This window comes from Heloderma suspectum, chromosome 7, assembly GCF_057233095.1.
Source record: "Heloderma suspectum isolate Gila_16-S chromosome 7, 16-S_ref, whole genome shotgun sequence".
NCBI classification, from domain to species: domain Eukaryota; kingdom Metazoa; phylum Chordata; class Lepidosauria; order Squamata; family Helodermatidae; genus Heloderma; species Heloderma suspectum.
In genome coordinates, this window is record NC_139464.1 from 39,675,115 (window position 1) to 39,736,062 (window position 60,948).

General features: G+C 44.5%; 1 protein-coding gene across 7 annotated transcripts; it reads left to right on the forward strand.

The window, feature by feature from the left end:
• The first annotated feature begins 27,355 nt into the window (after nucleotides 1-27,355).
• On the forward strand, nucleotides 27,356-60,234 carry HMGXB4 (HMG-box containing 4). 7 transcript variants are annotated; one of them, XR_014784280.1, is made up of 11 exons: nucleotides 28,859-28,981; nucleotides 29,581-29,726; nucleotides 32,192-32,267; nucleotides 43,750-44,756; nucleotides 45,254-45,335; nucleotides 49,815-49,879; nucleotides 50,114-50,219; nucleotides 51,289-51,458; nucleotides 54,197-54,446; nucleotides 55,748-55,870; nucleotides 57,617-57,703. XR_014784280.1 is itself a non-coding variant. In XM_084809696.1 (10 exons), the coding sequence occupies exons 5-10, from the start codon at nucleotides 43,842-43,844 to the stop codon at nucleotides 59,952-59,954; spliced, it is 1,677 nt and encodes a 558-aa protein (XP_084665822.1). In that variant the 5' UTR covers nucleotides 27,356-27,478; nucleotides 29,581-29,726; nucleotides 30,645-30,922; nucleotides 32,192-32,267; nucleotides 43,750-43,841; the 3' UTR covers nucleotides 59,955-60,234. The 7 variants fall into 7 exon arrangements, 6 of the variants coding, with proteins under 6 accessions (XP_084665822.1, XP_084665818.1, XP_084665821.1 ...); XM_084809696.1 differs by lacking the exons at nucleotides 28,859-28,981; nucleotides 54,197-54,446; nucleotides 55,748-55,870; nucleotides 57,617-57,703 and adding exons at nucleotides 27,356-27,478; nucleotides 30,645-30,922; nucleotides 59,616-60,234; XM_084809694.1 differs by lacking the exon at nucleotides 54,197-54,446 and having other exon boundaries at nucleotides 57,617-60,234.
• Nucleotides 60,235-60,948: the final 714 nt, after the last annotated feature.

A 60,948-nucleotide genomic window follows, 5' to 3' on the forward strand; every position in this document is an offset into this window, starting at 1 on the left:
GCGGGTTACATGACACCATTGCTCTCCTGCTGCTATCTCACAACTTTCCTCTTCCGGTGTTATCTGAGAATGGGGAAAGCCCAGCATTTTCTGTGCTTGCGATTTAAATCGTCATTTCCCCCCTGTGTATTTCCCCTTTAGCGCTTTGTCCTGTGTTGTGTGGGCGTGTGCTGGGGGAGAGGGAAGCAAGCCAGGTCTAATGAAGAAAGTGTCCCCCGTGAAGCGGTTGCTGGGGGGGGGGCTGCTAGGGATGGCTTGGTGCATTGACTGTATACAAGTCCGTTTGTGGATTTCTTACTTCTGTAGTTGGGAACCCGGAAATGGGTATACCCTTCAAACTCAGTAGTGCAAGCAATATACTGCATTTAATTCCATCGCACACTGACATATTTAGCAGAGAAGGACTAGCAGCACCAGCAACCTCGGGGTAAGCCACTGGGAGGACTGTCTCTCCCTTGGAGTAAGGAGGGGACCAGCTCCCATGGACCCCTATCCGGGCCACTAGAAGGGCTTCCAACTTCCCTCCTGCTGTGGAGGAGTGGAGGGACTGGTGGAGCCATCAATCATGTTACAGGAACCAATTATCAGGGGAGGGGAGGGGGCATGGGGCCAGCAGCCCCCTCCTGCCCTGATTGTTCCGTGCAGCTCCGCCCAGCCATGGAAAGGCATAGAGCAGAGGGACTAGCTATGAGAGATGCCTGTATACAAGGCCAGTCTAAATCCCGGAAAGGATCAGGAGTCAAAAGGAACGGTTTGTAGTGGAATAAAACACCAGGTGTAAAGAGATTCAAAGACATACCCCACCTGAACAACTTCATCTTCCAGTTTTATGCAGAGGATTTATTGACTCTTCTCTTTTTACATGGCCATATAACTGAACAGAAGACAGCATCTCAGAAGGCAGTAATCTCAGTGATGACTGAGAAGGGGAGAGTTGAAAGAGGAACAAAAAAGGAACGAGATGATCAAGGGAAGCAGCCTTTCAATGTTGAGGAGAAACAGAACTCAATGTCATGTCCCCCTCGATGTTGGTCACCAAGAATTTTCTCTTGCTATCCCCCCCCCCATTTTTCTTTAAAATAATTCTGTTCCAGGAACTTTGACTGAAGGACAATGGAAATGTCCTCAGGACTATTACAGCTGTTCCCTGACTATTCCTTTGTTGGTCATTGGATGGGAGTTAATGGTTAGTAGAAGATGGTTCCCTGATAAGGTGGGAAAATCTCTTACTGTATTTCAGGGGTGGGGAATACATGGCCTCCCAGATGTGGTTGGACTTCAACTCCCATCATCCCTGACCACTGGCCATGCTGGCTGGGACTGATTCCAACAACATGGCCTATGTACTCCAGTTGCTGGAGAACATGGGCGGGTGGGTGCTGTTGCACTCATGTCCTGCTTGTGGGTTTCCCATGGGCAGCTGGTTGGCCACTGTGTGAACAGAATGCTGGACTAGATGGACCCTTGGTCTGATCCAGCAGGGCTGTTATGTCCTTAACATCAGGAGGGTCAGAATGTTATCCACCTCTGCTGAATTTGAACAAGCCATCAGAACTCAGAGAAAATGAGCCCTCCAGCTGAGTGTGTGTGGGGTGGGGTGGGGAGGTAACATTATTACTGCCAGAGGTGTGGGCCAGTGGGGACCAGATTAGGTGGAAGCACACTGCATGACTGCCCATGCATGGTGTGAAGATCATTGTCTTTCATTCCTTACACTGTAGCACACTTATTTCTCTTTTAAGGAACAATCCTATGCATGTTTAGACAGAAAAAAGTCCTACCACTCCCAGCATGCCCCATGCTGAGAGCTATAGGATGTTTTTCTGTCTAAATATGCATAGGATTGTGCCCTTTTTTAGTTGCAACATTAAGTATAAAAATAAAACATAGACATAAAACCTTAAACAGTTAAAACAGCATCAGAAGAAAAGCAGAATAAAAGCAGCAATAGCAAAGAATTGTGCAAATAATTTTAAAAGCACAAGAACAGTCAATCTCCACTAAGGGACAGCTTTTAGTGATAACAGATTGCCATAAATATGCAAGTCTGTGATCTCAGTTTCGGTCTTCCTAGCAACATCTAATCAGGAGGCCAAAGATGCGCTCTCTCTCTCTCTCTCTCTCAGACCATCGTCTCTTCAAGGAACTTGGCATATGCTCTGAAACTGAAAAGTCTACTCAAGTAGGTAACATGTAAGTAGCTACATTAGATTGGCTTTATTGATTTTATCTGGAATTCTGTGTGAGCAATGGTCGCCTTCTCTTGTTATTCCCTCCCCGTAACAAATAAACTTTCTTTATATGCAGTCAGGGCCAGAAATATTAGAACAAGGATAATTGATTTGGCAGTTGGCCTCCATACACCACCACATTGAAGTTGAAAGGAAACACACCCAGATGGGAGTGAAGTCAGGACTTTCAGCTATAATTCAAGGGGTTTGACAAAAGTGGGGCACTAACCATTCAGGAAGGACAGCCAGTGGCATACACACACACCCATTGTTGGTGGCTCATAAGTAATGGAACAAATGGCTGACAAGCAGCTGCATGGCCAGGTGTGGCCTGTTTCCTGGGTACCCCATGACCAATCAAGCAGATAAAAGGCCTGGAGGTAGTTCTGAGTGTTACATGTGCATTTGGTAGCTGTTCACTGGAACTCCCAACCTGAGGTCCAAAGAGGTGAAGGAGGCCATCATTAGGCTGAGGAAACAAAATAAACCCATCAGAGAGATCGCAAAAACAGTTGGCGTGGCCAATACAACAGTCTGGAACGTCCTGAAAAAGAAGGAATTAACTGGCAAGCTCAGCAACAGCAAAAGGCCTGGCAGACCACGGAAGACAACTAAAGTGGATGACTGCAGAATTTTGCTCATGGTGAAGAGGAACCCTTTCACAACATCTAGCCAGGTCAAGAACGCTCTTGAGGAGGTAGGCATGTCACTGTCAACATCTACAGTCAAGAGACGGCTTTATTAATGTAAATACAGAGGCTTCACAACAAGGTGCAAACCACTGGGAACACTAAAGAACAGACAGGCCAGATTAGCCTTTGCCAGCAAACACCTAAAAAGGCCTGCCCAGTTCTGGAATAAGATTCTTTGGACTGATGAAACCAAGATTAATTTGTACCAGAATGATGGGAAGAGAAAAGTATGGAGAAGGAAAGGAACAGCTCATGATCCAAAGCATACCACATCATCTGTCAATCATGGTGGAGGCAGTGTTATGGCATGGGCATGTATGGCTGCCAATGGAACCGGGCCACTGGTGTTTATTGATGACCTGACTGCTGATAAAAGCAGCAAGATGAATTCTGAAGTGTATAGGGCTATACTTTCTGCTCAGATTCAGCCAAATGCTGCCAAACTGATAGGACGCCACTTCATATTGCAGATGGATAATGACCCAAAACATACAGCAAAAGCTACCCAAGAGTTTCTCAAGGCAAAGAAGTGGGATGTTCTTCAATGGCCAAGTCAGTCACCTGATCTCAACCCAATAGAGCATGCTTTTCACTTACTGAGGACAAGACTGAAGGCAGAAAGACCCACAAACAAGCAGCAGCTGAAGGCAGCTGCAGTAAAGGCCTGGCAAAGCATCTCGAGGGAGGAAACTCTGCATTTGGTCATGTCCATGGGTTGGACATGTGCCAACTGTGCCAAAACAGTTATCCTGTTCCAATATTTCTGGCCCTGACTGTATTTGGACATTTGGCTGCATTTTTTCCCCCAAAAAGGGTTATTTGCGGGATTTCTCACTAAACTCTTTCCCACATGCAAGACTGCACAGCTGCTAAGCTTCTCCTTGCATTCATAGGATATTTCACTAGGTTTTGTTGTTATCTGTGTTCTGGGCTTTGGACAAGAAAGGCCAAAGCACCTTCCTTTTTTTTCTACAGCTGGGCTGAAAGGAGGGGTCCTTGGGAATAGGACTTAGAATCTCCTCATAGAGCTGGACAGCCTAGAGCTAGGGTGGCCAGAAAGTAGATTGGGATCTACTACTAGATCATTACATGATTTGCACTCCATCACCAAGAGCTCGGTCCTGACTTCCAACTGTTTTTCAAAATTAGGCTGTTAGAATTCCTGATCTGTAGTAAATCCGATGTAGATTTTTACCTGCATACGCATGTCCTTCCCAGTCTATCATTTATGGGGTGCAGTCAGTAATTGGCTCCATCCCTTGCACCCTATTTTGATTCTGGCTCCATTTAATAGGATCCCGATGTTTTATAGAAAAATCAAGTAGATCCCACAAGCCTGAAGTCTGCCCACACCCAGCCCTGGTGTTCAGGCTAGGATCAGTCTGCTGTGGCTCCCTATAATTCTTTTGGAGAAGCATAATTACTGTCAAGGGCTCCTTGGAGGGCTCTCTCAGTCTAATCCAGTAGCCAAGTCCAGACACAGACAAAGGGTTTCTTTTCAAAGCTTTATTCTTCTTTTACAACTTAACAACTCTACAGGTAGCAACTAGATCTGAGCAGCAGCATCCCTATGACCTAAGTTGGAACAGTTGGTCCCCGTTTGAAAGGCAATTACTGGCAGACCCCTAAATATAAGGACTAGGAGAATCCCTCCCCTTTTCCCTTGGATCCTCTGGGCGCAACCGTTCTTTGAGCGCCAACCGGGCGCTACGCCTCCTTTCCGCGCCCTCCATTTGGCGCCGCTGTCTGCGTCTGCACCACACATCCACCCAGTCTGCTATCTGTGCTGGGTCACTCCCTGGACTGCTTTCTAATCTAGGAATGTTGGTGGGAGGAATCTCTGTCAGCTGCGGGCCCTGGGGAAAAGGGGCGCGCTCCTCTCCCAGGAGCGACTGCTCTTCCTCCGAATCAGAACTACTCTGGGATTCTATGGGCTCAGTGTCCACCCTTACATTTACTACGAAAGGGTCCACCAGTCCTCCTCTTCCCTCCCAGATCCATAACATGTGCCCTAAGTCATCATTACTCCACCTAACTCTTAATCTGGCTATGAATTTCTTCTCTCCTCCTTGTCAACTGTGTTTTGATTGATTTCATTGAACACTCAGTTTTTAGTGTATCTTAAGGCGCAATCCTATGGTCGCTAGACAGCGTCTAGATGGCCATAGGATTTGTTGTTTTCTGGGAACCAACTTTAGAGCCGGTGCTCCAAGGTCAGTTCCCAGAAAACCACCTCCCCGCCCCCTCTCCTGCCGCCTTGTAGGTGGCGTGGTCCATCCTCAGCTCTGTGCTCACAAGAGCAGTGTGGAGCGGCCAAAAAGGGGATGTTTCTGAGGGCGGGGAGGGGAGGGGAGGGCAGAAGTGCTGCTATGACGCTTCCTATGTCCAGCCTCCCCACCCCACCCCACTCTGAGGTGCCCCAGCCAGACAGCCAAAATCAGCCATCTAGCCGCAAATGCAGGGCGGCAGATCACGGAGGAGAAGATCCCCAATGCGCTCCACCCACCGTGCACTGGATAATTGGTTGCCTCTGAGTTGGGAGGTGGCCCGCTATCCCCATAGGATTGCTCCTGTTATTGAGTTCTGTTTTGCCTTTCCCCTTGTTTTATTGTGAGCGGCTTTCGGAGCATTTTCTAGGGCCAAAAAAGTAGGATACAAATGATTTTATAAATAAAATATAAAATAAATAATTATTTAAACAAAATAACTACATCGGGGCTGAATTTGAAGAAGCCAAGCATGTGCTTCTCCTAGAAGATTAGGGGGCAATTAATAATACGAAGGTGTTAAAAAAACAACACCTCATGTTCATCCCATTTGACATTATGAATCAGTACAGACCTGGGAATAGACCTGTGAATAACACAGAAAGCTGTGGGTCTGACTAATTTGCTTTTCAGTTTTACACATGGGAAAGATATGTAGAAGTCATCAGGAAGGTCTGGTGAAGGTCAACTGAGTAACGTGACTGAATTTGCATAAGATGAAGGACTGCACAGATGAGAGCTCTTTAGCCTGCAAGGGCGAATGGTTAGAAGGTGGCATGTCTGAGACATTCAGGATGATCAAAGGTTTGCTGCAAAATAAATTGATTCTTCCTTTTTTCCTATTCCCACAAAATTACAGGAGGGGAGGGGAGCAGCCACTTGCTGAATTTAAAGGGCAGCAGGTTGCGAACCTATAAAACAAGAAATAATTCTTTGTGCAGTATAGCATTAACCTATAGAATTCATTGCCCCTAGGAGGTCACCCCAGCAACACTGGAACTGGGTTTGCTTTTTTTAAAAAGAGGGATGGCTAATTTTATATGTTTGCTAATGACATCTTTTACTATGAAGGCAATAAGAATGATGAGAAAAATTCAGGTCATAAACTGATCCCCTTTGAGGTTAAGTGATTCATTGCCCTGCAGACCTGCTTCATGCCTGTGTCCAATGCTACTTCCAGTCCTTGGAAAAGCACTTGCTGGCTGTCTTCATAGAGCCTCCTCCTCCTTCAAATCCTTCCTCGAAAGCCTAATCTCTTGCTGAAACCATTGGGAATGTGGCTGTTGATTTCAGTGGAGTCAGAATCCCACCCTAAGAGGATTAAAGCATTATCCCTTCAGCTCAGAAACAAGAACTGACATTAGTTACTATTTCCACAAAGCTGCTCAGTCTGCAAGTCAGGCACAAGTCAATCGGTTAGGGGATCTGTGAAGCGGCGGCTTTTGGAAACTCATCCTGTCTCTTCAGAAGAGGCACGCTCAATGTGCAAGCAAATAAGGTTGTCTTTTTTATTGGTGCTGCTGTAGCACATCAAGTTGACAGGACAGAAACCCCCAGCCTATTGGTTAAGAGTTGTATAAACATTCCTGTACTGTTTCAGGTCGTGGATCCTGTCAATGCCCTGCACTACCTCAGTTGCGGCGAGGGCTTCATGTCACTAGTTCTATTATGGGTCAGATCTGGAGCAGGCAGCTGGGTATGACAGGTTTTACAGGAAAGCCAGATGGGAATAGATCAGCACCAGGGAAAGCTCTTGGGCTGGAAGCCAGACAAGGTTGTCTGTATGTTGCACCAACAAGGAGCAGGTCAAGATCGAGCCTTAACTCAGAGTTTGACTTCCTTTGTGGGGGGAGTGTCCCTGGAGATCACCCACAGTACAGGCAATCTCAGGAGCACCCCTCCTCCCACAATGCCTGAGTCTAAGGAAGGACCCCTCAGAGCCTGGCATTTGGGCCTGGCTGGCTCTCTGAAGAGCTGCGCTGGCTACTCTTCTAGCTTTTCAGAGAGCCCATAGCCCTGCAGAGCGGGTGTTTTTTATTTGTTTGTTTGTTTGTTTATTTATTTAAAATATTTCTTGGCTGCTTTTCAGGGCAGAAGCCTGCCCAAGGCGGCACACAGCGACAAAATATATAAAAACAGTTAAAATATTAAAAGTGATCAAAACATAAAAACAATCAAAGTCAACAATAAAACCAGCAACAATGTTAACAGCAGTAACAGCAACAATAGCAGTCATATCACAAGAAGGCCAAAGTAAAATAATATGTTTTCATGGCCTTCTTAAAAGTCTGCAATGATGGAGCATGGCAGACCACCGAGTACAGCTTATTCCAATGGTGTGGGGCCACTGCAGAGAAGGTCCTCTCATGTGTGATCACCCACCTTACTGCTCTCATGGGTGGGCAAATGAGAAGGGCCTCTCTTTCTGATCTTAAATTGCTGGCAGGCTGATATATGGGTGAAGGCTGTCCTTCAAATAACTTGGTCCCAAACTGTTTAAGGCTTTAAAGGTCAAAACCAGCACTTTCAATTGGAGTGTTAGCGGTGGGGGCAGCGATGCAGTAGGGACGGAGGCAGACGCATGGGCAGGCAGAGGAGGGAGACAAAACAAGCAAGCAAACAGGTGGGGGAGAGATGTAAACATAGAGGCAAGGGAAGGAGGGAGACAGACATGGCAGCGAAAGGGGGGTGGCAATGGTGGCAAGTGGCACTGGGTGGTGGCATGTATGCTTTCCCTCCTCAGGTGGTGGGAGAGTTTGCACTGGCGCTGTTTGGTTATAGCACAGTGGTATGGTTCTTGAAATTATTTGTAAAAGTCATTTGAGGTGTAAGGGCCACTTCACACCTTACATGGCAACCAGATTAACCACTAACTGTTCACTCAAGAGGGAGGTGCACCCAAGCCCAGATGTATATCGAGTGAACCCCAAATGTTTTGAAAACCAGTTGGTCACAGTCACACTTTACATTTTGAGCTATACCCTTAAAAAATCTTAGATGCACACTTCAGATGCAATATGTAAAGAGGCCTTAGCATGATCAATAGAGCTGAAATTAAATGGACCACCTTCCCCACAGAAGCCTTTTGTGTGATCTGTTTCTAGGCTTATTTTGGGCTGTAGCTCACCAAAGTTCAATAAGGTACCCAGATCCCTTTTCGTAATGTTTAAGTAAGTTTTCCTCAGAGTATAAAAATGAGCTTTTATTGCTAGCATAATAGCAGACAATATAAGAAATTAAATGAAACAACATCAGACTATATCCTAGTACATTCTCTTTTCTTAGATGTGAATCCCATATAGAATTCTAGAGGATGTGCCACTGTGGGAAGGATTATATCCTGTCCCATTCAACAGAAGTTGTGTGGGTCAGGCAACCAAATTATCTTTCTAGCTATAAATGCATCTAGATGAACCACTGGGTTGTGATGAGGTTCACCAAAATGCATTTAACCTAGCCTGGATATTAGCTCGCCATTCAAATTACTTTATCAGAAATCTATTACACACATTACCATTTTTATTTTCAGAGCAGCTAAGGTGATTTTTTCCCCCCTCATCCTCCCAGCCAACAGAGTTACAATCTACTTTTGTAGAATAAATTGCTATAAATTAAGTTAGCAGCAGCATAAACAGAGGTAATAGATCCCTGTCTCTATAGCAGCAGCTGACAGCATTATGCAAATGTAAGATGTCATGTCTATTTTTGAGTTTATTCTGATGCTGATGAGTCTCCATTAATGTTTATCTCTCACTTTAGTTCCTCTTTTCTTTCTGAAGCCTCAGGGACAGAGAATTTTTTATCTTGCCAGATTCCTCCTGATGAACTTGGATATAGCCCCGAAGGCTAGATGATGTGGCATATTATGCAGGCTTATTTATTTTAATAATAAAGCTTTATTTAGTTAAAGGAAAACAAAATCTGATGGTACTCAGTGCATTTAGACCAATAAGAGCTTGATAATCTCATTTCCCAGTGATGTGCAATGATAAGAAAACCAAACAACAGTTATTGGAAAAATTGTGCAGATGCTGCCGATTTCAGCCCTGGCAGTGAATACATTTTCATATATAAAGGTGTGTGTCCAGGTGCGCTGGGGGAGAAGAGATTGTGTTGAGTATAGAAGACAGGGAGAGCTTCAGTTCTTCAGAAAGGGATGTTGGATGGAGACAGCCCTACTTGAACTGTGCCTGAGGATCTTTCCACAGGTACACCAGGGGGCTGCAGGGATGGATGTCCCCCTGCCCTGCTGGTGGAGATCCTGCCAAGGGGACACTTCCCTGCCTCCTTCCTATCCCCTCCAGCCACTCAATCTGGGGAGGGGCAGTGGGATTGTTCTGCTATGCTCTAGGTTACATTAATAAGCAGTAGCTGACTATCTCCGGATATTTATGAGACCAAAGACCAAGATGGTAATGCACTTCCTTTGTTGAAGGTGCTATATCAACCATCAATAATGAAAAAACCCTGTTTGTCTTTATAGCCGGTGGTGCAGGATTCTGCCAGTGTAGTGTAGCACAGCGTGAAATTAATACATTCCTTGAGAGCTCTTGTCTGTTTGATTTTAGTTCCCTTAATCTATACAGGATGCCATACACTGTGTGTTATCCATCGCACTTTCTGAGTGCTTTCTTATAACATTTTGAATGAGATCTGTCATGTGTTATTTTTATTTGCCATTTATCTGATCCCCTCTTCAGAGGAAAGCTCTGTGTGCATATCCACATGCATGCCAAGGTAGCGGCTTCCTTGACTGCAAACCAGTTATGCTTTTGATTTTTTATGCCGATGTTTTAGGATTTTATTGTGTTAATATTGTGGCATATTTGGGTTTTTATGCCTCTTGTATACCATCCTGATATCCTTGAATGAAGGGCGGGGTAAAAAGACTTGCAATTAATAAATAAGAATCTATTTAAATATTATTTGTTCTTGTTTTCTAATTTTAGATTCAGATTGGTCTGAAATAAGTATGAAGCAGGTCAGTTTCTTCCATCCACTCTGCAGTACAAGAGAAGAACAAGAGGTTGGATTTGATGGTCTTATGGGCCCCTTGCAATCCTACTATTCTATGATTCTATGAAGAGGAGAGAAGGCTCAGCCTGTTGAGCCCTCAAAAGGATAAATAGGAACTCAGTTCCCCCAGCCATTCCTGTCTCTTTCTTTCTCTCTCTCCTCCCCACAGGAGAAGACAGGAAGGGCAGAGGGGAAGGAGGATACCAGGCTCCAGGGCCGGCCTTGTTGTTTAAAGAATAAGCAAAGGCAGCAGATGCTGGGAGGGCGGCAATGCGGTGTTGGAGGACAGAACTGAATGGGCCACATGGCCTGCCCTGCGCTCCCTAGGCTAGCCTGCTGTTCTCAGGAGGATGTTGTGCCATCACCAGTGTCCAAATAAGATTCAACTGTCAGTCTGATCAGCCGCAGTACATGGAGGTGGGGAGCCATCTTGTGCTTTGCCTCAGGCAGAAAAAATCTTGGGTCAGCCCTGCCAAGTCCCCTGTAGTATCTTAGAATATGGCTCTCATTTGGTCACTCCAAGTACCTTCTACATGGGAGCCCCATTCCCCTTTCCATGCAGTCACTACAGGTGAGGCTCTCAGACCCTGTAGATTGATAATGCTGCACCTGGAGTGCGATCTGGGAGCCCTTGGCAAGTGGAATCTGGGTGCTCCAGCAGGCCCCTCTTGTTAAAGAATAAACAAATGACTTAATGGCCATTAAGATCCAGTGTGGTCATGTAGTGGTTAGTGTGTTGGACTAGGACTAGGGAGATCCAGGTACTAGTCCCTACTCTGCCATGAGGTTCACTGGGTGACTTTGGGCCAGTCACTGACTCTCAGCCTAACCTACCCCACAGGGTTGTTGAGAGGATAAAATGGAGAGGAGGAGGGTCGTGGATGCTGCCTTAGCTCTCTGGAGGAAAGGCAGGATAAATGTATTTAATACATCAATGAATGAATAAATAAATGTGTAACTGCCAACTATAATAATAAAAGAGGATGTATATCTGTCCATCCTCTGTCCATCACTGCCCCAGAGCCAAGACAGTGGAAGCTAGACACCTGAAATTTGACATCCAGACTAAAGGGACCCCAGAGGTGTGCACCTCAGGTTTATTTTGTTTTTTAAATGCATTAATTAATTTTAATATGTCCAAATGGTTGAAGCCTGAAGTAAAATCTTAAGGGCAGACCTCCCTAACCAGCACATAGCTTTGCAGTCCATCTAGTTTGAAGCCAGGGGAGATTAGTAGGCCGACAGACAGTTATATGCCTGCCCCCTCGTCCCCTGCTGGGGGGCAGCCCTCCACTCAGGGGAATAGAATGGACAGACCCCTCCCTTAAGGGCCTCCAGGGGTGCCAGTGTCACTCATGCAGGGTGGGCACAGTATGTCCAGTTCTCTGACAGCTGCATAAGTTCACTTGAAGGAAGCCTTCGCTGTATCAAACTAAGGGCAATTCCAACCCATGCGAAGCCGGGTCCATTTGCTAGTCCAAAATAATGCCCATGCACTTGACTCATTCCCTCTCTTCCCCTTAATAATATCTACCCAATGCCAGGGTCATAATATCTAGCTAGCATTGGGTAGATAGCTGTCAGAGAGCTGGACATATTTTGCCTATCGTAAGGGTGAGCTCCCGTCTTCAGTCCCAGCTCCTGCCAACCTAGCAGTTCGAAAGCAAGAAATTGCAAGTAGATAAATAGGTACCGCCTCGGCGGGAAAGGTAACAGTGTTCCCTGCACCTCGGTGTTCAGTCATGCCGGCCACATGACCACGGAAGCGTCTTCGGACAGCGCTGGCTCTTCGGCTTAGAAATGGAGATGAGCACCATACCCTAGAGTCAGACACAACTGGTTGGGGACACCTTTACCTTTTTTTAAGGGTTACAAAGATAATGCATTTGAATGTGCTTTGGAGAAAACATGCATGCTGAGTATTATAAAATTATGAGACTGAGGTTAAGAGATGGCAATCTGACTAGGATCATAGAATCATAGAACAGTCAGGTTGGAAGGGGCCTATAACATCATCGAGTCCACACACACCCATTTGCATATCGTTACTTGTAACAAGGCATTTGTGCTCACGGTAAGCATATCTAAATAAAAAATATGCACTGGCATTGTATCACTGATTGGTTTTTATCTGACCAAGACTCCACAATACTAGCCAAAGTAACCGATATTACCATACCCCTGTGAACATACCTATGATGACATGAATGTTCTGCAGCTGACACTGTGCTGCTGATCTGAAAGTCACTTATTTTTCAACAAACAGTTGTGCAGATCTCTTATGTGGACTTCTCTGCTTAGACACACACACTCAAAACATAAACATCAGGGGGCTGGGGCAGGTAGGCATGTGATGGCAGGGGCATCAGTGCGGTCCCACTGCCCCTTCTATACATGAAGACCTCTTCACGCATAATGCTAGGCTAGAATGCATTGGTTAGTTTGATTTTATTAGATTAGGATTCAATTGGGACAATGGCTTGCTCTCCCACTACAAGTGTTAAAACAGCATAGCAAGGCTAGGAAGGTAGTGTTATTACCACCTACTGCAGTTTTATTTATTACATTTATATCCCACCTTTTTTCCTCTTGCAAGGAACCCAAGGCGGCTTACATTATCCTCCTCCTCTCCATTTTATCCTCACAACAACAACCCTGTGAGGTAGGTTGGGCTGAGAGTCTGTGACTGGCCCAAAGTCACCCAGTCAGCTTCCATGGCCTAGTGGGGACTAGAACCCAGATCTCCCACCTCCCAGTCCAACACTCTAGCCACTACACCACATTGGCTCAGTTGTGAAACTTATCTTGTATACCAGGGGTGCAGAAGCTCAGGCCAAACCCAGCCCACTTGGGGCCCCAATCCAGCTCACCGCAGAGTCCCCAAATGGTCACACCCCATTCCCCTGGGCCCACCCATTTCCCCTGACCAACAATCATTTCGCAGTTCCATGGCTTTTGTGCAGTTTTTCCTCTATTCTAAAAGGTTGAAATGCCTTTCCTAAGGTTTAGTTACTGGCAGTAAGATCTTTAAGCTAAAATATGCTGGATTTTTTTTGTATTTTTGGCCCTGCTCCTTTGGCCTTCAGTCCCACCCACCACTGGAATGTAGCCCCTGAGTGCTTCTCCAAAATTGAATTTGGCCCTCAGGCTGAAAGCAGTTCGAGTCCCCTGTTGTACATGTTTGAGATTTACAGAGAAATGCCTCATAAGAACATAAGAAGAGCCCTGCTGGATCAGACCAAGGGTCCATCTAGTTCAGCATTCTGTGCACACAGTGGCCAACCAGCTGCCGACCAGGGACCCACAAGCAGGGCACAAGCGCAACAGCACCCTCCCACCCATGTGCCCCAGCGATTGGTGTACATACCTCTGGCACTGGAGGTAGCACATAGCCATCAGCACTAGTAGCCATTGATAGCCTTTTCCTCCACCAATTTGTCCAACCCCCTTTTAAAGCCATCCAAGTTGGTGGTGATCACTACATGTTGTGGAAGTGAATTCCATAGTTTTAACTATGCAATGTGTGAAGAAGTCCTTCCTTTTATGTGTCCTGAATCTCCCACCAATCAGCTTCATGGGATGATGCCATTGGGTTCTAGTATTATGAGAGAGGGAGAAAAATGTCTCCCTATCCACCTTCTCCACACCATGCATAATTTTGTAGACCTCTATCATGTCTCCCCTTGCCTTACTTTTTTCCAGGCTAAACAATCCCAGCTGTTACAATTTTCTCTCATTTTAGTTTCCCTTTTCTGCACTTTTCTCAGACCTCTTACATTGGACCCAGTATTTACAACTTTATTTCTTACATCCATGTATGTGTGTATGGATATACAACTGCCAGCTGAGGATAACACTTTCTGATGAAGTCCATGAAAGCCTGTATCACAATAAAACTACTGTTTTTGCTGAGACAGACTGACACAGATAACCCTCTGGAAGTTGTCATCATTCATTTACTTGAATCTCAGTCAAGTTCTACATCCTCAATTAAGGAAAGGGTTGGATATTTCCAGGAAATTTGCCAGAAGTGAACCAAACGTGAGGTCCAGGGGTATCATTAGGTTAAATTATAGCCTAGCTAAAGATTGAGTTCTTGGCATATGGGTATACCATCATTCTGTCTCTCTCAATATAATAGTTCCATTTCTCCAGTATTTGAAAGCCACTTAGCAGAAGAATGGAGAGAGACAGACCCATATCATAGTATATCGTGGGGGAAAATATATATATATATATATATATATATATATATAGTTGTTGTTGTTCAGTCGTTAAGTCATGTCCGACTCTTCGTGACCCCATGAACCATAGTACGCCAGGCCTTCCTGTCCTCCACTCTCTCCCGGAGTGTGCTCAAGTTCATATATATATATATATATATATATATATATATATATTCTTATATATATATATATATATATATGAACTATATATATATATATATATATATATAATATATATATTATATATATATATATATATATATATATATATTCTTCCCCTTCATGGATCACTGCCTTGTTGTGGCGAAGGGGCTTGCGTAACTCAGTGAAGCCATAAGCTATGCCGTGCAGGGCCACCCAAGACGGACAGGTCATGGCAGAGAGTTCTGACAAAATGTGGTCCACTGGAGAAGGAAATGGCAACCCACTCCAGTATTCTTGCCAAGAAAACCCCATGGAACGTATCACAAGGCTAAAAGAGATGACGCCGGAAGATGAGCCCCTCAGGTCGGAAGGTGTCCAATATGCTACTGGGGAAGAGCAGAGGGTATTTCCAAGTAGCGCCAGAAAGAGTGAAGCGGCTGGGCCAAACCCGAAAGGACACTCAGCTGTGGATGTGTCTGGCGGTGAAAAGAAAATCCGATGCTGTAAAGAACAATATTGTTTAGGAACCTGGAATGTCAGATCAATGAATCAAGGTAAGCTGGAGGTGGTCAAACATGAGATGGCAAGATTGAACATCGACATCTTGGGAGTCAGCGAACTCAAATGGACAGGCATGGGTGAATTTAATTCAGGTGACCATCATATCTACTACTGTGGGCAAGAATCCCTTAGAAGAAATGGAGTAGCACTCATAGTCAACAAAAGGGTGGGAAAAGCAGTACTGGGGTACAATCTTAAAAATGATAGAATGATCTCAGTACGAATCCAAGGCAAACCATTCAACATCACAGTAATTCAAGTCTATGCCCCAACCACTGAGGCCGAAGAAGCTGAGGTTGATCGGTTCTATGAAGACCTACAACACCTTCTAGAACTAACACCAAAAAAAGATGTCCTCTTCATCATAGGGGATTGGAATGCTAAAGTAGGAAGTCAAGAAATCACCGGGATAACAGGCAGGCATGGCCTTGGTGTACAAAATGAAGCAGGACAAAAGCTAATAGAGTTTTGCCAAGAGAACATGCTGATCATAGCAAACACTCTTTTCCAACAGCACAAGAGGCGACTCTACACATGGACGTCACCAGATGGTCAATATCGAAATCAGATTGATTATGTCCTTTGCAGCCAAAGATGGAGAAGCTCCATACAGTCAGTAAAAACAAGACCTGGAGCTGACTGTGGCTCAGATCATGAGCTGCTTCTTGCAAAATTTCGGCTGAAATTGAAGAACGTAGGGAAAGCCACTAAACCTTTCAGGTATGACCTAAATCATATCCCTGATGAATATACAGTGGAGGTGAGGAATAGATTTCAGGGATTAGACCTGATAGACAGAGTGCCTGAGGAACTATGGACGGAGGTCCGTAACATTGTTCAGGAGGCAGCAACGAAATCCGTCCCAAAGAAAAAGAAATGCAAGAAAGCCAAGTGGCTGTCTGATGAGGCTTTACAAGTAGCTGAGGAAAGAAGGGAAGCGAAAAGCAAGGGAGAAAGGGGAAGATATACCCAACTGAATGCAGAGTTCCAGAGAATAGCAAGGAGAGACAAGAAGGCCTTCTTAAATGAACAATGCAAAGAAATCGAGGAAAACAACAGAATGGGAAAGACTAGAGATCTCTTCAAGAAAATTGGAGATCTCAAGGGAACGTTTTGTGCAAAGACGGGCATGATCAAGGACAAAGAAGGCAGGGACCTAACAGAAGCAGATGAGATTAAGAAGAGGTGGCAAGAATACACAGAAGAACTATACAGGAAAGATTTGAATGTCCCTGATAGCCATGATAGTGCGGTCACTGAACTTGAGCCGGACATCCTCGAGAGTGAAGTCAAGTGGGCCTTAGGAAGCATTAGTAACAACAAAGCTAGCGGAGATGACAGTATTCCAGCCGAGCTATTTAAAATCCTAAAAGATGATGCTGTTAAAGTGCTGCATTCAATATGCCAACAAATCTGGAACACTCAACAGTGGCCACAAGACTGGAAAAGGTCAGTTTACATTCCAATTCCAAAGAAGGGCAACGCCAAAGAGTGTTCAAACTACCGCACAATTGCGCTCATTTCACATGCCAGCAAGGTGATGCTCAAAATCCTACAAGCTAGGCTTGAGCAGTATGCGATCCGAGAACTACCGGAAGTACAAGCTGGGTTTAGAAGAGGCAGAGGAACTAGAGATCAAATCGCCAACATTCGCTGCATCATGGAGAAAGCAAGAGAATTCCAGAAAAACGTCTATTTCTGCTTCATTGACTACGCTAAAGCCTTTGATTGTGTGGATCACAACAAACTGTGGCAAATTCTTAAAGTGATGGGAGTACCAGACCACCTTACCTGTCTCCTGAGAAACCTGTACGAGGGTCAAGAAGCAACAGTAAGAACCAGAGATGGAACAACCGATTGGTTCAAAATTGGGAAAGGAGTACGACAAGGCTGCATATTGTCACCCTGCTTATTTAACTTATATGCAGAGTACATCATGAGAAATGCCGGGTTGGATGAATCAGAGATCGGAATTAAGATTGCCGGGAGAATTATCAACAACCTCCGATATGCAGACGATACCACCCTAATGGCAGAAAGCGAAGAGGATCTCAAGAGCCTCTTGTTGAGGGTGAAAGAGGAGAGTGCAAAAGCTGGTTTGAAACTCAACATTAAAAAAACGAAGATCATGGCATCTGGCCCTATCACTTCCTGGCATATAGAAGGGGAAGAAATGGAAGCAGTGACAGATTTTACTTTCTTGGGCTCCAAGATCACCGCAGACGGTGACTGTAGCCATGAAATTAAAAGACGCTTGCTCCTTGGGAGGAAAGCTATGGCCAACCTAGACAGCATAGTAAGAAGCAGAGACATCACCTTGCCGACAAAGGTCCGTCTAATCAAAGCTATGGTTTTCCCAGTAGTAATGTATGGCTGTGAGAGCTGGACTATAAGGAAGGCTGAGCGCCGAAGAATTGATGCTTTCGAACTGTGGTGCTGGAGAAGACTCTTACGAGTCCCCTGGACTGCAAGGAGGTCAAATCAGTCCATCCTAAAGGAAATCAACCCTGACTGCTCTTTGGAAGGACAGATAATGAAGCTGAAGCTCCAATATTTTGGCCACCTAATGCGAAGAGAAAACTCCCTGGAAAAGACCCTGATGCTGGGAAAGACTGAAGGCAAAAGGAGAAGGGGACGGCAGAGGATGAGATGGCTAGATAGCATCACGGATGCAATGAATATGAACTTGAGCACGCTCCGGGAGAGAGCGCAGGACAGGAAGGCCTGGCGTGCTATGGTCCATGGGGTCACGAAGAGTCGGACACGACTGAACGACTGAACAACAACAACAAATATATATTCTTAAAGAGAAACCTTTCTCCAATAGGGCTGGTTCGTGTTTAATGCAGATGTTCAAGTTTAATGCAGACTTTTGGCATTTGGCAGTCTGTTTGTGCCTTGCTACTATTATAGATAGGCAACTATGGCAGGGAAGAAAGTGTGTGCTGCCCTTTGGTGACTTTAATCAGAATTACAGAGGAGTGGAAGCTTTGGTTAATAGCACCACCAAGGGGCCATTTGTATAAGCATGAAATTGTATTGTTATATGCTCACCTCACTTCTCCAAGCAATGAGAACGTTCTGCTGCTGCAGCACTTATCTAGATTTGGTTTCCTTTGATGGAGGTCACCAGAGGCTTCTGACATTTTGTAGTCTTTGATCCACAGTTGGGCATTACCTTTATTATGACCAATCAAAACGCCACAAAATTGTGCAACCTTTCAAGTTCTCCAGAACTCTTCATTAGGTAGGGATACAAAAAAGACCAATGCTTTTTGTGCCATTTAGCCAGATGAAAAGTTCTGGAGAATTCAAAAGCTTGCACATTTGTGGAATTTTGGCTGGCCCTAACAAAGGCATTGCCCAACTGCAGATCTTGGCAAGATAGACAGACAGACAGACACGCGCGCGCGCGCACGCGCGCGCACATTTCTCATGGGCCACGACAGCTATCTTAGTGTCTTGTATGTGTAATATTTGAGTTGATTTGCAAGTATGCAGGTTGAGCATAGATGGAAGCACAGCGTAAACACTCCAGCAGCCAGCCGAAGTGCACTGGTTCCAAATCTATATTAGTGTAATAACATTGTTACGTCAACTCAAAAGTCACAAAAAGGTGCAAACTTTCAAAATCTGCAGATCTCTTCATCAGGCAAGATGTTACACAAAGCAGGCTGGAGGGGGCAGAATAGAAGGGGCGAGGCTGATTTGATGCTGAAGTCATGATGTCTGCATCATGGTCAGAGTCTTAAGATGAAATGAGGGAGGAAGGTTTGCAGACATTTCAGGTTTCAGCCAAAGCCACCTCAGTGCTTGATAGAGGCCAGTTTGAATGTCGGCAAACTTTCCCCCCTCATTTCATCTTATGGCTCTCTTCATGATGCAGACATCATGACTTCAGCATCAAGCCAACCTTCCCCTCACCCATCCTGTTCCACTCCCTCACCTTTTTGTAACATCTTGCCTGATAAAGAGATCTGGAGATCTTGAAAGCTTGCACATTTTCGTGAACTTTGAGTTGACTTAATAAAGGTATCACACTAATATGGATTTTGGAATTGTCTTATGGCCAGCATGGCTACCTTTGCTTTTTGTGCTTCCACGTCAGATCATGCTTTTTGTGCTTCCACGTCAGATCACGAGGGGTGGGGGGAGGGAGAGGGAGTAGCCATGTGTCCTACCAGCAGCAGCAACATCTAAGGCTTGGGGCATGGACATTTTCCCTCATCCACTCCCCATCCCAAGCCTTCATAAATCACCACCTTTTAACAAAACGGATGTGTTATTATATTCATTTTATTACCCCATTGCTCATATTTGTGTGAGAGAGTTCCATGTGTATGTGTGTGCATCCATTCAGATTTTAAAACTGTTTCCTACTGACATTTTTTCTTCAGTAAAATTCAAATTTTGTCATTTAAAACTGTGTGGTCTCTTTTCTTTTTGGGTTATCCATCCCACACACTACCTAAAGTAGATAACTGAGACTCACAGAGTTTGAAGCCTGGTTCAGTGGAGGTAGGCAAATTTTAAAAAAAGATTTCCATCTGGTGGCAGCACAAAAGGTCACAGGAAGGGATGGGCAAAAAGGAGTCGGGGCACATTATTTTGCCTGTATTTCCTTCCCTTCATGGAACAGAATGTTGCCGCCCCGTGACAACCCACAACGGAAGGGAAAATCTGATTTCCTTCTTTCTGGCTGCTTCTCCTAAGGTTTTCTGTTCTTGTGCCGAGTCACCTGCCTATCAGAATATAACTTATCTCTGATTTTACAATGTGAATGTAGCTGAATTTTCTTCGAGCGATATCTTCAAATTCATTTATGTTTATCATTGGAATAAAAGCATGCCAACAGCAATTCACCCTGCTAATTTTACCAGAGCAGTCTGTAGAGGTGTTTGAGCAATGATAATTTGCAAATCTATTAGACATCATAATCTTTTCTTCAAGTTTCTTCAACCAGAAACAATTACAGAACAGAAAATAAATAACTCTGAAGCAAACTAGACACAATTAGAATAGACTCCGTGGGGGAGACTTTCTGATTTCCTTATTTGTTCATTTTCTCAGAAAGAAAAAGCACCATTATCATGACCCAAACCGAAGCGGGTCACCTACATGGCGCCTTGGTCCACTTCATATATTTGGAGTTTCTTCTTATGCCTTCTGAGCAGCCCAGACAGGCTGTCTCCAAAATTTATCAACTTCTGAAAGATCATGCGGAGGGGGAGGGAGGGAAAGAAGAGGAGGCAGAGGCATCAAATGTATTAATTTGAGAGAGATCTGGCCACCAGAGGGACAGAAGATGAGGAGGGAGGGGGGAAATGGAGAGGAAGAAAAGGCGAGTTTTGCTGCGAGTCAGCCTCTGTTTGGTCATTTTGAGAGAGGTGGTGTTACTGGAGAGGGGAGGACTAGAAGCTAGAGCAGTGGTCTCCAAAGTGGGGTGCACGCACCCCATGGGGGGTGCAAGACCTGATAACTGAGCAGCCTCCCGCTGCCCTGAAGAGCTGCCATTGTGTGCAATGATGGTGGCGGTGGCGGCAGCAGGATGGGATGGGAGCTGAGGGAAGCTCCATGGCATTTCTCTCTCGGCTCCAGTCCTATCCTGCCTCTGCTGTGGCCACCGAGAGCAACTGTGCCAGTCTCTGTCAGGCATGGCAGAGGAAGCCTTAACCCTTCCCACTCTCCTTTGGCAGAACAAAGCCAAGAAGAGAGTATGTGCTATGACAGCTATGTTAGTGTCTCCCTACCCCACCGTAATAGCTTTACCATTTATTCTTGCTGTTTGTTCATTTAAAAATCCATAAAATTTCATTGTAGTTGCTTATCTTCCTCACACACACACACCTTTTCAATTCTCTCTCAACTATTACTTTGCCCTTACTTTGATTCTGTCTAAATTTTATATGTATATCTCTTCTGTTAAGATTATAGTTCGCCCCCCCACCTTTGCTTGTAGTTTAGCATTTGCTTTTCTTTTGCTCGTGTGTGTGTGTGTGCGTGCGCTCGTGCCATGTGTCAAAGGAGTACACACAATCCACATTTCCAAAAACAGTGGGCAAAGGACTACACACATTAAAAGCTATTATTTAAATAATATAATACTACACTGTGTGTTGCAAAGCAAGCAAGCCCAACATGAGGCATCTTCAGGGTCTTGGCAGGGGCAGAGGTGGGCAAGGTGCTGCTATGCCCTCCTGGCAGGGTTGCTGTGTTGCTTCCTGCCTCTGTCAGTCCAGCAGACAGCTGTCATTGCTCCTCATTCAAGTCAATGTGCCCACCTGGCAGGGTTGCTGTCTTTGTTTGCTTTCTGCCTACCAGCCAGTGTTTTCCCAGGCAATTCAACCAAAGAGACCCTGAGGTTATTGCCTGTGAACAGGAAAATAGTACTAGGGGAAAGGGGTTATTTGCACTTCAAAGAAACCTACAGCAGAGTTTAGGGATAGTGACCTCCTCACCACTTCAACACCTAATTTGATTATCCCTTTATGAACTTTGGTTTGGGTTTCTGAGAACAGCACATTTTACTTGCACCTTGCATAAAAACTGTCTGAGATTTGGCAGGTGGGATGCCCACCTGTGTTCCCCAACTTTCATGCACTTCTGTGCAAGCAGTGAAAGTTATAGCTCTTTGCTCAAATTTCACCTGCATCTAGCACAAAGACCACTAGGCCAAATTGCCTGACATTTGGCAGGTGGACACCCCTCCAGGGGGGCTGAGAGTTCTCCAAATTTCATGTACTGTATCATGAAAAGTGAAAACGTTGTGGCCATTTGTGTTTCCCCATGCAAGTCAATGGGAAAATGCCGAAAATGAGTGATTCAGAAGTCCAAATCTCACTTCAGATTCAGATCCGAGTCGAAGCGGGTTGGGTCCAAATCGGTCCGAAGTGAAGCGGTGGGTCCATGCACAGCCCTAGTTACAGCAGGTGGGATTGTTTAGCTTGGGAAAAAGGAGGGTAAGGGGAGACATGATAGAGTCTACAAAATTATGCATGGTGTGGGGACTAAGGATAGGGAGACATTTTTCTCCCTCTCAAAATACTAGAACCCAGGGTCATCCTATGAAGCTGATTGGTGGGTGATTCAGAACACATAAAAGGAAGGACTTCTTCATACAGCGCATAAACTCTGGAATTCACTACCACAGGGTGTAGTGATGGCCAATTTGGATGGCTTTAAAAGGGGGTTGGACAAATTCCTGGAGGAAAAAGCTATCAATGGCTACTTGTCCTGATGGCTATGTGCTACCTCCAGTAGCAGAGGCAGTGAGTCTATGTACACCAGTTGCTGGGGAACATGGGCACGAGGGTGCTATTGCGCTCGTGCCCTGCTTCTGAGGTTCTGGTTGACAGCTGATTGGCCACTGTATGAACAGAATGCTGGACTAGATGGATCCTTGGTTTGATTCAGCATGGCTCTTCTTATGTTCTTATGGCCTTAGATGGGAAAAGATACACCAGTGCAACTATTTTGCAGCTGAGGTGTAAGCTTGGGTGCAAATGTAACAGACTAGCAGACCAATCCTACAAATATTTACTCAGAAGTACTTCTGAGTAAGCATGCATAGAACTGGGCTACTAATTACTGAAACTTAAACTGAACTCAGTTCCAGATCTACAATCCAAGGTAGCTAGGGGATGCACTTTCCATTAACAGGAGATGAAACTTAGGAGTAGGAGCACATACACCAGAGTAGCAAACTGTAGCTGCAGGGTTCTTTTGCTAGCCTAGAAAAAAACACTGCAGGGTTATCGTGGTCACTTCTCCTGTCTTTAAGGGCAAAAGAGATTCATCTGGGACAGAACACCATTGCTCTAGAGGGTGGGAAACCTGCAGTCCTCCAGATGTTGTTAGACTCCCAACTCCCATCCTCCCTGACCATTAGCTATGCTGGGTGGGGCTGATGGGAACTGGAGCCCAACATCATCTGGAGCAGCCTTCCCCAACCTGGTGCCCTGCAGATATTTTGAACTACAATTCTCGGCATTATTGACTTGGCCACGGTGGGTAAAGCTGACGTGAGTTGATGTCCAAAACATCTGGAGAGCACAAGGTTGGGGAAGGCTGAACTGGAGGGTCAAGGGTTCCCCCACCCTGCTGTAGGTGGCTGGGGAATAAGTCCATGGCAGTGAAAAAGGAAAGCTTGCTGCTTGCCTGGCAAAAGCACAGGCAAAGGCAATTGACTAATTTTGTGTCTTTTTCCTCAGATGCATCACCTGTATGGTGGCCAAATGCAAAAGAGGAGCAGGGTCCTGCATCTTTAGTAGTTGTGTATAAAAGGGAATTTCAGCTGCTGTAACTTGCATGACAAGTCACGCCTGCTGAAATTATGTCTTCGAACTATGAAAAGGTGCAGGAGCCCTGCTCACTGGCCACCCTAATTATATGATGGCAACTGTTGAAAATAAAGACTTTTAAGCCAAACAGTCCACTGATTCAAGGAAGGCATTCATTGACATCATTATTTCTTTTTATCTTTTGCTGCCATATACAAGGTGCTTTACAAAGAACAGGTGTGACAGATCCCTAGAGAGCCAGTGTGGTGTAGTGGCAAGTGTTGGACTAGGAGCCGGGAGATCCGGGTTCTAGTCCCCACTCGGCCATGGAAGCTCACTGGGTGACTTTGGGCCAGTCACAGACTCTCAGCCCAACCCACCTCACAGGGTTGTTGTTGTGAGGAAAAAATGGAGAGGAGGAGGACTATGTAAGCTGCCTTGGGTTCCTTGCGAAAGGAAAAAAGGTGGGGTATAAATGCAATAAACAAATAAATCCCTACTGCATGGGGCTTTCAGTTGTAAAACAGATACAAGGAAACAACGGGGAGGGGTGGGTGGAGACAGGGCTGAACAGAATATGTGTTTATTTCAATTACACATGCTTTGGCTTAGTTACAATACGATGGTTGTTCAAAGGCTTCCTGGAAGGAAAACACACATTGAGCCACATATGTCAGTGCACATCTCCATGCATCTTATTTGGAAGTAACCTTTCATTATTTGTTTGCAATGGAATGGCAGTGCAGACTTATGAAGTGTAGGATGTCACTCCCCATGATACTACCGCTGCTACATTTTCATAGCCTGTCCCACTTCATTCTCATAATTTGGCTGGGAGAACGCACACATCATTGAACTTTCAAAAGCCTTCTGCAAAAGGAGGGGAGCATGGAGTGAGTTCATCATGTGGGGTTTGTATGCTGCATAGAGACAGTGATTCAGCAGCTATATGGAGGGACCTAATGCACAGCGATTTGAATTCTAATGACTAAAATGCATTTCCTTCAAAGAAACCAGGCATTTCTGTGATTGAGACAGAAAGGAATACATACTCTTTCCCACCCCCACATACAATCTGGAATGCAACCTTAATGCTGCTTTTAAACCATTCGCTAAAATAACTAAACTTCAAAGGAAGCACTTTTATATCTTAGGAAGCAAGGTTGCGGTGGGGCGTATTCGGGGGCGAAACTCTACACATCCTCTGTCTCTATTAATTAATCATGTCTGGGTAGTCTATTCTACATCATCATCCTGATTATCAGATATTTAATTCTGTAGTCTCCTATATTCATTATACATCCTTAGTCCAGGCGTTTTAAGCCATTATTTCAATATCCTTATTTATGTCCTGCAATGCAAGAGTGTAATTGCTTTGAAGCCTGAACAAAAAAATACCTTAGACTGGTAACAAAAATATTTACTCAGAAATATGTCCCACCAAGTTCAATGGAACTTGCTTCCCTGTAAGGATCCTATGGAGAGTACTACAGTCCAAGGTTATACGGAAGTACTACATCAAGTTCGTACAGAAATAGCTTGTTCTCAAGTTTATATAGAATTGCAGTCTAAGGCCACTGAAATACGTATGTATACCTAATATGTATACCTAATTTTGCATAGGATCCAGGTGTGAGTGAAAAATGGCAGGTTTTATCGAACACAACAGTAGTCTCGGAGGGAGCAATCGTATGGCTGCTAGACCATAGGATATGCTGTTATCCAGGAAATGACCTTGGAGCCCATGCTCCAAGGTGGGTTTCCAGAGTATCTACCTACCCCAACTTCCACACTGCCTTGGAGGCAGCGCGGAATAGCCCCGTCCTCCGTGCTCGCAAGAGAAGCACAGAGTGGCCGGAAAGGGGCGTGGCTCGGGGCATTCCAGGGCTGGGACAGCAGCCTCCTTCCCCACTCCATGCTCCTGCGGCTAGACAACCGCAACCAGCTGTCTAGCAGAAAAAGCAGGGCAGGAGGAGAGCGGAGGGAATGATCCCCTCTGTGCTTCTCCTGCCTTGCTTTGGATAGGTGGCGGCCTCCGAGTTCGGAGGTGGCTGACGATCTAGATAGGACTGCGCCCTAATTAAGGACCTAACCTTATTTGGTTCTGGGTATTAGTGGTATAGAATAGTAGGGTTGGAAGGGGCCTACAAGGCCATCAAATCCAACCCCCTGCTCAATGCAGGAATCAAAGTCACAGCATCCCTGACAGATAGCTGTCCAGCTTCATCTTGAATGCCTCCAGTGTGGGAGAGCCCACCACCTCCCTAGGTAATTGGTTCCATTGGCGTATTGCTCTAACAGTCAGGAAGTTTGTCCTGATGTTCAGACAGAATCTGGCTTCCTGTAACTTGAGCCCAATGGAAGCATAGCTTCCAAATCCCGGGAAGTACGAATTCCCCTCTACTCAGCACTGGTTAGGCCTCATCTGGAGTACTGTGTTCTGGACACATTTTAAGAAAGATGCTGACAAACTGGACAGAGTTCAGAGGAGGGCAACGAAGGTTATCAGGGACTGGAAACAAAGCCCTATGAAGAGAGACTGAAAGAACTGGGCATGCTTAGCCTTTAGAAGACTGAGGGGAGATATGATAGCACTCTTCAAGTCCTTTAAAGGTTGTCACAGAGAGGAAGGCCAGGATCTCTTCTCGATCATCCCAGAGCATTTGCCTTTTTTGCAGCCACATCACATTCTTGGCTCATATTCAGTTTGTGATCTACAACAACTCCAAGATCCTTCCCGCTTGTAGTGTTTTTGAGCCTTCATACATTTACATTGACTGTACATGATACGCCTTGGTATTAAGATGTCAATTGCTTTCATTACTTGTTGGATGGAACAGCCAAGGCTACAAGTTCTCTGTAGCTGGCTAGAATGAAAGGAACAGTGGAGAACATACTGCCTAATACAAGATAATTAACAGCACTACTCCAAAATACTCTTTGAAAATACCTATTTCCAGGTATTCTTGGTTGAACCTTGGATTTCTAGATACACGGTAAGCTTTAAACCTGGAACAGAAATTGCCTGTTTATTATAACTCATAGTACAAGCAACATGCTGGCATTAACTCAAACTGGGATTTCACCAACTTTTAGGACGGATGTGAAGAGGTGCGGTGTCATACGATTCCTGGGAGGCTACCTATGGCTACTGCTCATGCTGCACACCCCTGCATACGACTTGCTAAGATGCAATTTGAAGAGAAAGCTAAGTGTGGTGTAGTGGCTAGAGTGTTAAACTGGGAGCAAGGAGATGCGGGTTCTAGCCCCCACTTGGCCGTGGAAGTTCACGGGGTGACTTTGGGCGAGTCAGACTCTCAGCCCAACCTACCTCACAGGGTTGTTGTTGCGAGGATAAAATGGAGGGGATAATGTACGACGCCTTGGGTTCTTTAAGGAGGAAGAAAGGTGGGATATAAATGTCATACTTAAATAAAACGGTCCGAAGCCTCGCGTGTGGATATAATTGTAGCGGTGCGTTGCCGTTAACACAGCGGCAAAGCAGGGGCTTGCGGCGGCGGTCGGGGGGCAGGAAGGCTCTCGCACGCGGTGAGGAGGGGGCGACTCTTACAGCACCTCACAAACATAGCGCTTCACGCCGCCCCGCGGCCCGCCTTCCACACGGGAGTCTGGGAGAAGACGGGCAGCGGCAAGACACGCCGCCAGGAAGGGCGAAGGCGGGCAACCTCCAGGCCCCCGCCCACGGCCTACCGTGCAACAGCCACCCCGGAGCGGGCAACCGACCCCTGCAGCCCACTCCCCAACTCGCCACCGAAGCCGCCGGCCCAGGAGAAAATACGCGCGGAAGCCCTAACCTTTTATCGCCCCGGCGTGAGATCTCGCGAGAAGCCCGCCATCCCGGCCCTCCCGACATTTTGGCCCTCCCCTACCATCTCGCGAGAAACGCCGGGGTCCTTGGGCCCTCGCGAGACCCGCCTCAGAGAAGCCCGGCGACGCCGCCTGAACCGCCTCCCCCCGTCCCCGACGGCGATTGCCGCGGTTCGGGGGAGCCGCCCTTTATGCCGGATTACCGCCTGTCTGCGTGAGGGCTGCCCGCTGCCTGTAAGCACCTCCGGAAGCGGAGACGTGTCTTGTTCCGCAGGGCTTTTCTGGGCTGCCTTCGCTCTTGCTAGCGCGTTTGCCGGGCATGCCGGTGGCCCCAGATAGACCGTGTGCTGCGGGGCTAACGGTGGTGGGAGTTCTCCTGAACCGGCAGCTCTTCCTTCACGGTGGCCACAGGATGCAAGATTTGCTGTCTGTCCTTCCGGAACGGAATCCAGTAGTTTGCCCTTTTCATGAGTAAGACGATCTCGGATGGCTGAGAGAATTGCTAGGGGTCTCGTCTTCTTGCACGATTTGTGAAACACACCGGTTGCTGCGCAGGGGGACCGAAGAAAATTTGTCTTCCTCGAGAGCGTCACAGCTCTGGTTTTGCGTGTTGTGGCTGCCATGAAAAAATAGGTTTTTAAACTGTTGTTTGTAGAAACAGCAGCAGCAAAAAGAAATAAATCGTTTATCCAGGAGCTGAATTTTTTAAGTTATTTTGAGACTCAAAAATACAACCTGCAACTGTGCTTTGGGGGAGGTTGCATGTTGATCATGCAGCTAGCTGGTGCCTGTCAGTTTGACAGGCAGAATGAATTTGGCAGTAGCAGAAATGGCAAGTGCCCCTCTTGCCTGAACCAGTTGTCATTCCTGAACCAGGTTGAGGAAATCCTGAGCATCTGAGGTGACAGAGGCTGGAAATGCTGCAGAGGCCCTGGGAAAAGGACTGCTTCTTTCAGTCTTCTCTCTCCCTCTTTCCCCCACTTTTCCCTCCTTTCCCCTTCCCCATTTCCCTTCTGCCATTTGGTACTCGGGACAACATCTGTGGGGAATATGGGAATGATTCTTACTGTCGCCACACTACCACTAGCTTCCCTAAAGTTTGCCATTACTGTGCATCACACAAGACTGGTAGGCTGGATCAGTCAATGCATTTTATCTTAGAATGAGTGATTCTAAATTTCTCACACTTCTCCTCCTGCATGCACAACACCCCATACACCCGGGTGTCTAATCTTTTTCACCCTTTGCTTAGAGACATGAGATTTAATGCCATCTCACTCTTTGAAAGTTCTTACAACATTTCAAAAGCTGAAGAAAGCCATTTGATCATTGTCCTTATGCTTGATCAAAATACGTAACATGGTCATAATCAGTTTGAAACTAGTGGCCATGCTAGTTGGCCACACAGAAAAACACCCCACCCATTTTTTAATATGAAAATCAGCTAAATCTAACCACCTGTTGAATTCGGCATCTTTCTTTGAGTGCTGGTATCTTTGAACGGTAAAGATAAGCCAATAAGGCACACTTCTTCATCTTTCTACTTCTCATTTCATTCTTAAAATCTTCAATCCCTTTCTGCATTATGGTTCCACTTTATGGGAGGGTTATTCTCATTCTCTGTTTCTTAGACCTTGTCCTGTAGACGGGAACGGGGGAAGGAGCCCAGACCTGGCAACACATTCCCAGGCCCCTGCAGGACCGCCATGGCTTATGATGACTCCAAGAAAAAAGAAGGTAGGATTGTTTCATAATCTGAGAGGTGTTACAGGGAGAGTACCATCCCCAGCCCATGGAGTGAGAGACTAGGAAAGAAAGCCACTGTCCTGCATGGATTGGGTTTCTGCAGCATTCCAGTTCCCTTATCCTTGGAGATTTGAAAGAAGCAGGATTGGAACACGAGTCTCAAACAATCGTTCAGAGTGCTGATTAACTATTGGGCTTGGCTACAAACAGCACTCCGCAACCCCATCAGCTCCATGGAATAATAATTTTGGATTGGACACTGGATCCAGATCTTCTACACAGCACAACACTGATCCCTAGGCCCTCATTTGGTTGAGCAGCCTTTTTGGTTCTTGTTATTCCTGGGAGGAAACTAAGAGTAGGAATAAAACTCCAGCCTTCTGTGTGGCAGCATAAAGCGCAGTGCATCTGCCCAAAGGCTTGGAGCAGTGGTATACCGTAGTGCTTAGATCCTGCTAGTGTGTGTGTATGTGTTTGCTTGCTTGCTTGCTTGCTTGCTTCCTTTTGTGCATCATGCTTTATCTTTGGCCATGGTGACTGTTGTGGTAGCATGCAGTGAGTTTATTTCTTAAATACATTTCCTTCCTCAGATAGCTTAGAGAGTGACCGAATTGATGACGTGGGACTAGTAGCAGGCAGAACTCAGAGAGAGAAGAAACGTTCCTACAAGGATCTACTTCGGGAAGAGGAGGAGATAGCTGCTCAAGTCAGGAAGAATTCAAAGAAGAGGCTGAAGGTGAGAGAGTCTGAGATGAGAATAGGAAAAGTTTGCCATTCTAACTCTGTCAAAATGGCTGTAACTGAATTGGGAATGCATTCGAAACCTGTTGATTGTTCAGTGTTCTTCGCTTAGAAACCTGTTGATTGTTCAATGTTCTTCTCTTAGAAACTTGTTGATTGTTCAGTGTTCTTCTCTTATCATAGAATAGTGGGGTTGGAAGGGGCCTACAAGACCATTCAGTCCAACCCCCTGCTCAGTGCAGCAATCTGAGTCAAAGCATCCCTGATAGATGACTGACCAGCTTCATCTTGAATGCCTCCAGTGTGGGAGAGCCCAACACCTCCCTAGGTAACTGGGTCCATTGTTGTATTGCTCTAACAGTCAGGACGTTTTTCCTGGTGTTCAGCCGGAATCTGGCTTCCTGTAACTTGAACCCATTATTCCGTGTCTTGCACTCTGGGATGATCAAGAAGAGATCCTGGCCTTCCTCTCTGTGACAACTTTTCAAGTACTTGAAGAACGCTATCATATCTCTCCTCAGTCTTCTTTCTCAAGGCTAAACAGGCCCAGTTCTTTCAGTCTCTCCTCATACGGCTTTGTTTCCAGTCCCCTGATCATCTTTGTTGCCCTCTTCTGAACCCTCTCCAGCTTGTCTGCATCCTTCTTAAAGTGGAGTTCCCAGAACTGGACACAGTACTCCAGATGAGGCCTAACCAGTGCTGAGTAGAGGGGAACTAGTACGTCCTGGGATTTGGAAGCTATACTTCTATTAATGCAGCCCAAAATAGCATTTGCCTTTTTTGCAGCCACATCTCATTGTTGGTTTATATTCAGCTTGTGATCAACAACAATTCCAAGATCCTTCTCGCTTATAGTGTTGTTGAGCCAAGTATCCCACATCTTGTAACTGTGCATTTGGTTTCTATTTCCTAGGTGCACTGATGCCAGACTGACTGGTCTGTAGTTCCCAGGTTCCTTCTTTTTACCCTTTTTGAAGACAGGGACAACATTAGCCCTCCTCCAGTCATCTGGCACTTCACCCGTCCTCCATGCTTTCTCAAAGATAATAGGCAGTGAAATGAAGGGAGACATCTGCCACCATTATGTGAAGAAAAGTTGGCATTAAAAATAAAAGCTGCCTTGCTGAATCAGACCAAGCATCCTGTTTCCAAGTTTGGCTATCCAGCTGCCCATACAAGCTCACAAGCAGGGTATTATGGATTTCAACCTTCTGTTTGTCATCAGCATCTGGTACTTGGAGGTGTATTGCCTCTATACATAGTGGTTTTATGTAGCTATTATGCCTGATAGATATTAATTTGTCTTACCTTTTAAAGCCATATAGACTTATATTTAAGCACGAGCGTGGTAGCCACAGGGAACCAGGAATTGCATGCCGGCAAGTGTACAGACTTCCATGCAGGCTGGAACATAGGGTTGTATCCAGTATTTGTCCTACTAAGAGAAGATCCATTGAAATGAATGGGAAGTTAGACTAACATTGGATACAACCCATAGAAACCATGCGTCTAGAGGAGGGAAATCCTCCTCTTTGACCAGCGTAGAAGTGCAGCTCTCTGTCCTTCCTCTGCCATCTCCCAGCAGGCTAGTAAACTATTTTGCAGACTAGTAACGTTTGGGGACTTACTTACAAGGCTGATCTAGGCTACTGGTCATCACTATTTTTGTAGTAGTAAATACCACATGCCAAATACCAAGAACTGAGAGTTTAGGATTCTCAGGGCTTTATAAGCCAGATGTAAAAGTCTTATTTTTCTCTGTTTTTGAAGGATCCTATGATTCTTTAGGTCTATAAATGGTGTCGCCCGTCTCTAGAAACCAGGATGTGATGAATGCAACTTTTTATCTTCTGTTCATTTCAAAAATCTTTTCTTTTTTTGTGGAGTTCCCATTGCAAAGGTGGTGAAAGCAGCCATTTGAATTAGAAATTGAACGATCATGATAAACAATACGTACATGCTTTTGGCTGCGTAGATCATCTTTAGTGTTAATGGAGTGCAAACAGATATATTGTTGTCTTCCTGGTTCTGCAAATAGCCTGAAAAATAACGAGGTGTGATCTACGTCATTTAGTTCCTTGGGGATGTTAACACATCCCTTGGGGATGTTAATCTTTGAAGAAAGATAGCCTTTCTTCAAAGCATTCCCTTTGAGCTGAAATTTCTCCTATTAGTCTAGAGATTATTATTTTTGTTGTGCTTTTAAAAAAAAAAATAGGAGAAGTTATTTTCTACTTTTAAGTGGGAAAATCGTGCTTTCTCTTTCTGGTGTACTTTCCAAAATTCCAATGGTTCTTCAGACCATCTTCATTTTCAGAGTCCAAAACTGGGCTTTGAAAATGTCATAGAGAACAGATTTACTAGCAGATATAACTTCTAGAGTCATCTGTATGAAAAGCAAGTATATAAATACCTTCATTGTCTTGTTCTTTTTAAAAAAAATGTTCTGCTATTTTGCAGGAGAGTGACCTCTTCTTGCTGGGAACGGAGTCTCATAAGAAGAGAAAGCATTCCTCCAATGACTACTGTTACAGAGGTAAGGGTGGCAGACAATACAATCAAACCCTGATTGAACTTAAAAGGCTTGATCAATATGCTTCGTACTTCAGGGAGGTGAAATAAGAAGCAGGGCCGTTCCTCAAAGCCTGCTATCTAAAGGGAGAGGGGTAACAGGTAAAAAAGCAAGGCAGGTATATGAGTTACATATCTATATTTTAAGTCAAAGATAGGCAACCAGGTGCCCTCCAGATATTTTGGACTTCAAAATCCCTGACGGTTGGGCTTGCTGGCTGGGGTTTATGGGAGTTGTAGTCCACAACTCCTATGATGTTGTGGAAGTTGCCCTTCCATGCGGGCATCAGGTTGCCTGCCCTTGCTTTACATTAAAGGCCTTGACAGATAAGGGGTATTTTACAGCACAGAATCATAAAATAGTAGGGTTGGAAGGGGCCTATAAGACCATTGCCCCTTCATGGATCACTGCCTTGTTGTGGCGAAGGGGCTTGCGTAACTCAGTGAAGCCATAAGCTATGCCGTGCAGGGCCACCCAAGACGGACAGGTCATGGCAGAGAGTTCTGACAAAATGTGGTCCACTGGAGAAGGAAATGGCAACCCACTCCAGTATTCTTGCCAAGAAAACCCCATGGAACGTATCACAAGGCAAAAAGAGATGACGCCGGAAGATGAGCCCCTCAGGTCGGAAGGTGTCCAATATGCTACTGGGGAAGAGCAGAGGGTATTTCCAAGTAGCGCCAGAAAGAGTGAAGCGGCTGGGCCAAACCCGAAAGGACACTCAGCTGTGGATGTGTCTGGCGGTGAAAAGAAAATCCGATGCTGTAAAGAACAATATTGTTTAGGAACCTGGAATGTCAGATCAATGAATCAAGGTAAGCTGGAGGTGGTCAAACATGAGATGGCAAGATTGAACATCGACATCTTGGGAATCAGCGAACTCAAATGGACAGGCATGGGCGAATTTAATTCAGGTGACCATCATATCTACTATTGTGGGCAAGAATCCCTTAGAAGAAATGGAGTAGCACTCATAGTCAACAAAAGGGTGGGAAAAGCAGTACTGGGGTACAATCTTAAAAATGATAGAATGATCTCAGTACGAATCCAAGGCAAACCATTCAACATCACAGTAATTCAAGTCTATGCCCCAACCACTGAGGCCGAAGAAGCTGAGGTTGATCGGTTCTATGAAGACCTACAACACCTTCTAGAACTAACACCAAAAAAAGATGTCCTCTTCATTATAGGGGATTGGAATGCTAAAGTAGGAAGTCAAGAAATCACCGGGATAACAGGCAGGCATGGCCTTGGGGTACAAAATGAAGCAGGACAAAAGCTAGTAGAGTTTTGCCAAGAGAACATGCTGATCATAGCAAACACTCTTTTCCAACAGCACAAGAGGCGACTCTACACATGGACGTCACCAGATGGTCAATATCGAAATCAGATTGATTATGTCCTTTGCAGCCAAAGATGGAGAAGCTCCATACAGTCAGTAAAAACAAGACCTGGAGCTGACTGTGGCTCAGATCATGAGCTGCTTCTTGCAAAATTTCGGCTTAAATTGAAGAACGTCGGGAAAACCACTAAACCGTTCAGGTATGACCTAAATCATATCCCTGATGAATATACAGTGGAGGTGAGGAATAGATTTCAGGGATTAGACCTGATAGACAGAGTGCCTGAGGAACTATGGACGGAGGTCCGTAACATTGTTCAGGAGGCAGCAACTCAATCCATCCCAAAGAAAAAGAAATGCAAGAAAGCCAAGTGGCTGTCTGATGAGGCTTTACAAGTAGCTGAGGAAAGAAGGGAAGCGAAAAGCAAGGGAGAAAGGGGAAGATATACCCAACTGAATGCAGAGTTCCAGAGAATAGCAAGGAGAGGCAAGAAGGCCTTCTTAAATGAACAATGCAAAGAAATCGAGGAAAACAACAGAATGGGAAAGACTAGAGATCTCTTCAAGAAAATTGGAGATCTCAAGGGAACGTTTTGTGCAAAGACGGGCATGATCAAGGACAAAGAAGGCAGGGACCTAACAGAAGCAGATGAGATTAAGAAGAGGTGGCAAGAATACACAGAAGAACTTCCCGCCTCCCAGCTGAGCAGAGCAGAGCAAGCTGCTCCAGCTGGTCCAGGGACTACAGAAGCAGGCAAGCTCCCAGAGAGCGAGCGAACAGAGCGAGCGAACAGGGGGAGCAAACAGGAGTTGGCCAGGGGAGTTGCAGTGGTTGAAGAGACAAAGGAGACAGAGGCTAAGAGGTAAGTGGGTTGCAGGAAGCCCAGGGCGCTGCCCTTTATCCTTCTGACTGGCTGTGAGCTCACCAGGAGCTTCTGAGAGCTCCAACTGAATTGGAGGGGTGTGGCCTGAGTACTCCCAGCAGCTGACTGGGCGGGAAGCTTCAGTCTGTTTCCCGCCTCCCAGCTGAGCAGAGCAGAGCAGAGCAAGCTGCTCCAGCTGGTCCAGGGACTACAGAAGCAGGCAAGCTCCCAGAGAGCGACCGAACAGGGGGAGCAAACAGGAGTTGGCCAGGGGAGTTCGGCAGGGGAGGTCAAGGGGGAGGCCCCTAACATTTTTTTTTAACTAACTTTTTCCCATTTATTTGTCTTGTAACACACACTTCCACACCAGTGGGACTCTGCTTTTAACCTCTACTGAGTAGAGGAGCAGGCACAGGCTAGTCTAGAACAATCACAAAGCTAGACACAAAAAGGGAAAAGGGGCTATGGAAGGACAAGACTCTCCAGTGGTGGTGACCTGCAAGGTGTGTGCAATGTTTGTTTTCTTGCCTGAGAACAACATGGCCTACACCTGCAACAAGTGCAAGTTGATCACGCTGCTGGAGGAAAAAGTAAGTGGACTGGAGCGGCGACTGTCAACCCTCCGGGGAATAAGAGAACACGAAGAGTTCTTGGACAGAATGGGGGAACTACAGCAGCAAAGGGCAGACCAGAAGCTTGAAGAGCAACAGCAAGATGAGGCAGAAGTGGAAAATGCTGAGGAGAAGAAAAATGGAGTAGAGGATACTCCTTGGAAAACGGTGACAGTTAGGAGAAGAAGAACTAGACGCCACTCTGCACCAGTGGAAGCGGTGGAGCTGTGGAACCGATTCCAGGTACTTGCAGATGAGACTGGAGGACAGCCTGCAGAGGAAGAATCACAGGGGAACCTGCATGAGAGTGAGCAAGAGGCTAAAGGTCAGTCAAACAGAGGCGATGAAACCCAGGCCTACAAGAAGAAGAAGAGAAGAGTGGTAGTAGTGGGAGACTCCTTGCTGCGTGGGATCGAGACCCAAGTATGTCGCGAAGACCCGTGGACTCGCCAGGTATGTTGTCTCCCGGGAGGACAGATTAGAGACGTGACTGAAAGGTTGCCTGCACTCATAAAGCCCACTGACAGGTATCCCTTTCTTCTCATCCATGTGGGAACAAATGATACCGCCAAGCGGAGCTACGAAGAGATCACGTCAGACTTTGAAGCTTTGGGAAGGAAACTCAAGAACTTTGGGGCCCAGATAGTTTTCTCATCCATCCTTCCAGTAGTTAGAAGAGGGATAGAAAGGGAACGAAAAATACTCCGGGTGAATGACTGGCTACGAAGGTGGTGCCGACGAGAGAGATTTGGATTCTGGGACCACGGGCTATACTTCCTGGAAGATGGGCTGTTGGCTAGGGATGGGTTGCACCTCACAAAGGCTGGGAAGAATGTGTTTGGCCACAGCATGAAGAACTTCATCAGGAGGGCTTTAAACTGAATCCTACGGGGAAGGGAGATGTAATGTTGGGGGTAACAATGGACGTAGGCGCATGCACTGCAATGGAGAGAACAGCGCTGATAGCTCCCAATAATAGTCTTCAGACACATGTAGGAAGAAAGCCAGACTATGAAGCACATGGTCTTCGATGTCTATATACTAATGCCCAGAGTATGGGAAACAAACAGAATGAACTTGAACTCTTAATACAGGAGGGAAATTATGACTTGATAGGTATAACTGAGACTTGGTGGGATGACTCTCATGACTGGAATACAGCAGTTGAAGGATATAACTTGTTCAAAAAGAACAGGAGGAACAGAAAGGGAGGCGGGGTTGCACTGTATGTGAAAAATACATATCTCTGCACAGAAATACAGGAGGAGGAGCTTGGTAGCCCCATCGAGAGCATCTGGGTTGAAATAAATGGAGCAAAGAATAAAAGGAACCTGATGGTCGGAGTCTACTACCGGCCACCCAATCAAGGAGAAGCCAAGGATGAAACTTTTGAAAAGCAAATAGCCAATGTTTTAAGGAAGCATGATGTAGTAGTAATGGGGGACTTCAATTTCCCCGATATTTGTTGGGAGACAAATTCTGCAAAACATGGCCCCTCCAGGAAATTCCTGACTTGTGTGGCGGATAACTTCCTCCTACAGAAAGTAGAGGAAGGAACTAGAGGATCGGCTATCCTTGACTTGATCCTAACCAACAGAGATGACTTAGTGGATAAAGTAGCAGTTACAGGAACTCTGGGGGAAAGCGACCATGTTGTACTTGAGTTCTTGGTTCTAAGGGAAGCAAAAGCCGAGTGTACTCAAACGCGTACCCTGGATTTTAGGAAAGCTGATTTTAATAAACTCAGAACAATGATCAGTAAGGTCCCATGGCAAACAATGCTAGCGAGAAAAGGAGTCCAAGATGGGTGGGAACTTTTAAAAAAGGAAATTCTCAAGGCACAATCACAAACAATTCCAACAAGAAGAAAAGGTGGAAGACAACAGAAGAAGCCAATGTGGCTTCACAAAAAGCTTAGGGATGACCTGAAAACAAAAAAGGACACATATAAGAAGTGGAAAGAAGGCCAAGTAACAAAGGAAGAGTACAGGCAGGTAGCACAGAATTGCAGGGATGGCGTCAGGAAGGCTAAAGCGGAGAACGAGGTGAGGTTAGCGAGGGATGCTAAAAACAACAAAAAGGCTTTCTTCAGCTACGTGCATAGTAAAAGGCAGAGGAAAGAAATGGTTGTTCAGCTATTAAATAAGGATGGCAAAATGATAACAGATGACAAAGAAAAGGCAGAGGTGCTCAATTCCTACTTTGGCTCAGTCTTCTCCCAAAAGAGGGTCTATGACCCCCCTGGCAAAGGCGAAGTACAGGCTGAAGGGGCAGGATTGCAGCTTGAGATCGACAGGCATATGGTCAAGGAACACCTCATTACTTTGAATGAGTTCAAATCTCCAGGGCCAGATGAACTGCATCCTAGAGTAATAAAGGAACTGGCAGAAGAACTCTCAGAACCGCTGTCTATTCTCTTTGAGAAATCATGGAGGACCGGGGAAGTGCCAGATGACTGGAGGAGGGCTAACGTTGTCCCTATCTTCAAAAAGGGTAAAAAGGAGGAACCTGGGAACTACAGACCAGTCAGTCTGACATCAATCCCTGGGAAAATTCTGGAGCAGATCATAAAGCAATCCATCTGGAAGCACCTTGACAACAATGCCGTGATTACTCGAAGCCAACATGGATTTGTCAAAAACAAGTCCTGCCAGACAAATCTGATCTCATTTTTTGATCAAGTCACCTCCCTTGTAGACCGTGGGAATGCTGTAGACATCATATACCTCGACTTCAGCAAAGCTTTCGACAAAGTGCCCCATGATATCCTGATGAGCAAACTTGCTCGAAGTGGGCTAGATGAAACAACGATCATGTGGATCCACAGTTGGCTACAGAATCGGACTCAAAGAGTGCTTATCAATGGGACCTTCTCAAGCTGGGGAGAGGTAACGAGCGGGGTACCGCAGGGCTCAGTCCTGGGCCCAGTGCTCTTCAACATTTTTATTAATGACTTGGAGGAGGAGGTGCAGGGAATGCTGATCAAATTTGCAGATGACACAAAATTGGGAGGGATAGCTAATACTTTGGAAGACAGAAACAAAATTCAAAGTGATCTGGATAGACTGGAGCGCTGGGCAGAAAACAACAGAATGGCATTTAATAGGGACAAATGCCAAGTTCTGCACCTAGGAAAAAGAAACCAAATGCACAGTTACAAGATGGGGGATACGTGGCTCAACCACACTACGAGCGAGAAGGATCTTGGAATTGTCGTCGATCACAAGCTGAATATGAGCCAACAATGTGATGTGGCTGCAAAAAAGGCCAATGCTCTTTTGGGCTGCATTAATAGAAGCATCGCTTCCAAATCCCGGGAAGTACTAGTTCCCCTCTACTCAGCACTGGTTAGGCCTCATCTGGAGTACTGTGTCCAGTTCTGGGCACCACACTTTAAGAAGGATGCAGACAAGCTGGAGAGGGTTCAAAGGAGGGCAACAAAGATGATCAGGGGACTGGAAACAAAGCCCTATGAAGAGAGACTGAAAGAACTGGGCATGTTTAGCCTTGAGAAGAGAAGACTGAGGGGAGATATGATAGCACTCTTCAAGTACTTGAAAGGTTGTCACAGAGAAGAAGGCCAGGATCTCTTCTTGATCATCCCAGAGTGCAGGACACGGAATAATGGGCTCAAGTTACAGGAAGCCAGATTCCGGCTGAACATCAGGAAAAACTTCCTGAGTGTCAGAGCAATACGGCAATGGAACCAATTACCTGGGGAGGTGGTGGGCTCTCCCACACTGGAGGCCTTTAAGACGAGGCTGGACAGCCATTTGTCAGGGATGCTCTGACTTGGATTCCTGCATTGAGCAGGGGGTTGGACTCGATGGCCTTGTAGGCCCCTTCCAACCCCACTATTCTATGATTCTATGATTCTATGAACTATACAGGAAAGATCTGAATGTCCCTGATAGCCATGATAGTGCGGTCACTGAACTTGAGCCGGGCATCCTAGAGAGTGAAGTCAAGTGGGCCTTAGGAAGCATTAGTAACAACAGAGCTAGCGGAGATGACAGTATTCCAGCCGAGCTATTTAAAATCCTAAAAGATGATGCTGTTAAAGTGCTGCATTCAATATGCCAACAAATTTGGAACACTCAACAATGGCCGCAAGACTGGAAAAGGTCAGTTTACATTCCAATTCCAAAGAAGGGCAATGCCAAAGAGTGTTCAAACTACCGCACAATTGCGCTCATTTCACATGCCAGCAAGGTGATGCTCAAAATCCTACAAGCTAGGCTTCAGCAGTATGCGAACCGAGAACTACCGGAAGTACAAGCTGGGTTTCGAAGAGGCAGAGGAACTAGAGATCAAATCGCCAACATTCGCTGCATCATGGAGAAAGCAAGATAATTCCAGAAAAACGTCTATTTCTGCTTCATTGACTACGCTAAAGCCTTTGATTGTGTGGATCACAACAAACTGTGGCAAATTCTTAAAGTGATGGGAGTACCAGACCACCTTACCTGTCTCCTGAGAAACCTGTACGAGGGTCAAGAAGCAACAGTAAGAAGCAGACATGGAACAACCGATTGGTTCAAAATTGGGAAAGGAGTACGACAAGGCTGCATATTGTCACCCTGCTTATTTAACTTATATGCAGAGTACATCATGAGAAATGCCGGGTTGGATGAATCAGAGGTCGGAATTAAGATTGCTGGGAGAATTATCAACAACCTCCGATATGCAGACGATACCACCCTAATGGCAGAAAGCGAAGAGGATCTCAAGAGCCTCTTGTTGAGGGTGAAAGAGGAGAGTGCAAAAGCTGGTTTGAAACTCAACATTAAAAAAACGAAGATCATGGCATCTGGCCCCATCACTTCCTGGCATATAGAAGGGGAAGAAATGGAAGCAGTGACAGATTTTACTTTCTTGGGCTCCAAGATCACCGCAGACGGTGACTGTAGCCATGAAATTAAAAGACGCTTGCTCCTTGGGAGGAAAGCTATGGCAAACCTAGACAGCATAGTAAGAAGCAGAGACATCACCTTGCCGACAAAGGTCCATCTAATCAAAGCTATGGTTTTCCCAGTAGTAATGTATGGCTGTGAGAGCTGGACTATAAGGAAGGCTGAGCGCCGAAGAATTGATGCTTTCGAACTGTGGTGCTGGAGAAGACTCTTACGAGTCCCCTGGACTGCAAGGAGGTCAAATCAGTCCATCCTAAAGGAAATCAACCCTGAGTGCTCATTGGAAGGACAGATAATGAAGCTGAAGCTCCAATATTTTGGCCACCTAATGCGAAGAGAAAACTCCCTGGAAAAGGCCCTGATGCTGGGAAAGACTGAAGGCCAAAGGAGAAGGGGACGGCAGAGGATGAGATGGCTAGATAGCATCACGGATGCAATGAATATGAACTTGAGCACGCTCCGGGAGAGAGCGCAGGACAGGAAGGCCTGGCGTGCTATGGTCCATGGGGTCACGAAGAGTCGGACACGACTGAACGACTGAACAACAACAACAACATAAGACCATTGAGTCCAACCCCCTGCTCAGTGCAGGAATCTAAGTCAAAGCATCCCTGATAGATGGCTGTCCAGCTTCATCTTGAATGCCTCCAGTGTGGGAGAGCCCACCACCTCCCTAGGTAATTGGTTCCATTGTCGTATTGCTCTAACAGTCAGGAGGTTTGTCCTGATGTTCAGCCAGAATCTGGCTTCCTGCCACTTGAGCCTGTTACTCTGTGTCCTGCACTCTGGGATGATCGAGAAGATATTCTGGCCTTCCTGTCTTTGACAACTTTTCAAGTACTTGAAGAGCACTATCGTATCTCTCCTCAGTCTTCCCTTCACAAACGTTGCACATCTCTCTGCAATCGTCAGAATACTGATTGTGGCTTTTTTGAAGGGTAATTGGTTGGCTATAGTTAAGAATGCAGAGAAGGAATATGCTAGTCAAGCAGGCTATGGCAAGAGCAACTCATAACACAAGAGGGGAGAAAAAGATGTAGCCGGAACAGTGAGCTGCAAACATCCTCCCCTCTTTCTGTTCTCGCCCCCAGCCGCCACACACATTTAACTATGTTGCATCGTGTGATGGATTATTATTGCAAAATGCTTTGGAAGCTGATCTTGACTGCAAAGGGATTATAAATATAATAACTCATATGATTAGCTTGGAATGTTTTGCTGTGTTACAGGGGAGGAGGGAGAAAATATGTTTTTATTACTGGAATTCCAGATGATTAATAATTTGCCATTGAAACTGATTAATTAATGGAGAAATCCTATACATATTTAGATAGAAAAAGTCTTACAACATCTGGCATTCCCCAGCCAGCCATGCTGGCTGGGGAATGCTGGGAGTTGTAGGACTTTTTTCTGTCTAAACATGCATAGGATTGAGCCCTAAACTATATGTGTGTAGTGTGTGTGTGTGAGTTTCCCAAATTGGCCCCTTTTTGAGATACACAGAGAAGTAAAAGAGATCTTACAGATTTCAAGGGAAAAGCCATTGTTAACATTTCCCTTTAGGTTCCTTTTTATACTAATACACCAGAAACAAAATAGCCTCTTAAAATACATATGTTTGCCTCATCTTCCAGCATCACAAATTATAATTGGATTAGTGCAATGTGCTATATGTGGGGCTGCCTTTGAAAACAGTGTGGAAATTTTAGTTGATATAAAATATGGCTTCTAGATTACTGATTGGACTGGATGATGTGAACATATTATGCTAGTAACTTCATAATCTCCATTTCTGGGCCCAATTCAAAGTGCTGCTTTTGACCTTTAAAGCCATTCATAGTTTAGGGCCTTGGTATCTGAAGGATCTCCTCGCATGTACCCATCTTGAGATTGTCATCTGAGGCCCTTCTCTGAGTGTCCCCACTTCATGAGGTATGGCAGGTGGGTATGAGAGAAAGGGCCTTTTTTGTAGTGGCTCCTTGGCTTTGGAAGGCCTTCCCCAGAGAGGCCTGCCTGGCATCTACTTTAATATCTTTTCGGGTCCTGGCAAAGACCTTTTTAGTTTTCCCTGACCTTTTAACTATGTTACAGTTTTATACTATTATAACTTTGTGGATTCATTCCTCTGCCCTCAGTTTGAAATTGATCTGTTGCTGCAAGGTTTCTTTTCTTCACCTCTTTATTTAGAGCACATTCCTACGGGTTGTGCCCTTGCAAGATGGAAGCCAACAGGGTGGGAGGAGTGACGGAGGCAATCTTTGATTCCCCGTCCTCCAATCGGTGTGTTGTTTGCTAGATGGGCTTTTTTGCCCTTCTAGCAACAACACTTCAGAGGGGGAAGGAAGGAGGCTAGAAGAGGCTCTGGCTAGCTTGTATCCTGGCCTCTCAAGTCTCCTCCCCTCCCTGCCTACTAGAACACCCCCTTTCCCCCATCTCCGGGATTGATTTTCCAGCCTCAGAGGCCAGACAGGGTGGTTCCTTCTGCACCAGCTGCAAGGGGATGGGGGAGAGCAGTCAGATCTCCAACTCCCCATTATGGCCCCTAAAAAAATGTCTAGGGGCCATAGGATTGCTCCCTTAAAGTGATTTGTGGTTTTATAATTTAAAGTGATTTGTGGTTTTATAATAACATTGTAGATTGTTTTGTTTGCAATATGTGTTTTAATGTTTGTTTCTTTTTTAAAAACCACTACAAACAAAGCAAAATTTAATCTCTGCAGGCCACACTGACAACATGACTTATAGGATGGTGTATAAATTGTATGAATAAAATAAATGCATAATAAAATAACCAACTAAAATGGATGCACTCTAGGATAGAGCTTAGCAGGTAGTAGCTCATGGATGGGCAACCCATGGGCTGCATGTGACCCTCGGAAGCTGCCTGTACGCCCTGCCATGGGTGTCCAGTGCCACCGCTCCACCCCAAATTACAAACACACACAGGCACCTCTACTAGCGATGAGGGTGTGCAGGGATGACTCTCTCCACCTTCCTCTTCCCCAGCATTGTCAGGCTTCTAACAGCCTGATCGTGCTGGCAAAGAGGCCATACAAATCCCTCCCAGTAGTCTCGGTCAGGACATGTGTGTGAGAGGAAGGAAAGAGTGAGTATGTGTCTGCGTCTGTGCACGCTTGCGTCTACGGCCCCCAATCTGGCATTGTATGTCACCTTTGGGGCAAAAATGTTGTCCATCACTGTAGTAGCCCCAGAGCTAAATACCTCTTAAGGATCACTGTTGAACACAAGAAGCACCATGCTGGATAAGACCAAGGTCCATCTAGTCTAGCATTGTGTTCATATAGTGTCCAACCAACTGCCTGTGGTGAAACTCACAAGCAGGATATGAGTGCAACACCACCCTCCCACCCATGTTCCCCAGCAAATGGTGTACATAGGCATACTTATTCTGATACTGGCGGTAGCACATAGCCATTAGGACTAATAGCCATTGATAGCCTTCTCCTCCAGGAATTTGTCTAATCCCCTTTTAAAGCCATCCAAATTAAGAAGTCCTTCCTTTTATTTGTCCTGAATCTCCCACCAATCAGCTTTATGGGTTCTAGTATTATAAGATACGGAGAAAAATGTCATCCTGAAGCCTCCCAGCTGGCTCCCCTGACACAAGACCCTGAAGTTATGGTGTGTAGATGAAGCTATGTTTGATATTTGGTGTGGATGTCCCTTTTTTGATCCTTCTCTTCTGGACACTTTCAGACCTTTCTCCTTTTGAGCTATCCCTGCCTTTGGAGTTGACTTCGAAAAAGAAGAAGAAGATAGTGCCGAGTCCACCCTCTGCTGATACCGCCATGGATCTGTTGAAGGCAATCACCTCCCCTTTGGCCACAGGCTCCAAGTCCTCTAAAAGGCCATCTGAAAAATCTTCCCATTCTTCATTCCCTGCCTCTGGCTCTTCAGAGGGCAAGAAGGAGCACCACAAGAAAAAGCTGAGTGGGAGCAGCAGCGACCTGCCCTTGGATGATGGCACTTCCCACAAGTCCAAAAAGACAAAGCCCCCCTATGCGAACACCGAAATGCTGACCTTGCGTGAGCCTGATGGCTTAAAGATGAAACTCATCCTGTCACCGAAAGAGAAGGGAGGAAGCCCATCAGAGGAGCCTTTCCCACATTCAGCAACAACCAAAAAATCCTCCAGAAAGTCAGCTCGGGACGATCAAGGCTCGCTCCTCCCAAATCACGACACGCATGGCTTCCTGAAATCATCCCGTAAGAAGCACAAACCACCTCCCGACTCGCATCCCCCTCCAGTTGCCGAGAGCTTCAGTCCAGACACACCCCTTTTCCCAGAAGGCCAAAGCAGTGAGTTTGAGCTCTCAGGCCTGGAACCCCAGCTGGAATCTGGTTCCTCCTCTGGAGGTGAGCTGGAAGCTGGAGAGCTAGTCATTGATGATTCGTACCGGGAGATAAAGAAAAAGAAGAAATCAAAGAAGAGTAAAAAAAAGAAAGATAAGGAGAAACACAAGGAGAAGAAGCACTCCAAATCTAAGAGGAGTTCTGGGCTTTCTTCTTCATTGGCGGGAGGAGAAGTAATGGCTCCACTACCAGTCTCTCCAACCAGTGCACAGTTTGCTGTTCCTGCTCCTCCCCCTCCCCCTCCCCCAGCACTGCCGCCACCACCACCTGTTTTCCATACAGATGGCCAGAGCGAGAAAAAGAAGAAGAAAGAAGAAAAAGAGAAGGCTGAGAAACTGGAGAAAGAAAAGGTAAAAAGCAGTTGCAGAAACAGTGGGTAATAGCAGTTATTGACGTTATTTTTCTAATTGACGGGTAGGGGTGGGGGCAGCATGTTTTTTGCAGACCCAGATCTGGAGTCAGAATTCACTCTTTTTCCAAATGTTTCCTGTAGTTAGTGTTCACATGTTAACTGCTGTTTGGGGGGTGGGGAACCAGATATAGAAATAGCAAACCCTTGAACTGCAAACAACCAGAAATAATATATCTTTGAGAGATTTCCATTTTTGTCCAGAAGATGTTTGACTTCTGAATAACATTACCAATTTATTCTATAGCTGTATTTTTGTAAAAGTAGCTAGCTAACATACACCATAGAGAAAAGTGGTTTGAAAGCAACCCACTAACTTCTGAAGGATAGCGCCAGAGATCTTTCTTCTGACATTTGTGTAGGAGCTAGAATGCAATTGATACTAGCAATGTATTGTAAAGTATTATTTTCTCTTCCTCCCGCCCTGTTTGTTATTAGCCAAAGAAGAAAAACATGTCTGCCTACCAAGTATTCTGTAAGGAATATCGTGTGAACATTGTGGCTGAGCATCCAGGAATAGGTAAAATAAGTGCCCTATAAGAGGGGAGGGGGTTAAAGTCCATTTTACTGCCTCTTAATTCTCCCAGTGCATTTTCATGGCGGTAAAATGCGGTGTCGAAATCCATTCCGCAGTTTCAGTATTTAGCAAGGGCTATTTCTTCATAACTGCCAGCACCAGAGACTGACTGACTGACTTACTGACAATGTTTGCTAGCCCACTTTTCAGTCTAGAGGATTCTTGGAGCAGCTTACAACAAAATTAAAATCCATAACCATAAAATAAAAAACAGTAAAACAATGCAAACAGATAGCATAACCAGGAAGGAATGAAGGTAAGAATTCAAACCTGGAAAGCCAGAGAAATTAAAAAGTTTTTACTGGGTGCCAAAGAAATGTTAAACTCTGCATCAGATGAACCTCCCTGGCGAGAGAATTCCAAAGCCAGGGCTCCACCACTGAAAAGGCTGTTTTCAGTCAGCACCTGCCTTGCTACCAATGGGAATGGGATCCAGAGAAGAGCCTCTGAAACTGATCATAATATATAGGCAGGCTTTTGTGGGAGAAGACAGTGCTCAAGATACCCAGGTCCTAAGTCACTTACAATGCAATCATATCCATGTCTACTCAGAAGTAAGTGCCATTGAGTTAAACTGGACTTACTCCCAGGTAAGTGCATAGAAGATTTTAGCGTTACAACTTCAAAGGTTGGGTTTTTTTAAAATATTTTTATTCTATTGTTTATCTTTATAAATGAAATAAACAGTACCAACAACCTAGTCATTATCTACAGTTTCCAACAATACAGTATTCTTAGGAGGACACAGCAGTAACGAAAAAGAAAAAAAAAACAGAAGGAAAAGGAAGAAGAAAGCAAGAAAGAAAAAGAAAAAAATATTAAAAAGTTACTTAAAAGGATTAAATTTAAACTCCATTACACACAAACTTCAAGTATCATTCTACTTAAAAGTTATACCTATAACATTGCCAATATTACAATTCAGTACAGCATAGATAATCAATCTTACATTTCAGTATCATATCATCAGTCTTATAGCAAGGGAGCAAGCCTACAATTCATTTCCAATAACCATGTATTGCCCTTCAGTTAACGTATAATAGTAAAGCTTAACAATTTAACCAGCCAAAAATATTACTAATCAAAGTCTCATAATAATGATAGTAATAATAATAAAAAGGGAAGGAAATTAAAAGGCATAAATAATAACAAATCACTAATATATTTTATACTATCTATATTTTAGATAGTGTCATTTCTAAATCTATATATGAATGTACACATATCTATACACACACAAACAGGAATTTTATTATACAGTATATCATGTCTAATATAAAAAAAGAGTAAGTAAGAGGAAAAAAAGGGGGGATATATGTAAACAGTCCTCTGGACTGGCGTACTGCCTGGACCTTATAACCCAAATAAATCCGAAAAACAATAATAGTTGAAAAGTTCCCAGCTTATGAGGCTGAGGAAGATGTCTCCTGTGCTTGCTTTGAACACCAGCTAGCCAAGCCTCTGCCATTTCATGATTTAAAAACTTTTTCATCTGGCCTTCAAAAAGAATGCAAAATATAGCAGCGTATTTGATATGATATTGCAGATTCATTTGTCTTGCCTGATTTCTCAACTTGGTAAATTGCCTTCTTTTGTCAGCGATTTCTTTAGTGTAATCCGGAAATAACTTTGTCTCTTGTTGGCCCCCCAAAAAGTTCTCCCTCTGCTATCAGCAGGCGGATCTTTGATACCAAGGATACACAGGTTCGCTCTACGAATATATGCCTCCAGTTGGGAAATTCTCACAGACAGGATATTATGAGAGGCATGCATTGCCATCTCTTGCGCAGACACCTGGTCTTGGAGAGCATTAACCTTCAATTCCATCTTTTGCAAAGAGCTACTAATTAGATCCACAGCCCCTTGAAGGTTAGTAATAGAATCTTGGATTGTATCCAGCCTCTTAGCCTGTTCTGCTAATTGAGAAGACAAAGTTTTTATCAGAGCCAGCAACTCCTCTACATTTCCGGCATCTCTAGAAACCTTTGCCAAGGGTTGGGGGAGTTGGCAGTGGTCCCATGGCTTTTTCCCTTCCCCTCGATGCTTCCATCCTCCTCTTCCATAAAGAAAGCAAGTAAGCATAATTACACACAAACAGTCACTTCAACAGATTTTGCAGGTCCTCAGATATTGTTGGTATTTTTAATACTTTTGGAGCTCGTCAGCCCTGAAGTCTCCTAATTACATAGGCGTTTCAAAACAGCTTTGAGTAGATGATGCTCCGGAAAACTGACCTTAGAGTCCAGCTCTTCTGCTGCTCCGCAAAAGGAATTGTTCTTCCAAGATCTTCTCCAGATGGTACTCTAGCTTCCCCTTTTAATTCCAGGGGAAGATGAAAAGGTTTTTCAACCTTTTAAAAGCTGAGGAGGCAACCTGCGGTGCCTCCGCAGGACGCTTGCCAGGGCAACATGGCTCCGACCGGAAGTTGACAACTTCAGAGGTTGAAACCAGCACTTCAAATTGTGTTTGGAAATAGACTGAGAGTAGGTGTAGTTTTCAAGACTGGAGAGAGACATTCCATGAGCCCCGTTTCCCAGCTGAGGTTCTGTTCCTATTCCTAATCTGGGCATGAAGCTATTTTCAAGTATTTGTGCAGCCACGCAATGTAAGCGGTCCCTTTGCTAAAACATGGGCACCAGCTTGACACCCTTAGGCAATGCTCTTATAGTGAACAAAAGGCATTTATACGAAGAAGAAGCAAACAAAAACAGATTAACAGTGCAATCCTATGCATGCCTACGTAGAAGTAAGTCCCATTGAGTTCAGTGGGGTTTACTCCCAGGTAAGTGTGTATAGAATAGATATATGCAAGTTGTAAAATAAAGGATCCCTTAGATGCCTTTCTTCAGTGCTTGGTCAAGCTGTGAATGCCAAGCAGGGCTCCCTAAACTTAAAAGTTTTGAAAGGCATGTCATTTCAGAGAGTTCAAGATGGCATTAACTAGATGGCTTCCAGGGCATGGAGAGTCCAGATCAGGGTACCTGTCTTCTGTGAAGCCATATGCAGGTAGAATCTAGTGCAAAGAGAAGTTTGTCTCTTTTAAAAACCTAACCACCCTGCTGTCCACCCCCAATAAATGCATAACAATATCAGACCTTGGGTCAGATAGACCTGTGTGATTATGGACTATATCATGAACCAAAATGGTTAACACCCTTGCTAGTAACTAACATATTGATATTTAAAATGGGAATACTGGGAAGGCGGGGAGGCAGGGTGACAGGATTAAAGTAAATGCTGCATTTACACATACTAGAAGGGTTGGCTGCTTCTCCCCTGCCCCCCATGGAGGCTAGTGAATTAGAGCTGGCTGATATGTTAGGTTCATCATACCATCTTCTTTTATTCTTTTGACCACCTCCTGCATTTGCTCTTTTGGCAACAAAGTTATATCTGTGCCTTGAACTCAGAACCACTTTAGCATTTCAGTCACCCAGTGTGAAACTTGTATAGCAGATGTGTAAGAAATGTTTCAATTTTAGGGTGGCTTTACCTGCAATACATTTGGATTAAAAACTGTCCAAATGTACTGGGGAGGGGGGTCTGTTTGCCATGCTGTATCCACAGTTGATCTGGCTATGCTCATATATGCAAACCAAAGAAGTAATGTCATAAAACTTCATTATCATAACCTCAGTTGCCAAATTATTGCATCCACTATGTAAAGCAGATTCCCATTCCAGTATTTTACAGGCCATTCCAACTAACTGGGTACCATGTTCACTTAAAATGCTGTGTTGTGTGTGTGCATGTACGCGCTTACAAACACATATACAGTAAATACACTCTCTCTTATCTGAGCTTTGTTCAAGTGTGTGACAGAGATGTACTACACATGAATGGCTCTTTCCATTTTTAGACTTATTCTTGGCACTGCAAATCTCTTTCCCCAATCTGTTGTTGCACACTATGAGTGAAGCAATGCTGGCTGCTGTTATGAACCAACTTTCATGTCCCAAATATTGAGGGAAAGAAGTAAAAAATACCTTGTTCTTAAGCTTTTCTAGTCATCAGGGTTCATAGCAGTTGTCAGCTGTGCATATGTTGGAAAACTACCTTAAGAATTTTGACACCCCTGACAGTAACCATCTTTTGAAACATCTGCACTAGAGATCACCAGTCTCTAACGCAGCTAGCAGACCATCCCAAGCATAAAGTTCTGAACCAAAGAATTTGTTGGTTTTTCCTTTTCTCAAGTCCTACCTGTGTAAACACACACTGCAGTATCATGTTGGAAGGACTCAAGCAAGCTCTGTCTGTGCCTCACTGTGATATTTTTGCAGTGGTTACATGGGTAGCTTATGCATGCATGCAGATAGATGTTTTTATGGTCATAGCTATTCACTAAATGTGCATGGATCCCGCATGGAAGTTTGAATCTGTTTTACACTAAACTGTTTACCTTCTTTGATTTCCTGCTAGATTTCGGTGATCTGAGCAAAAAGCTGGCAGAAGTTTGGAAACAACTCCCAGAGAAAGATAAGCTGGTAAATATCGAATATTGGTCCTGGGGTGTTGCCACCATGGTTCCTGTATTCATTCTTTCCCCAGATTTAGTCTGTGTCTGGCATACCCCTCCTCCTGCTCATTATAAAATATTCAGCTTTGATCACAGTACAATTATTTGGCCAGACATTTTGCTATACAGTTGCCCCATCTGAGTTGTTGGATAGTGAATGATGGTATTCCTAATGCAAGTTTTATTTCCCTATTCTTTGCAGGTTTGGAAGCAGAAGGCTCAGTATTTGCAACACAAACAGAATAAAGCAGAGGCTACAACAGTGAAGAGGAAAGCAACCTCATCAGAGGGGGCCCCAAAACTGAAAGGTAACTTCCATACTTCACTGGTTCTCAAGTTTGAACAGTCAGTGTCCTGCCTGTGATCAGAACTTGGAGAGAGCACTTTTTCCGCTCAAGATAGTTTTTATATTTTATTGTGTCACATAGGTCAACACAATGTCATCTTTGTCTGTTTTCATCAAAATGTTCCAAGACACCAGATGTGATCTGTACCATCAAGGTGTTATTTAAAAGCACATGGAAAACTGACAAAAACAGGGGGTTCAATTTATGTAGGTTGCTTGGGGACCTTGGAATTCAGATTCCCACACTTGAGGCCTTCAAGACGAGGCTGGACAGCCATCTGTCAGGGATGCTCTGACTTGGATTCCTGCATTGAGCAGGGGATTGGACTCGATGGCCTTGTAGGCCCCTTCCAACCCTACTATTCTATGATTCTGTGATTCTGTGTGTTCAATGTGTGGCTTTCCAGATGTTGTTGGACTACAATGCCTATCAGCCCTAGCCAGCATAAACAGCTGTAAGGGATGATGGGAGTTGCAGTCCAACAACAGTTGGAGAGCCACACATTCCCTGTCACTATTCTAAGCTCTCAAAAGTGTCCCCTATTGCTAAGGTGCTCCAGGCCAAGGCTATCAAGTCTTGTTATGACAGAATAGCAGGATGGCACTAGCAGTCGCAGTAGCTGGAAGAAATCTGCATGGCTAATGAAACATCCAAACACTTTAAGGATCAAGAAAAAGTTCAAAGTAGATTTCAAGAGGGCTATGACACTCATTGTCTGTTATACTGATTTGAGATGAAGAAATAGTATGGAACTGTGCCATTGATGCAGAACTTTTGTTTTGTGGAATGTGCCTGAATAAGAGGAGAGAGGGGAACTTGGGTGAAGTGGTTACATTAGACAGTGACAGAAATGCAAGCATGTGTCTCCCATTTTAGTTAGGAGAGAATTCCTGTCACTTCTGTTGCTGAAAGTGATACGTTAGGTAAATGTTCAGATATATAATCCCCTGCCGCCGCAGACAACATCAGAATTTACAGTACAAGCTGTAAAGGGAATGTAAACGTTAAGTGTCTTACTTTCTGTTTCCAGCTTCTCTCACAGGTGTGCTTTCACCCCATAAGAAGTCCCCATCTAGCACTGTAGTATTATCTTCATCGCCAGTCAAAGTTCCTGAAACAGATCCCATTGATGTAGCTGCACATCTGCAATTACTGGGCGAATCTCTAAGTCTTATTGGCCACAGGCTTCAGGAAACAGAGGTAGGTGCAAGAGCCTTCACGCACTAATGCAGCCACTTCATTTTTACACAACGGGTTATTAAATCCAACGTTAGTCTTACTGAGAGTTGACCCACTGAAATGAATGGGACTTCAGTTAGTCAAGGCTAACTTAAAGTCCCATTCATTTCATGAGGTCTGCTCTAAGTAAGACTAATGTTGGATTTAACCTGCTATAGCAGCCTTCTCCAACCAGGTGCCCCCCAGGTGTGTTGAACTCCAGCTACAGCATGCTGCGAGTTGTAGTACAACGCATCTGGAGAGCAGCAGGTTGGGGAAGGCTGTGCAATAGTAGCACAACATTCAAATGAGTAAGATTGGAATGAGCTGAATTGCGAAAGTGTGCCTGTTCTGCATACCACATTCAGTGCCACTGGAATGGGCTGTGTACACCAATCCCTGACACTTGTGCTACTCTAAAGCTTGGATGGGCAGAAGGTAGATCTGGATCTGCTGTTAGATCTCTGGGAGCTTTGCAGTAGATCAGCAAAGATTTCTGATTCTGAATTGTTGAACAATAGCACCAACAAGATGACTTCAGCCCACCCTAAATTATACTGCTGAAATGAAGACAGCTTGGGGTAAGCAGGAGTGGATTGTTACGTGGAGGGACTGTGAGCACCATTCAGTTCTGGTCCTCCAAACAAATTACTAGGCTCTGAATTCTTTAATTCTAAGTGTTTGTCTTTTGCACCAGGCTCCAGCTGGCGGATCTTATGGATCCAGTAAAAAAAATAAAATTGAATACTAGAAAAAAGAAACCAAAGTACATCCCGCAAGCCAGACAACTGCCCACCACTGCACTAAAGACTCTTATTAGTCACATATTTCGCTATTATATGTTAAGCAAGTTTCTGACCTTCATGGTTGCAGAGTTTCCTTTGATTTTTAAAAACTTAGAACAGCTCAAACAAGGATGCTAATCCTATGTTAGGATTTTTGATTGAAGGAAGGTTTAGAGAAAAGAACATTTTAAAAAGCCGAATAAATGTATTACAAAATAAGTGAACACCAGCTCTTGCTTCGCATCGGCCATGTTTGAGAGAGATGAAAATTGTCGTTCCTATTAATCTGCTACGCAGACTAGTTGCAGCCTTCATTTCCTGGTATTTTTCCGGGATGACTACCTGTGCTGAACCCCGCATTACTGGTAACGACATTGAATTAAAATATCCAAATGAGGTTTTTGGCAGCTACCCAATTTGGTCTGAAACAGCACCTCCATTAAGAATGAAAAGCGCTTGTTCTTTCATGCTACTTTAGAAAATAACTCACTGAAATTGATTTTGCACTCATCTGCTAGCTTAACTGCATCTGGTATCTGAATAGTAGGTTTCCTCAATGTATTTCCTCTGATTCTTTTCTCTTTTTCCTTGTAGGTGATTTCTTTGTTTATAACTTTGTTTATACGACCTAATCTAAGATAAATATTTTCTGGTTAGGAAACTATGAGAACGTTAAAGCCGTGGAATTTACCTATGGATCCATTACTGTCGCTAGAGGCACAGGCGGCCTCGGTGGCTTGGAGCACCTTTCATCAGCTTAGGCTGATATACCAGCTACAGCCCTCCCTAGACAAGAGATAGACTTGCAACAGTTACTCAGGCTCTGGGAACTTCTTGTTTGGATTATTGCAATCAGTTATATATGTGGCTGTTTTTGAGAACAGCTTGGGAAATTCAGTTAGTCCAAAATAGGGCAGCCTCGGATGGCCTTCTCTCTGTCCCATCAGCCAGGACAGCTAAGCTGGTGAGGACGAGGGAGAGGGCTTTCTCTGTGGTGGCCCCCACTCTGTGGAATTCCCTCCCTAGGGAACTCCGCCATGCCCCCTCTTTAATGAGCTTCCGCCACGCACTGAAAACGTGGTTGTTCAGGCAGGTATTTGGGGTGGGTTAGGGTAATTTTAGAAATATTATGTTTTTAATCTAGAATTTTACTGTTTTAAATTGTTTCTGTTGTTGTACATCGCCCAGAGTGGCTGGGTGACCAGCCAGATGGGCGATTAATAAATTTAATAAATAATAATAATAATAATAATAAATAGCTAGATTGGAACTGGCTGATGTGATCCTATTAGGCCAGTATTCCTCCATCTGCACTGTCTGCCAGTCCATTTCCAGGCCCAATTGAAAGTGCTGGTTTTAACTTTTAAAACCCAAAACAGCTTGGAGCCAGGTTACTTGAAGGAACATCTCCCATATTTATCTACCTGGACATTATCATTTGAGGCCCCTACCAAATGAGGTGAGGCAGGTGACTACAAAAGAGAGTCACCTTTTGTAGTGGTAGAGCTTTGTAGTAGTAGCACCCTGTTTGTGGAATGCCCTGCACAGAGAGGCTTGCCTGGCGCCTGTGTTATGATCTTTTTGATGCCACGGGAAGCCCTTTTTATTCTCCAAGGCATTTTAAGAACTGTATTCTGCTGATGCTTTTAATTTGGCTTCATGTTCTGGAATTGTTTTATTCTTCACTGCTGGTTCTATTCTGTGCTGTTTTTATTCTTTGTTTTAATGTGTGTATTTTATGTGTTTAATGTATTGCACACTGCTCAGAGAACCTCGATTACTGGGCAGTTTAAAAGTACAGTAAATAAATAATAATAATTTATTAATAATAATAATAATACTGCCACAAGGTGTGGTGATAGACTCTAGTTTAGATGGCTTTAAAATGGGATGAGTCAAAGGCTGCTAGTCATGATGGCTATTTGGGACCTCCAGGTTCTGAGGCAGTTACGGAAGAGGGCTATTGCACTCCTGCCCTGCTTGTGGGCTTCCCAAAGGCACCTGATTGGCCACTGTGAGAAGCAGGGTGCTGGACCAAATCGACCTCTAGTTCTGATCCAGCAGGGCGCTTATGTGGTGCGTCAGAGTTTCCAGATGAGCAAGGATATTGCATGAGAATGAAGGGGTTTCCAGACGAGGAACAAGACCTTTTGCACTGTTGTACACAGATACCTTAAGAAATCAGGTATGCTCAGGGCAGTCATAACCTATTTGGGGGGAGGCAGCATAGTAGCAGTTCCTAGTGTGGCTAGTGCAAGCCTCAAGCAAGAGAGTGAGTGGGAGAATGTGCTAGATGGTGGTTGGAAAAGGGATGGGTTTTCCTCCACATTGCTGGTGTTCTTGCCTGAAACCAGGAGCAGACTGCTGTGAGAAGGAGACTTTCCAGTTGTGTGTCCCCTTCCCCCTGCAGCAGCACCTATAGCAGCCTTCCCCAACCTGGTGCCGTCCACATATTTTGGACCTTCAACTTCCGTTTACTCCAGCCAGCAGAGCCAGTGAGCAGGAATCCTGGGAGTTGAGGTCCAAAATATCTGGAGGGCAACCAGGTTGGGGAATAGCAACACTGTGTGGACCTATGGCAACACTGCGCTGAAACTTCCTTTTCAGTTTCTCTGTACATATTGCAGGGGTGCTTCTTTTGGCAGTCACTAGGGAACTGTAGAAAGGGTGAGAGGTTTTTTTTCAGGAAGTGCACCGTTAATTTAGGTGAGGTGTGAGAGAGTGTGGATATGCCCGGGGTTGCCTGAGGTGAGAAGGTGAAAATAGGCACATGACATCCACACTCCCAAAGGAGTTCCTTGAGGTGCAGTGGCTTGTGATGGTATGAGAGAAAGGGAGGGTGCGGGAGGAGGCTGTGGTTTCTATATCCCCCCTGCTGCTTCCCTACATATGAAAGATCTGAGCAATACCTGAGGATTTTATATTTATTTATTTGTTTAGAGTATTCTTATCCCACTCCTCACCAAAAAAGGCTCCCAGAACGACTTACAAATAATCAGTAAAAAGAAGACAGTCCCTGCCCGCAGACTTATAATCTAAAGAGAGACAACATGCAAGGAAAAAGGAATAGGGAGGGAAGAGGGGACATCAGAACGAGGCTTCTAAATTGAGACAACCTGGCAGTGGTGGAATGTATGGCCAGTTTAGTCAGCATCATACATAAACAGCAATATGTACTAATGGTGATCAAAACAGGAGTTCACAGCAGGTGGTTCTGAGCTTTTCAGATACGTACAGAAACCGAGTAGAATATCCCAAGGTTTCTTGATGATATAGGCCAGTCTTCCCCAACCTGGTGCCCTCCAAGTGTGTTGGACTACAGCTCCCATAATGTCACAGCCAAGTTGGGGAAGGCTGACCTAGACTGTAAGAACAAGGGCACCTCTTGAGAGAATATGTGCTGTGTCTAAGGCAAAGAGAAGAGATTGAAATGGAGACTGGTTAGCTAATCTTTGTCGTCCCCCCCTTTTTTTTTTGGCTTCCCAGGGGATGGTGGCTGTATCAGGAAGCTTATCAGTGCTGCTGGATTCAATTATCTGTGCCCTAGGCCCATTAGCGTGCCTGACATCCCAGCTGCCTGAACTAAATGGCTGCCCCAAACATGTTTTGGTAAGTTCTGTGTAAATGTTTGAGTGTCAGTTTCTGCTGCAACTTCTTACAGCTTCCCCTGGGGCTGTTTCCTAATTCAAGGCAGGATTTGTAACTGTTGCAGCATACCTTCAGCAGTTCCTGATGTGCTGCCTTGCAACACTGTCCCTAGTCTTGGTGTCTTCTTTCCCCCCAGTTCATGTGCTATGTTTCTAGAAAGGGAATTTGGACTGATCTTTTCAAGATTCATTGTGGCAGTGAACCTGAGCCTGTAACATGGACAGTCTTTCTATGCAATCACCGTATTGTTCAGTTGATGCACAATTTGTATCTCGTATGCCATGCAGAGTCTACCTGCCTTCCCTGTTTGCACTTCTGTCCCAGGGATAATCCCACTTTCCCAATATTCGGAGCACAGTATTTAGTACAGGAGACAATGTGATATACGCTCTTCCTTCCCCCACTTCCCTGCCAGATATTACATTATTGCTACTGTGGTTGCAATATGAAATCTTTGCAAAGGGTCATTGATTCCTATCAGATATTCATTGCAATATAATTAGGAATGAGCAGAAAAATTGACCCCCTAAATGCATGCGCTAAATTGGAAATCTTTTTGTTAGTTTTTAAAAACTTACTGTGGAATTAAAAGATGGTCTATACATGATTTTAATAAATAAATGATGTACTGCAATACATAACTACAGCACAAAAGAACTTGTTCACAAATTTATTTTACAATCGTGAACACCACCAAAGCTTCTCCCCTAAAGAAGGGCCTTGCTGTTTTGTGATTCACTTATGTCATTGCTTTTTAAGCTCTTTGGAGGCTCTTTCTCCCCATTCTTACAGAGGAGTCCACATCTGGCAAGTTTTTTAAAGGGTAGCAAGCAATAACACAGCTATCTGCCCAAGTAAGGGTGCCCTCCAGTTTATTATATACAGACAGAATATCATGATTGAGGGCTTGTGGGAATTAAGGAACTCAAGTGTTCTCCCCACATCCCTAATTTCTGTCATCAGAACAACCCTAGTTAAGAGACAGTGACTGGCCTAAGATCATCTGGGGGCGCTTTGTGGCTAAGTGGGGATTTGTACCGGGGTCCCCTCAGTCCTAATCTGACACACTAACCACTACACCACATTGGCTCCTCAATAAGATCTTTCATTTGTCCAAGGCTGCTTATCCCTCTAAAATATTTTGAAAAGATGAAGGGATTGTGCCTCATGCAATCTGCTGTTTATATTTTCTGCCAGGAGGTGGCTGCGCTCTGTAAAGACTGTCTGCATCTCTTGCCATTTTAGCAAAAATGTGTCTGAAATCTTATTTAAAATTTCATGTCCTGCCTTTCTAGCATGTTCAAGGCAGCTTACATCTTAAAAATTAAAACAATGGTGCAAGTGAAAAATCTATAAGAGAGGGGCAGAGTCCTTGTGACCACAAATTTTGGCCTGGTTACAAAGGCTAACGAAATGTTTTTCACCCATCCCCTGTGGAATTGGGAAGCAAAACTAAGGAATCATTCATGCTAAAACAGATGCTTTTATTGACTTGATCAGTTAGAGAAGCTTAAGGAAATGAACATATTCCCCGGTGCTTCTGAAAGATACACAGGTTCTTGTATCTCTCCAGAGAAAAGCAGCAGCTTGTGAAAACACTCTCTACCTTTATTATGTTGTTAGGTTTTTCCTCTTCTATTTGTTCCGCTGTGTTAATATGACAAGCACATTTGTTTTATAAAATATTGAATTCAATTTCTTTCCCAGTCAAACACATTGGACAATATTGCCTACATAATGCCTGGACTCTGACAGGAAAAGGATCATGGGAAGTGACCTGCCACCATGTGACTGGTGTGTGTACATATGGGCTAAACTGACATTTTTCAGGGAGTCTCCATGTAAAGTTTTTAAGTTTTCTGCTTGTAACATATGAAATACAATTGTAACCATTTGATGTGAGTTTATGGAAAGTTCTGAGCTTGATTTGTGAGAATCAAAGTGTGTTTCCTCCAACCTGAATGTTTCTATAAGACTATAGTGTTGGGAAATCTTTCGATACATCAGTCTTAACATGGAAGACAAAAGAAGTAGAGTGCAATCCTATGCATATTTGAACAGAAAAAAGCCCTACAACTTCCAGCATGTTTCTGTCTAAACACGCATAGGATTGTACCCTTAATGAATTGGTTTTACGTGGGGAAGTTGAGTAAGTTTGGGGCAAAACTGTCATGGACACAGCACCACTGATATTTCAGATTTTAAAATTTTACTTCTCTGAGAGAAGACAGTTGAAGAGTTACTATGTGGTGTTAAAACTAATGCATGGGTGTGTGTTTTCCTGAGGGCCTGTACTGGCACCAGGAATCCTTATTAAAACTCCCAGTTGTACGTAGGGGAGACTCAATACAGATTCAGATGTGGTGAACAAATTCTTCTCAAGTTCTTAAGGGAACTAAGGGCTTTGTAATACAGATGAGTAGGACACCATGGGAGAAACATGCATTGCTTCTCCAAAGGTTGCAACTACCCTGTGGACTACACTGTTCAGAAGAAAAAGGAAGGGAGGGGTGCTCCTATGAAATCCACAAGTCTCACCCCCTGGCATCTTCCAATTTTAGCCAAACCATGGTCCTCCAGTAAATAAACTTATAAAACAGTAACTAATGGTGCCACCATAAACTATAGGGGCTTGGGCCCCCTATGACCCATAATTCAAGCTCTGATTTAGAATCGCTTATCACCAGCAGTGTATGGACACTCCTCTTCTTATGGTGCTGATGTATAGGTTGTAGAAATGGTGATTAATGTGACTTTTAAGGGCTTGCTCCTGAGAGGGAGCTGCTGACTGGACAGATCCTATATCCCAGACACAGGGTTCCATGCTCTGAGTGCCTGTAGCTCTTTTGGGAAGCACTTCATACCTTCCATAGGCTTAAGTGTGGCTTTTTTAACATGTGTATTTGCATTTTCATATGTTTTATCTGTAGTAGATTAATTTATATTGTATATTCCTGTAAATAGTTGTAATTAAAATAAACAAAAATTCCTCCCACCAACAATGTATGGAAAACATGAGCTACCTATTACCGTCTGGGTACCATGCCAGAATTGAACTTCCATCTGTTGTATCAGGCATAGACGGGGTTCAGATAACACATCATGGCTCATCATAGGCTATTTAACCCTAAAACACACCATGCGTTATGCGAAGGTTGTTTAAACCTCACATAACCCATGCTTGCTGGGTTCACACAACACAGCAACCCCCAAGCAGAGGTTGCGTATTCAAAATGGCAGCTGTACGCAGTCAGCGTAACTCATGTCATGTTGTGCAAACAGTCCCTTAGGCTAAAAATGAGAGGAAATTTCCAGTGGGAAAAGTAGCAGTGGGGGTGGGGTGTTTGTGATTGATAGAAACAAAAATTGAAAACCTTACATTTTGTCCAAAATCCCCTTGCTACTTATCATTAGAGATGTTAAAGTATCAGAAAGCAAGATAATTTTGGCTCTAGGATTAAATTCTGTGCACTCTTTTTTCCAGGCACTTAACAAATTTCTTAAGCCAACTGGGTTTGTTCTCTCTCTCTCTCTCTCTCTCTCTCTCACACACACACACACACACACGTTTTATCTTATGTCTCTAATTTCCCCTAGTTAAACCCAAGGAGAACAGGCTAGCTGTAGTAAGTGCTATTCAGTAGATAAGCCCATGCACTAGGCGCTGTCTTAGTTTTCACAGAACTGATCTTATTTATCTCAACAGTGTCTCAAGCAGCATTTGGGGGATGAAGAGAATCCTGGAGCAATCTCTTTGACCTGGCAATTATTGCTTGTATCCAGTGGTGTCCCTCTGCTGATAGAAGGCACTTTGATCAGTGCACCTCACCCCCACAGCCTCCCTGCTCCAGTCTGCTCCCCTCCCACCTCCCGTGATGATCTGAAGGGTGCAAAGGACCATTCAGAACAGCATGGGAGAGTGCAGTGGGGAGGGGGAAGTGGCAAAAATCACCTTCTTCCCCATTCCCATGATGGAAGCCTCTGCTGGATCAAGGACCCTTCTGTCAGTGGCGCGGAGCCACTAAAAACAACCCTTTATTTCTAGAGGAGACATATTTGTCTTAGATTCCAATAAATATATAGATCTTAGATTAAACATTAGGAGGGGGTCTGCTTCAGTTTTACCATCTGCACTATGGCAAACTTGAAGTTTTTAAACACACAACTGTACTGATGTACTTTTATTTAAAATTTGTACACATTTGTATAATCTGTCTCTTGTCATGTTTAGTACTGGATAGCTTTGGACTTGTAGGGGTTTTTTTTACATTTGTTATTTCTTGGTCCAAATTGCATTGTATAAATCTTTTGCTAATGTATATAAACTTTTTTTAAAAATTGAAACATGCATCTTGATTTCATTTCGCATTTGTATTTTGCCTGGTATTTTATCTACAAGACGTTTAATGTCAAGAAATTTTTCTTTTGCGTTCAATCTGACAACATCCCTGTGCATTTTTCACCCAACTACCTGGTTCTTTATTTGGTACTTTTTACCTGCCTCAGTGGGAATCTACTTTTGTTAGTCCATGGCCATCCTTTTGTTTTCACTCATTTCACCACAAGTTTTCTTTAGATGGCAGTATGATCTACCAGAATTCCTCAATTGTAATTGGATTTGTGTGCATTTCTCACATAAGACTTGTGGATTAGTTAGCAGCCATTCATAGGAGACTCAACACAAAAGTGGGCTACAGCAAGATTTCAGCAGGATTATACTTAAAAACTTCCTGAAGACTTTAGCCAATAAATGTCACAGAACAGTACTATACACAATTTCTCAATCAAGTATGATGCTGCAAAATGCAATATTTCAACAGCCTCAGCTAGATACCTGCTTATGGTTTTTTGACACTAAGTGGGGTTATTTTAAAACTGAAAACCCTTTTCCTGGATGTTTCAAAATACCAGGCAATGAAAGCCCTGCTTGTTAGGTGAAAGAGATCTAGCAAGAGAGAGGCTTTGTTTTTTGGGGTGGGTCACTTCCGCTTTCCATGTGAAATGAACTCTGTAGACAGTAAAATACTGAAATTATTATT

Coding starts and splice junctions, on each gene's coding strand:
- HMGXB4 (XM_084809691.1), top strand. CDS start 28,951: ATGGCTTATGATGACTCCAAGAAAAAAGAAG. Junction 29,727..32,191: donor ATTCAAAGAAGAGGCTGAAG/GTGAGAGAGTCT, acceptor GCTATTTTGCAG/GAGAGTGACCTCTTCTTGCT. Junction 45,336..49,814: donor GGCTGAGCATCCAGGAATAG/GTAAAATAAGTG, acceptor ATTTCCTGCTAG/ATTTCGGTGATCTGAGCAAA.